General features: G+C 38.1%; 1 protein-coding gene and 1 non-coding gene across 2 annotated transcripts; one reads left to right on the forward strand and one right to left on the reverse strand.

Moving 5' to 3' along the window:
* Nucleotides 1-24,246: 24,246 nt before the first annotated feature.
* Nucleotides 24,247-24,353, forward strand: LOC141715775 (small nucleolar RNA R71). Its single transcript, XR_012572525.1, has one exon. It is a non-coding gene; the product is annotated as a small nucleolar RNA R71 (small nucleolar RNA).
* A 12,931-nt stretch (nt 24,354-37,284) lies between these two features.
* LOC141712917 (uncharacterized) lies at nt 37,285-39,192 on the reverse strand. The gene is made up of 2 exons (XM_074516046.1): nt 37,734-39,192; nt 37,285-37,557 (listed from the first exon to the last, which is right to left on the reverse strand). Exon 1 carries the CDS (start codon nt 39,142-39,144, stop codon nt 37,774-37,776), a length of 1,371 nt encoding a protein of 456 aa, XP_074372147.1. The 5' UTR covers nt 39,145-39,192; the 3' UTR covers nt 37,285-37,557; nt 37,734-37,773.
* Nucleotides 39,193-72,089: the final 32,897 nt, after the last annotated feature.

The following is a 72,089-nucleotide window of genomic DNA, read 5'->3' on the forward strand; positions in this document are numbered from 1 at the left end:
ACCACAAAATCCTTGTTTTCATTGTGGTAGTTTATGGCATTCTATTTATACTTGTAAGGAATATCATAGTTTGTACTATGATTATTATCAAATAAAACCTTCTTTAAAGAAAGTTAGTGTAATTCCTTCTAGTGTAAATTCTGATGCAAAGTCTGATAAAAAGCATGTTAGCATAAACTCTAAAACTAAATTCGCTGCAAATGCTAAAAAACTTAAAAAGATCAAAGGATCCAAGCAAGTTTGGGTCCTTAAAACTAACCAATAGTGGTCTTTGTGATTGCAGGGCAACAGGAAAAACATCATAGTTCTGGATAGTGGATGTTCAGGACATATGACTGGAAATAAAGCCTTGCTATCAGACTTTATGGAGAAAGCTGGCCCAAGAGTTTCTTATGGAGATGGCAACATGGGAAAGACTCTGGGATATGGCAATATCAATCTTGGGAATGTCATAATTGAAATAGTAGCACTTATCTCAGGACTTAAACACAATCTGCTAAGTGTGAGTCAAATCTGTGACAGAGGTTATTATGTGGATTTCTTTGAAGAACACTGTGAAGTTGTAAGTAATTCTACAGGCAAAGTGGTTCTGAAAGGTTAATGACATGGTAACATATATGAAGCCATACTTTCAACAAATTCTGATGGTTCTGCAATCTGTCTGTTAAGCAGAGCATAAATTAAAGAAAGCTGGAATTGACACAAGAGACTCTCTCATTTAAATTTCAACAACATAAATGAGCTAGTAAATAAAGATCTTGTGAGAGGACTGCCAAAATCAGTATTTACTCCTGATGGTCTTTGTGACTCATGTCAAAAGGCAAAACAAAGAAAATCTTCATTCAAGAGCAAAACTGAATCCTCAATTCTTGACCCTTATCACTTACTGCATGTTGATCTATTTGGTCCAGTCAATGTCATGTCCATTGCAAAGAAGAAATATGCTATAGTTATAGTGGATGAGTTCACAAGATACACTTGGGTGTATTTCTTGCACAAGAAGAATGAAACTGCATCTACTCTAACTGATCATGACAGACAGCTGGATAAGTTAGTCAAAGATTCTGTTAAAATAATAAGAAGTGATAATGGCACTGAGTTCAAGAATTCAATCATGGAAGAGTTCTGTAAAGAGCATGGAGTAAAGCAGGAATTTTCTGTACCTGAAACTCCACAACAGAATAGAGTTATAGAAAGAAAGAATAGGACTCTTATTGAAGCTGCACGGACTATGATTGATGAAGCAAAGCTACCAACCTATTTTTGGGCTGAAGCTGTACAGACTGCTTGTTTTACAAAGAATGCTACACTCATAAAAAAGCATGGAAAAACACCATATGAGATGGTGAAGAAAAAGAAGCCAAATCTGAAATACTTTCATATATTTGGATGCAAGTGTTTTGTTCTTAAGACTCATCTTGAACAGCTGTCAAAATTTGATCTAAAAGCTGATGAAGGAATTTTTGTGGGGTATCCACTTTCCACAAAAGCCTTCAGAGTCTACAATTTAAGAACAAGGGTTGTCATGGAATCTATCAGTGTATCTTTTGATGATAAAAAGATTACTGGACTTGAAGATTTCAATGATCATGATCAGTTGAGATTTGAAAATGAAGATGTAAATTCTGATTCTGTAAATTATGATGACCTAAATTCTGATCCTGTAAGTTATGACGGGTTAAACTCTGATGTCATTGAAACTATGGTAACTGCTCCAAAGGGAAATGCACCTGTTCAGGGGGAGCAAGCTGATGATCATACCACATCTTAAGACTCTAAAGAAGCATCAGAACCAGTCACTGGCTTTTCAAGTTCTGATTCATCAATTTCTGATGAGCCAAATTCTGATAATTCTGGAAACTCTGATTCTTCAATTCCTGAAGGATCCAACTCAAATTCTGAAATTTCAGAGAGCATAACTTCAGGGGGAGCATCAGAAAATGCTGATGGAGACAGCATGGATCATGGGGGAGGATCCAGTTCTAGATATCAACTTCCATCTACAAGGAAGTGGACTAAATCACACACAACTGACTTAATAATTGGAGATCCTGAAGCAGGCGTCAGAACTAGAACAGCAACAACAAATGAATGTCTCTATCATTCCTTTCTATCTCAGGCTGAACCAAAGAAAGTGGAAGAAGCTCTTTAAGATGCTGATTGGGGGCAAGCAATGCAGGAAGAGTTAAATGAATTTGAAAGAAATAAAGTATGAACCTAGTGCCAAGACCAAAGAACAGATCCATAGTTGGTACAAAATGGGTATTCATAAACAAAACTGACAGTGATGGCAAAATTAGAAGAAATAAAGCAAGGATGGTTGCTAAAGGTTACTCTCAACATGAGGGTATTGACTATGATGAAACATTTGCTCCAGTTGCTAGATTGGAAGTCATAAGAATCTTTTTGGCTTATGCTGCTCACAAGAAGTTTAAAGTCTTTCAAATGGATGTGAAAAGTACTTTTCTCAATAGCGAATTGGAAGAAGAGGTATATGTTGAACAACCTCCAGGCTTTGTAGATCCAAAATTTCCAAATCATGTATACAGGCTTGACAAAGCACGTTATGGCCTTAAGCAAGCTCCAGGAGCATGGTATGAGACTTTAGCTCAATTCTTTCTGGAAAGTGGATTTACCAGAGGCACAATTGATAAAACTCTGTTCTACCTCAACCATGGAAAGGACTTACTGTTGGTAGAGATATATGTTGATGATATCATTTTTGGCTCTACAAATACAAAACTGTGTGAAAGATTTTCCAAGTAATGCAGTCAAGATATCAAATGAGTATGATGGGAGAACTTAGCTATTTTCTGGGACTTCAAGTCAAGCAAACTTAAGAAGGTACTTTCATAAATCAATCCAAGTACACCAAAAATTTACTCAAAAAATTTGGAATGCAAGACAGTTCAACTGCATCCACTCCTATGGCCAGTGCAACCAAGTTAGATAAAGATACTGGAGCTTTAGTAGATATTACTAACTACAGAGGTATGATTGGCTCTTTACTCTATTTAATAGCAAGTAGACCTAATATCATGTATTCTACCTGTCTTTGTGCAAGATTTCATGCTGATCCAAGAGAACATCATCTAATAGCTGTGAAAAGAATTTTCAAGTACCTCAAGGGTACAGCTGATCTAGGATTGTGGTATCCTAGGGAATCAGATTTTAAGCTAATAGGTTACTCAGATGCAGATTTTTTAGGATGCAAAATAAACATGAAAAGCACTAATGGAAGCTGCCAATTTCTTGGAGGCAGATTGGTTTCTTGGTTTAGCAAGAAACAGAAATCAATTTCTACATCAACTGCAGAAGCATAATATATTGTTGCAGGAAGCTGTTGTGCACAAATTCTTTGGATAAAGAATCAGTTATTAGACTATTGGTTAGAATTTTCTAAAATACCCATTTATTGTGATAATCAAAGTGCTATTGTTATGACAGGTAATCCAGTTCAACACTCAATGACAAAGCACATCAGCATTAGGTACCATTTCATAAGGGAACATGTGATGGAAGGTACAGTGGAATTGCATTTTGTCCCAACAGATCAATAACTAGCAGATATCTTCACAAAACCACTATGTGAAGCTACTTTTACAAGACTAGTAAATGAACTTGGAATGTTTCAGGTTCTTTCTCAAAATTTGTTTAGTTTTTGTTCACATGCATCAGACTTTATGATCAGTGTTTACAGATTGTCTTATCTCTATGTAATTTATACTTAAATTATATCATATTAAATACTGATTGTTATCTAGATGTGATTCTATTTACTCTGATAGTGTTTTGAATGTTCTGTGACTATTCAATCAATTGAGGATTAGTTTGCTAGATGCTGACTTAGTAGTCTTTAACAAACAATGTATCCCATGTTTGAATTAGTTGTTTATGTGGAAATCCATAACACAAGCAAACTCTGATTTTGATCTTAGTCAAATTTACTTCTTGTATCTTATTACTAAGTCACAAACTAGATTATTGTTTTTAATCTGTCAAATTCTGATGTCAGTAAATCTTAAGGATGATCTACATGCTTGATAAGCCTCACTTATCTGAAGAAAATAAAAGAAAAGAAAAATTGAAATCAGGTACTCCTTTGAGATCTAGAGTAAATATGTGAAAGGGAAGACCCAAGTGCATTGATGATATTAAGTAATATGCATTAGAAAAGCAAATTTTTCTTGGTGACTCTTCACATTCTCTGATTACTGGAGAAATATTCTGACAACAGCATAAATTCTGATAGCAGTTGTGACTCATTTAAACTGAGAAGCCACTGTAAAAAAAATGTCAAAAGATGCATAAAATGAGCACAAATTAAAGATAGATTAAAGACAGATTTTAAGCATTTTTCTTAGTTATGCCTTATTTCTAAGATATCTGAAGTTTATCAGACTTTAATCTTTATCTGATCATTTGCAAATGCACACACTCTCACTCCATATGAATGATGAAAATTACTGTGGTGATTAAGTTGTTTCTGACAAACAGTTAAGTATTATTTGCATAAATTCCGAGGATAAGTTCTGATGATTAAACTCTGAAGAAACTAGTCAATATTTGTGTGAAGAATAACAGAAATAGTCATTCACTTTTTGAGTACAGAAGCCATGTTCTCATGACCATTAAATTCTAATAATCGTCAAGTTCTGATACAAATCCTGATGGAAACTCTGATGCTTACATGGCTTTATTTATTTACTTGACTTATTTGTAAGTTTTACTGTAACGGTCATATTTATTAGAAAATAATTAGGTGAGATAAAAACATTGCCAATCATTTGCTTAATGGGTTGTGTGTTGGTTTTGGTAATCGCATGTGAGTAATAATTACTGCACGTTTACCGTGCCCACTAATAATGTTTTGACTGTTTACATGCTGCCAGGTGTAAAATGTTTGTTCTACTTCCAAAAAGAGTCGTCGTCACATAGAGAGTATAAATACTAGAGTTAAAAGATTTCAACAATCTTTTACCTACTTTTACTATTTTCTAATCTCTCTTATTTTACTCTCTCACTCTCTTTTTCTCTCTATTTTCTGACGGACTCTCTTACAAGCATTTTATCAAACACCTTTCGTACACACAACTTTTCACTTAATTTCTTATATAATTGGAATCCATTGACACCATCTTTAATGGAGCCAAGTTTATCCCCAATAATTATATGATTATTCTCAGCAAGGACGAAGCTCCATCAGATCTTCACTTCATCCAAGACTTTCTTACTCGCAGTGAGATTGGGTATGCTTTGACCCAACCACAATTACTCTTAGGAACACAGATACTGGAGTTTTGGAGGAGTGGAGTTTATGATGATGGTGGTGAAGCTGGGTCCCCAAATATTATTTTCACAACAGGGGAAGATGAGTATCTAGTTACTTTGTCTACTGTTCGACAAGCTCTACATCTGCCAGAAAATTGCAATTTCAATGCTCAGATTGAGGAGCCACTTCTACAAAGTATGATGGCCAATCTTGGTTATGAGAAAGGTTTTTCCAAGCTGGGACAACTAAAGAGGCCATACATTAGAAGGGAGTGGAGTTTTTTCTTTAACTGCATCACCTGAGCTTTTGCCAACAAATGCTCCAACTTTGATGTCATTCCCATTCTGAGTCGGCAAATAGGGTATGAACTTCTAAATCAAACTCACTTTGATTATCCTACTGCTATTTTAGGTTTTATTGGGGATAGGATGAATGAGGACCCAAATACTGTTTACTTTGCTAGATTTTGTCAACTCATTTACAGTTTTTGTTTTCCTGATGAGCCCCAAAACCTTAGTGAGACAATTCAACCTTTTAAACTTGCTAAAAGGGCTTTCACAGACTTGTTATCTACTGATAATAAGAAAAACTTACTGAGACCCCTTCAAATTCCTGAATCTGTAAAACTGTTCTTAGTAAACTCTGACCCCAACACATACACACCCAAATTTCCTGAAGTTGCACCCTCTCAACCTCCACCAACACAACCTTCCAACTCTCAACCACAGCCTACCATCAGAACCTATTTCCAACCAGCACAATCTTCTCAAGCACAACCATCAGCACCTACTACCAAACCAACCTCTGGTACTTCCCAAAAGGTGTCAGTTGTAAAATCTTTAAGAGCAAAATATGTTCCTCAATCTCCACCAAGGAGAAGAAGAAAGATAATTTTGAGGGATGAATCAGATGAAGATGAGAAAGTCCAGGTTCATGCATCAGAACCTGTGATAATAGAAGCTGAAGAGGAAATTTTTCAGAAAGAGGTAACTCCTAAGAAACAGACTAAAGCTGAGGGTTCTGGAATTTTAAAAAGGAAAAGAACTTCAAGTTCTGATGCTGCTCAAGCAACTCATCCATCATCTAGAAGATCAAAGAAGAAGAGGGCAAGTGTGAAAATTACACAAGCTCAATATGAAGAAGCTGAGGAAGGGGATCAGGAATCTCTGATCTCATCAGAACCAATAGTAATTGAAGCTTTGCCACCTCCACCTCAAGCTGAAGACACTTTTCCAGACACAGTGATCACACCTCCTATCTTTCCAATCAGAGAAACAGCTACAGTTGAAGATTCATGATTAAGTCCTGAAATTGACATTCATAGGCTGAAAATTCCATATGTCTTGTTTCTGGAAGCACCACAAGGACAAGTGACAACTCCATATGTTTCTCCATTAACTGCTGAAATACAACCTACTCCAATTCTGGATGTGGAAACAGATGAAGTTGTACCAGAATCTCCTACAGCCACACACACTCTTGTGTTGTCAAAAGATAATGAGCTTCTAGCAAATTCTGGAGAGTCGGCTCCAGTAAACACCCCAGCTCAAATTCTTGGAAAGGAGGCACTGCTTAAAAAGTTTGTTGATGAAGATGCTCCTCTTCCATGGGAAGAAACTGACAAAGGAGTTCAATGGACCAAGAAGTGGAATGAATCTGACTTCATTCCCAGCTCAAAAGTTCTGACAGATCATATTGCAAAAGCTGATGAGTTGTTGACAAATTCTGACTTCAAAGCTCAACTTAAAGTCACAGCTCTCTATACTAAATCTCTTCAGGGTCAACACTCCATTACTCATGAAAAGGTTGATAAACTTCTGGAAAAAGCTGATAAGCTGGATATGGAGATCAAGCTAGACAAAATGAGGTTTATCAAACCTATTCAAGAGAAAGCTGAAGCTATTGAGAAAGTTCAAGAAGAGCAGCAGGCCCAACTGGCTGAGGTCCTACAAAATCAAGCTGCTCAACAGACTCAATTGAATGAGATCCAATCTTCAGTGGAACATCTTCTCTCTCCACTCCTATCAGATGATGCCAAAAAGGGGGAGAAGGTAGTTAAGTCCAAATGCTCTACTATTCAAATATTGAAGAAGAAGGATGATAAAAAAAATGACCAGGAAAACCCTAGCAAGGGCAAAGGTCAAGGTCAAGGGCAAAGCAGCAAAGTTTCTTCACAGAAACTAATTTCTGATTCTAGTAAATCTTCTACACAGAAGATTCAAGTTTTAAAGCTGTAAATGCTCAAACTCTGATAGAAAGTTCTGATAATCAAAATCTGATATCAAGTTCTGATGTTCTCATTCAAGCTGAAAGTCAAGACTCTTAGAAGTTTTTATACACTCTGAAGCTTAAGGGAAGGGAAACTACTGTCTACTATAAAGATCCCAAGATTCAGACATTTGATGAAGAAATTGCTAAAAAATTGTTTCTCAAACATAATCCTGGAATGGATTTAGAGACTCTAAAGGAGGAAGAAGCTAGATTTGCAGCTGAGAAGACAAATCTTAAATCTAAAGCTTTTAATGCAAAGAAACCTCCAAGGCCTAAGGCAAAAGGCATTGTGATCAAGGAAAGGTCAACTCCTGAGGCTTCAAAGTTTAAGACAAGATCACAAGTTAAAATTGATCCCAAGGAAAAAGGGAAATGAAAGATTGATGAACCAACAAAGAAACAGGAGATGAAGATTCCTCAAATTCTGATGAAACCTGTGTGCAAAATGGTTTAGGTTTTTGATGATACAGCTGCAGAAGATGAAACTGTTGAAACTCTGAAAAGAAAAAAGATAACAGAAGAATCTAAGACAACCTCTGACATAGCTCAAGTTGTTCAGAGTGAAGAACAGCAAGCTACAGAAGAATCTGCAAATCCTGAACAAGTCATCAAGACATCATGTAATAACCCCAATTTTTGAGAAATTTTGAAACCCTTATGAATAGTGTTTTTGCTGAACGAGAAAACTTTTCATGCCACGCTATGTAGGGGTTCTGTTATTGATCTTATGGGATATTATTAGTACTCTATGAAGTATATAAGTGTATGTAAAGATCGTCAGAATCCAATTCCGAACACTTTGGTTTTTCCCGGAAATCCACAAGATACGGAGAGAATTGAGTATAAGGTAACAGGATAAAAAGGATTTAAATTAAAGGATTATAATAGAGGATCATAAAAAGGAATATAATGTATTGAGAAAGGTTAAGGGAACCTAAGTAATAAGATCCCGGGTATGATCCTTCAAACGATAAACGAGAACGAAAGTTAAGCGAACCGTATAACAGATCAGCGGTCATTAGGCAAACGATTAGGAAGTTAATCAAAGGGATTAGTGGGAATGATGTCATCCAACCAATAGAAAGAGGACAAGGAAGTGAGGATGACATCATGAGGATGACATAAGCATGACATGGGAAGGAAGGAGGTGTGGTGGCTTTGTAACCACACAAATCCAAGGGCAAGAAGGTAATTGACTAAAGCAAGCACAAAAACCAATCAACCAAGCCAAGTAAAATCATTTTCATCAAAAATCAAAAGCAACCAAGGCTTTGTTCTTCATTGCTCACGGCTTTTCACTATTCAAAAGGCAAGAGAAATTCAAAATCCAAGATCCAAGCTTCCTAAATCGGTAAGATAATTCCCTAATCATCTTCATGCTTAGTTAGGACTATATCATGAGTTTAAGCCATTAATTCCTTCTCAATCTTCTTCATTTAATCAAAGAAGAAGACAATGAATAGTGTTTTCAAGTTTTTAACTTGAACTTTTTCTTGTTTTCTTGAAGATCCAAGCATTTTTAAGACTTCTCAAAGCTTCTTAAGGCTTCCTAGCTCCACCCACCACTTCAAGGAAGGTATACCATCTCCAAACCCTAGATTCCTATATATTATAAGATGATTTTGATTAGTGGGTTGATATTGTAGCTTGTTGTTATGATTTAGAGTTTGGGATTTGGAATGGTAGTGAAATGGAATGGTAATTGTTGTGGTTTTGATTTAAAGGAACTTAAGTATGATTAAAGTTAAGTTTAGGCATAAGTATGAATGATTAAATTGAATTGGTTGGGGTTGTTATGATGTGATGAGGATGGATGTTGGTTGTATGTTGGATTTGAGGTTGGTTTGTGGTTGGTGTTGAATGGTTAAAATTGGGAAATCGCGTAAACATAGCCGTCGTAACGTCCGATTTTCTTTAGACTGTTTTTGTGCATAACATTAGGGCCCGAGAACCCCCTGCTAGATTATGACCACTGCCATGATTAGATAGCTCATGTTACGAGCTTCGTTTTGATATGTAGTTCGTTCGATTCCGATGCACGGTTTAGGAGAAACGACCGTTTCAAGTAACGGCGTTTCGCGAACGAAACTTTTCCCCTCGCCTTACTTTGAAACATAGGTTAAAGACCGAAAAGGGTTAATTAATGTATGAAACATTTATGGTAAGTGTGTTAGGCAGTTGGTAAGACACTCGCGAAGGAATCGCTTTAAAACTCGTAAAGGTTAAATTATTAAAAATGGTGGAGCCGAGGGTACCCGAGTGGCTTAAGCGAATCAGTGAGCGCAAAACAAGCGTTAGAGTCTAAGTTAGTTAAAGTATAGATTTACAAGTGATTTTGGTTTAATTCCAACTTACTTGTTGTTTATAGGTTACCAGACTCGTCCCGAGCCATTCGTAACCCCAGTCGCTCAGGCAAGTATTCTATCCGTTATACTGTTGTTGTGATGTATACATTTGTATATGCATGATCTTGCGATAAATGCATATTGGTTATTTAGCAAATTCTTGCGATATATTGTAGCATGTGATATGGTATATATGCATGCCTGTTTCATATTCTTGAAATATATATTTGTTGGTTCAGTTGATAATACCTATGCTAGAGAATAGCGGTAACTTGCATATACCCTTAGTATAGGGACCCAAAGGTGAAAATATTTTCTAAAACCGGGAGTCGAGGATCCCGAGTAGATTTTGTATATATATGGATATGGATATATATATATATATATATTTATATATATATACATATATATGGTCATAGTTTTCAAAACTATTAATCGAATAAGGTTTATTCGATAACTTTAACTTTATTTTATTATTGAATATTATTTCGAATATTATTCAAAGGCGTATGACTCCTTTATATTAAATGAATATTATTTTGAATATTCATTCGAGGACTTATGACTCTTTTATATTATTTATTGAATATTATTTTGAATATTCATTCGAGGACTTATGACTCTTTTATATTATTTATTGAATATTATTTGAATATTCATTCGAGGACTTATGACTCTTTTATATTATTTATTGAATATTATTTGAATATTCATTCGAGGACTTATGACTCTTTTATATTATTTATTGAATATTATTTGAATATTCATTCGAGGACTTATGACTCTTTTATATTATTTATTGAATATTATTTGAATATTCATTTGAGGATCTATGACTCCGATTATTTGCTGAAATATATTCTTTATTTTATTAAAGAATAAGGTGTAAATAATCAAACTTATTTTCGATTATTCAAATAAAGATATTACTTTCGTATATGTATATCTTTGATAATTTGCTTTTCATTCAAGTATAAGTTTTCCAACTTCTACCTCAATTATTCTTATGGGAATATTATTTAAATAATAATATTCGGATATTTCTTTCATATCGGGACTGATTTATTTTAATAAATTAGTATTACTCCAAACACTCTTTAAAGTGTTTTCGAGTCTTCAAAATGATTTTTAAAAGTTAGAGCGGATCCCAAAACTCATTTTTATATTTAAGATCTTCCTTTAAAGGGGATTTAAATACTCGTTCAAAACCTGAGGGATCCGGCTCTGTGGTGTATTTTCGCAACAAGGTTGCAGTTTTGGTAAATGAATTGATTACTTACCCAACGTTCGGGAAGTAAGTCCATCTATTGAGTCGGCATAAGCAACATGGGCTCAGTGGGCGTCCATGATAGTGTAAGTGGCTCAGTGGGAGTCCATCAAATGCATAAGTGGCTGAGTGGCAGTCCAGCATAAGGTCCTAATTATGACCAGGGTGATGACCAGTGGGGAATTCGTCCATCTACTAGTAGAAAAGGTTACTTATGGGTATCTTTGCCTGATCAGCAAGATATCTAGTTTATGCCAAAGGTTTTCTTTTCCTTCCAAATTCATTGGATATTGCAACTCTGTTCATACTTTACATAACAGAGGTTCCAGGAAATGTTTTAGAGATATATATATGTGGATATATATATATCGGGACTAAATAAAGTATCTCATAACTTTTTCATTCAATAATATTTCAAAGATTGAATCTATTCAAGTCTTAACTTGTGGTCTCATCTATGGGATGTTTTTCTTAAAACTAATTATAACTTGAATGGTGGTAGTTCAAGTAGTATTTGGAAAAGATATAAGTATATTGGAGTATTTTGTAACTTCATCTTTTAAACTTATATCTAGTAAATGATTATCTTATGCATGACAAAGATTTTCAGAAAAACGTTGAGACAAGGTTAGATATATGAGATCACCTTGCAACGATATTTTTATACAGTTATACACTGGAATTCTGTGTGTATTATGCTTGGAAGAGGACTTCCAATATTTTGAAAAGTATATATGTATATATACTGAATATTTTGCGACTTTATCGCATTAAGATATCAAACTTGGTTCATTTCTTTTGACCAAGACTTTCATGAGTATTATGAGTAGGCTCATATATTGTAAATCATTATACATATTATTTTGGTGGGCTTGCTGCTCACCCTTGCTTTATTTCTTCATCACACAACAACAGTTAGGAAAGATGGCCAGACTCCAGCAGACCCAGCGCAAGCGCGTGGGAAGCGTCCTGTGTCTTCCCGTTGATGTTGTAGCTGCTATAGCTGCAGAGGTAGATCTATTGTAGATCAGACCATCTACTTTTGAGAATCAATTATGTATATTTATAACTTGTGGCAGATAATGGCAATTAACTGTAAATTTATCAAGTAATCATTTTGGGTTGTAATAACTTTTAAATTGTGGATTCAAAGACTTGTACTTATTTAAATTTCATCTCTGAGACTATAACGGGTTGTGGTGTGTGTTAGTGTGGGGTCACAGCATAAGGTTATTTATTAATTAAGTGAAGTGATATTGTGGAAAGAAAGACCGTGACGACTCGGATCCCCGACCCCGGATCTGGGGGTGTTACACATCAACCTCTGACAGAGCTCAAGTTGATTTGGGCAAGATGACAGTTACTGATAAGAAGAAACTCTTATGAAAAAATGTTAAACCATCAGATCCTAAGAAAAGTCAACTGCTATCTTATTTCATGACTGTTGGATTAAAATCCAGAGAAGCAAGAGACAGAGCTGGATTAGGTTCTGAAGAAGCCAAGATCAAAACATGAGTTGAAGTAATTACCAGAGATCCATTCTTATTAACTGACAAACCTCTTAAGAAAGTTACACAGAAACACCTTAACAAGGTTATATCTGTTCAAGTGGTACTAGATGCTCATGATAAGAGTAATGTCAAAGAAAAGCTGATTCTATTTCTTGAAGATGGAAGAACATACAGAATGTCAGAATCAGATGTGCTGAACAAATCTCTGAAAGAACTTCAATTCTTTCATTATCTTTTGGAGATAAAGTCTGAGATTACCAGAAGATGGTCAAATTTCATCATGAAGACTATAAGGGATAAAGCCAGAATCTCTAGATCAAGAGTTGCAGAATTTGTTTCAAAGATAGTTGAAGATGATGGAAGTGAAATTTCAATGAAGAAGAATTATGCTAAACTTGAAGTTATTCTGAAAGAGAAATATCTGTGCTATAATGAAGACTCATCTCATCCAAGAGTAATCAAACTTGGTGATGGATTGGAAAGAAATCACATCACAGCACTTAGGACTGCAATCTACCAGATTGAAAGTCAAGATAAAGAAATGAAGCAAGTCAAGGCTACATTAGCTCAAGTCCTGAGAAATGCAGAAGAGAAGCTGATATCAAACTTTGTCAAGAATCATTTTGGATTCAGATTGACTCAGTAAAATTGGTAAAAGCTGCAAGGACTGTAAGTTGTAGTTAATTATTTAAATAAACTCTCATTGTATTTGTACTTAAATGTTTTTGACATCATCAAATCTATTAACTTGTATATTTTTTTATAATTCACAAGTTGGGGGAGATTGTTAGATATATTTGAGATGTCATGTCTAATCTGATTTGTGTTTAGTTTCATAACTTAATATCAGGACTTATCAGGACTTACCGGAAATCAGGACTTACTGAAGTCAGAACATATATTAGAACTTAAGGCCGTCAGGATTTATATCAGGACTTAAGTGCGGGTACTTCAGATAAGGAATGCAGCTGATTTACAGGAGAGGATATGGACTAAAACAATAAAAGATATGCATGAAGAGTTGGACGACTAGAAGACTTGTAGAAGATAATACTTGATTGATATATTTTAGGAGACATAATTATATTCCATATCAATTAGAAGATATCTTGTAACTGTGTACTATATAAACACAGCTTAGGGTTTACACTATATGTGTTATCATTCACAAGAAAGATTATTCATTGTAACCTAAAAGCACTTAGTGATATTGTTCATCACTGAGAGAGTAGTTTAACCTACTTTGTAACATAGCTTATTATATTGAATAAACTTGATTACTGTTACATACTTGTGTTCTAAATCGATTTGATTGTATAAACATTATATTCAACCCCCTTATATAGTGTTGTGTGACCTAACATGACCCTTGTGTTTTGCACCAAGATAAATATTTGTAAGGGTGTAAAGGCTTCTCCGCCTACTAAAGGAGCGGGTTTATTATAAGAGAAAAACTCGAGTCCGGGAGAGGAGCTCGGGGACTAGACGTAGGGGTGAGCGAATCTATTAGAGGTTGCGCCATCGCTAACCAGGATAAAATCGTCGTGTAGTATTTTCTTTCCTTGCACTTTATTTTCTGCACATATAAACTGCATAACTACTCGGTAAAGTTTTAAAAAAGGATAAATTATTTTAAAACACCATAATAATTTTTAAATTGGTAATTAAGCTATTCAACCCCCCCTTCTAGCTTAATATAGCCCTTTTACGGGACCTATCAAATTTAGTTTCTGACCCGTCATACGATTACTTACTCTGTTGTCAAGATATTAGACATTCAATTCGCTTGATTTATTGTCACTGTTTGAACTTAATTTATGTACAAACTTTTCTTCATTTAATAACATCATGTTCTCTTTATTTATTCCATATTAAGTCAACAGGAATGCAAGCCATCATCATCCATCTAAGCCATGTTAGATTCAAGTTTCCGTTCTCTGTCACGCTTGGGCTTACGACAATCTATTACATAATGGCCATATATATAAAAATTATAACATTTTGTATTTGTCTTATCGCGACCAACACGTCCACCTTCCTTACCTGGACTCTTCTAGTTTGAGAACGAACCTCAATTTCCTTTGTAAACTCGTCTTGACCACTCTTCCCTTATCATCAACAGCTTCCTTCGTTAGCCACCTTCTTTGTCCATTTCTCCTCTGTAAGTAGAAGTTGGTTGTTGTTGTTGTTTTTGTTAGTGTATACTGAAAATATTTATTTGAAGTATGTACATTTATTTCTGGCCAGTTTATTTGAGAATCATTTGAATGTTTACATGTTGTCTAATATTATATATTATGAACAATCTAGTATCAAATGGGATACAGAATATTAGATTGTTAAATACGGTTATATAATATAATAAGGTTCACAGAACAGGTGGTGTTGGACAATCCACTGGTATGGCTGTAGTATTATTTAGATTAGTTTATATTGACTAATAAATAATACTAGTATACTTTGTGTATATTGAACAGGATCAAATTTAGAATTGTTCCCTTAATATTGATTAAGAAGGAGAACTAAGATTCTATGTTATTATTGATGCTTAGGTTCTTAATCCGGAAATAGTAATTGTTAGGGCAAAATCACACACTAATATTCACGCAAGTATACGCGTTCGCAAGTAATATAGAATACTTTCTAGTTCGTTCCCTCAGAGACTCAGACTAAGTTATTGTCTAATTAAACTCACTCACCAATGTATGATTACTTCTCAATGTTAAGATAATAACACTTAAAATTGTTGATTAAATATTAAATATAATTAACTACTTAATTAACCACTTAACTAACACTTCAATTTATCAATAATAAAACACTCATGAGATCACAACTTCATTATTACTTCCTTCTATAGCCATTGTTATTACCTTTAGCATGTGACAGTGATGACATTAATCGAATAACACGAAACTGATAAAAGCCAACTTTCATTGTACTAATACCATTCTACCAAACATCCACAATTAAGATAGAAGTTGAATAGTCATCAATTATGTTGAGTTCCTATATGTCTACAGAAATTGACAACACAACGATTTAAGCACAAGTTATCCCTTTTGATTACATAGGGCAAATAAAACTGTTAGAATTACCCACTAATCATGCACAACGTACATGAACCTATGCTAGCATGGCAAGTTCTAAATCTCAAGATTCACCGTCGCTTCACAAGAGATTAACACCCTATCTTATATGTTCGCGACGCACATAAGACGAATACGCACAACCAATACTAGATATCATGCAATCATCACATACTAAAGTATTAAACAATTAACTAAAGAATTCCATAATAAATCCGTTGCAACCCCATGATCACGATTAGCCCATAATAGAACTTATCGCCATCATGGGTTCATATGAAATCATGATAAACAACACAAGAAAATAATAACTAAACTAATTATATTAAAACAGAGTACGTCACAAGAGTAAATAAGTCAAAGCAAGAAAACTAGCATCCAACGTTACAACGAAACAAGAATCACAAGAATATATGCTTCCTCTTCGTTGCTGTGTGCTAAATCGGTCTTCTTCCTTATCTCCTTCGCTTCTTGCAAAAACACAATCTAAAACATAATCTCCTTAATACTCCCTGTGAAAATGTCTCAAATCTACTTATATAATAGTCCCATAAAACTCAGATTACATAGAAGTTGGAAGCCAAACAGAAGTAGAAGTCTAAAATAATTCAGCTTTTTCCCCGACCCTGCGCGGCCGCTCAGCATTTCTGCGCGGGCGCGCAAGGCTGCTGCGCGGCCGCTCAGCATTGTTGCGCGGGCGCGCAGGACCCTACTGGAAAAATTCCAGGTTTGCTCCGTTTCTTCGCCGTAATCTGCCCGTTCTTTTCCTCTCTCAATGGTGAACACATGCCAAGGCTTATTCTTGATGATTCCTCCTCCGAAATGCAACTAATACCCTGAAATGCATAAACACTAGAAAAACGCATCAAATACACAAAATACTTGATTTCAAGACACCAATTTAAGCCATTTTAAGACGTTCTAAGTGGTATAAAATGCCACTTATCACACCCCCAAACTTAAATCGATGCTTGTCCTCAAGCGTCACAGACTCAAAACAAAGAAAAATATGCATGAATGCAATCTATATGAAAATGCAACGATCCCCCTTACTACAATTAACCAACCAAATTGTCACGTCTCAACGAATACAGTTAGACACTAAAGATCAATTAACTCATGCAAACGGACATATAGCCAGAAACGTGGTGTGTGCAAATGCTTAACAGATATGCTTCGGAAGTAGACCAATTACTATGACTAGACTATCCTCAAGGCAATCCTACGATTATACAAAGAATAAAAATTCTAGGCACAAAGTGATATACAATACTACAAGAACTCTGGAGCTTACTACGGAATCGTGCTTCTTATTTACAACTCAAATGCTTATTTGACCGTGCAATGAGTGAGGTCCACAAAAGACTTATACAATGGTATCCATGTAACGAGCGTTAGGTTAGCGGATCCCAGACTCTAAAAGCCTTAGGTCACTAGGCACAAAGTCCCCTAAGAACTTAATAACTCGAATACCAAAGAGCCCACTCTTGATCAATTATGCACAAAATTTTTTTTTTTTCTCTGAGCAGGTGCGTTTCGCTCCATCTTGCTCAACCCTAGACTACTCGCATAACAAGCGAGCCGGCTACTAGCCATTTGATGCCTAGCCATAACTAGCAACAAATTCCATTTTTACTCCATTTTTTTCTTTTTCATTCCTTTACCACTAAGAACCTATTATCAAATTCTAAGCATAATAAATAGATTATCCTCGAAAATAATCAGATCATAACAACAATCTAGCCCTTAAGCATTCTCTAAGACTTAGTGAAAATACAAGTGCTTCTAGCATGCATATCAACCTACACAACTTAATAACACTTTAATGCTATCACTTCACTCGCATCAATATCATAATTCAGTCGATAAATCATTGCAAAAGGGATCATGGTATATGCATGAGCTATATGATATGACAAACAACTAAAGCTATATATAAAAAAAACTATATGGCAAAAATTATGCAACTATATGAACTAACTATCATGAATATGCAGCTATATGACACACACAAAATATTCCTTAACTACCACCCCCAAACTTAAAATCTTCACTGTCCCCAGTGAAGGTAGTAGAAAGGAACACAGGGTATACCTACTCGGAGTCATCATCATCATCACCCTCAGTGGGTGGAGTATCAGGCGGCGGGTATGCAGAGTCCTCACCAAAAACTGCCACTGGATATCAGCTCCAAGGCCTCGAAAAGCAGTCCCTAACGCAAGGGTGAGCTCCTGAGCAAACCTGCTCTGCGTCTCATATATGGTATCCATCCGCCGTGAAAGCCTCCTATACTGGGCATCACCCATCCCAGCTCCCTCCTGAGCTCTCGAAGAACTAGCCTCACCACGCCCTGGCCTAGCCATAGTAGCACCTCGTGCTGGACGCCCTCCTGGAAGACGATAACCCAGCCCATGCTCCTCAGGCTCACCACCGGTCCACTCCTGCATCCCATTCAGAGTGCCAGAATCTATCGGAGCTGCTGGCAACTGCAACTGCTCATGAGCCGGCCAGTTCACTCCTACTGCTCGGCATAGCTTCGTAACCGTGGATGCATAAGGGATGTTCATATGCTTTGCTCCCCTCAAAAACTTCAGAATTCCTTGGTAGATAAACTCACCAAGGTCCACATAGTATTCCTCATTCAAAATTCCCCACAACAACTGTGCTCTCTCAACTGTGACCTCGTGTGCATGTGAAGAAGGCAAAATATTAGCACATATAAATGCATTCCATGCACGGGCATACCTGTTTATGGCGATCGCCGGAAAGTGACGATACTCATTATTGGCTGGACTGCGGTTCCAAACTGTTCCCGGTCGACAGAGAGTCGCATAAATCAAATCCAAGTCAAAATCCTCAGCAGTCTTTTCATTCCAATTCTCCTCCTCGGGCTTCCTCTCTCGCTGTCCAATCACACGGCGAATCGCCGCAGGATGATAATCAACCGTCAGCCCACGAACTACAGAAAACCCATTCTTTTCAGCCTTCGCGTTCGCGTAGAACTCACGAACAACACTCATCGGTACTGCTTCGGGTGACTCACAAAAAGCTATCCACCCCTTCTCTGCAATCATGGGTAACAACTCACCATCCCTCCCTGATGGTAAAAACCCCCTCTCCTTCAGAATCGGCTTCCCCAACAGCCTAGTGTACTCCTCCTCCGTAGCTCTGTCAGTTAACCGAGGCCTTGCAGCAGTACCCCTTGATGAATCAGCAGTAGGAACTGTACTGCTGCTGTCAATAGTGCGTGCTCTCTTGGGTGTCATTGATTTGTGAATAAAAGTGTGTAAGAACTGATTTTTGATGTTTATGAGAGGGTTTAAGTGTAGGAAGTTTGTGGGAGATATGTGGGATAGGTGTATGTATATATAGGGTGTGGAGTAGGTTAAATTAGATTAGGAGTGGGGTTGAGGGATAAAATCATGGGGTAATGGGAAAAGAATTCGTGGGTTTATGGGCTGTGATTGGTTTTTGTGTTTTTTTTTTCTGAACTGTAAAAAAAATTTCTGGAACTCGACCCCTGCGCGGCCGCTCAGCATTTCTGCGCGGGCGCGCAGCAAGCTGCGCGGCCGCTCAGCATAGCTGCGCGGGCGCGCAGAGGGTCTCTGGAAAAATATTTTTTCAGCCCCTTTTTTCTGATTTTTTTGTGTTTTTGGATAGGTTATTAACTTCTAAGGATTCCTGTAACAACAATTCATGGGTTGCCTCCCACGCAGCGCTTCTTTTTCGTCATTAGCTTGACGTTCCGTACCTTTCTCAAGTAGTCAACAAAATGGCATTAACCACCTCTCAGTTTGCCATGTCCCCATAGTAGTGCTTCAACCGCTGACCGTTAACCTTGAATGCTTGGTCCGAATCATTCTCAAAAATTTCCACCGCTCCATGTGGAAACACAGTTTTGACAATAAAAGGTCCAGACCACCTTGATTTCAACTTTCCAAGAAAAAGTCGGAGCCGAGAGTTGAATAACAGAACTTGCTGCCCTGGCACAAATAACTTAGGATGTAGCTTCCTATCGTGCCACCTCTTCACCTTTTCCTTATATATTTTGTTATTCTCGTACGCTTGAAGTCGAAATTCATCAAGTTCATTAAGCTGAAGCATTCTTTTCTTACCAGCTGCATCTAAATCCAGGTTCAATTTCTTCAATGCCCAGTAGGCCTTATGCTCAAGCTCCGCCGGTAGATGACATCCCTTACCGTACACCAACTGAAACGGTGACATCCCAAGTGGAGTTTTGTATGCTGTTCTGTAAGCCCAAACAGCTTCATCGAGCTTTAAAGACCAATCCTTCCTTGACGGACAAACAACCTTCTCTAGAATGCGCTTTATCTCTCTGTTAGACACTTCCGCTTGACCATTTGTTTGCGGATGATAGGCAGTAGCTACTCGATGATTCATATTATAACGCTGCATCATAGAAGTGAACTTACGGTTGCAAAAATGCGATCCTTCATCACTTATGATTACCCGAGGCGTTCCAAACCTTGTGAAAATTTGCTTATGAAGAAAATTTAGCACTGCCTTTGCATCATTTGTCGGTAAAGCTTTAACTTCGACCCATTTTGAGACATAATCGACTGCCAGCAAGATGTACTGATTATTGCAAGACGAGATAAAAGGCCCCATAAAATCGATTCCCCACACATCAAAGACCTCGACTTCAAGCATCACATTTAATGGCATCTCATTCTTCCTTGACAAACTTCCCACTCTTTGGCAACGATCACACCTTAAAACAAACTTATGAGCATCCTTGAACAAAGTAGGCCAGAAAAAACTTGCTTGCAGAATACGAGCTGCCATCTTCTCACCTCCATAGTGTCCACCATAAACCGTGGAATGGCAGTCTCGTAATATCCCCTTCGTCTCACATAACGGGATACATCTCCTGATGATCTGGTCAGCTCCCTGTCTAAACAAATATGGTTCATCCCACATATACCACTTCACCTCATGCAGAAACTTCTTCTTTTGAGCGGGTGTCAAATTAAGCGGCATTATATTACTGACAAGATAGTTTACAATATCTGCAAACCATGGTTCTTCCTCCTGAATTACAAACAACTGCTCATCCGAAAAAGATTCATTGATTAACGTCCTATCTTGTGAAGTAGAATCGGGATTCTCCAACCTAGAGAGATGGTCAGCTACTTGATTCTCAGTACCTTTTCTATCTTTGATCTCTAACTCAAATTCTTGAAGTAAAAGCACCCAACGAATGAGTCTCGGCTTCGAATCCTTCTTAGAAACTAGATAGCGAATAGCTGCATGATCAGTGAATACTGTCACTTTCGTACCAAGCAGATAAGATCGAAATTTCTCAAAGCCAAAGACTATAGCCAAAAGCTCCTTCTCAGTAGTGGTGTAGTTCAATTGGGCCCCATTTAAAGTCTTACTCGCATAGTAGACCACATGGAAGAGATTTTTCTTGCGCTGTCCCAGAACTGCACCTACTGCATAGTCACTCGCATCACACATCATCTCAAACGGTTCTGTCCAATCTGGTGCTGTAATAACTGGTGTCGTGATCAAACTCTCCTTGAGAGTCTCGAATGCTGCCAAACATTCATCATCAAATTTAAAAGGCACATCTTTCTCAAGTAAATTGCACAACGGCTTAGATATCTTTGAAAAGTCCTTGATGAATCGCCGATAAAAACCCGCATGACCGAGAAAACTACGGATTCCTTTCACCGAATTAGGTGGGGGAAGATTTTCAATGACTCCCACCTTGGCCTTGTCCACCTCCAGATCTTTGCTAGAGACCTTATGCCCAAGTATAATGCCTTCACGCACCATAAAATGACATTTCTCCCAATTAAGCACCAAATTAGTTTCCACGCATCTTTTGAGTACGGCGCGCAGATTATTCAAACATTCATCATATGAGTGTCCAAAGACGGAGAAGTCATCCATGAACACTTCGACGTTATTTCCAATCATGTCAGAGAATATAGCCATCATACATCTCTGAAAGGTGGCCGGGGCGCCACATAACCCAAACGAAACTCTTCGAAAAGCAAATGTGCCAAATGGACAAGTGAAGGTAGTCTTTTCCTGATCCTCTGGTGCAATACAAATCTGATTATACCCGGAATAACCATCCAGAAGACAAAAATACTCATGTCCCGCCAATCTGTCAAGCATTTGATCAATGAATGGGAGAGGGAATTGATCCTTCCTTGTGGCTTTGTTCAATTTTCTATAATCCATGCATACTCTCCATCCTGTAACTGTTCGAGTAGGGATGAGCTCATTCTTTTCATTTGCGACCACAGTGATACCTCCTTTCTTAGGTACACATTGCACGGGGCTCACCCACGAGCTGTCAGAAATAGGATAAATGATGCCTGCATCTAGCCATTTCAGAATTTCTTTCTTCACCACCTCCTTCATGATCGGGTTCAGTCTTCGCTGCTGTTCCATAGTTGGCTTACTACCTTCCTCTAACAGAATTTTATGCATACAATATGAAGGACTTATCCCCTTGATGTCTGCTATGGTCCATCCTATAGCCGATTTGAATTCTCTCAAAATCCTTAAGAGCTTGTCTTCCTCACTACCTGAAAGGTCAGCTGAAATAATAACAGGTAATGTAGATGAATCACCTAAACAAGCATACCTCAAGTGTTCAGGTAATGGTTTGAGCTCCAAGATAGGTGCTTCCTCTATTGATGGTTTGAGTTTCCCTTCAGCATTCTTAAGGTCAGAAGTACCAAGAGATTCAAATGGTATGTCGAGCTTTCGCTTCCATGGAGAAGCGTTCAGATATTGTAATTGCTCATTGCTATCTTCATCATCACTGTCAAATTCCCCCACTAAGGCCTTTTTCAATGCATCAGACATTAGCATGTGATCGAGTTCCGAAGTAACCGCAGAATCAATCACATCCACTTTTAAGCACTCCTCATCTTCTGTAGGGAATTTCATTGCCTTGAATACGTTGAAGGTCATATCCTGATCTTGAACCCGCATAGTAAGTTCCCCTTTTTGCACATCTATCAAGGTACGACCAGTAGCCAAGAAAGGCCTCCCCAAGATTATGGGAATCTTCTTATCTTCCTCAAAATCCAGAATAACAAAATCAGCAGGAAAGAAGAGCTTATCCACCTTGACGAGCACATCCTCAACTATGCCCCTTGGGTAAGTAATGGAACGGTCAGCCAATTGTAGCGACATGTATGTGGGTTTTGGATCAGGCAGATCCAGCTTTTTAAAGATCGACAACGGCATCAGATTAATGCTTGCTCCCAAATCACAAAGGCACTTGTCAAAAGTTAGATTGCCAATGGTGCAAGGAATGGTGAAGCTTCCTGGATCTTTCAGTTTTGGTGGTAACTTTTGCTGCAGAACAGCGCTGCATTCTTCCGTGAGAGCAACGGTTTCAAGGTCATCCAGTTTCACCTTCCTTGAAAGAATAGTCTTCATAAACTTCGCATAACTAGGCATTTGTTCCAGAGCCTCAGCGAAAGGTATATTGATGTGAAGTTTCTTGAACACCTCCAGAAACTTCCCGAACTGTCTATCCAGCTTTTGTTGCTGCAATCTCTTAGGAAAAGGTGGTGGAGGATAGAGCTGTTTCTCCCCTGTATTAGCCTCAGGCAGAGTGTGTTCAACAGTAGTCTTCTTTGGTTCCGCCACTTTCTCCTTTTGCTTAGATTCTTCATCTCTAACTTTAGCTTCGACTTCTTTTGTCTTTTCAGCATCAGCTACTTTTCCAGACCTTAAGGTAATAGCCTTGACTTGCTCTTTAGCTTCCTTCCTGCCTGGTACTTCCGTGTCACTGGGAAGAGTGCCAGGTTGACGATTGAGCACTGCATTGGCTAATTGACCGATTTGATTTTCCAAGGTCTTGATAGAAACCGCCTGACTCTTGCACAACAGCTTAAGTTCCTCAAAATCAGCACTAGTAGGTGCAGCTGCACTTCCCTGTTGAGGATATGATTGTCTTGTAGCATACTGCTGTGGTTGCTGGAATCCAGGTGGGTTAAACTGTTTACTCACTCCTTGCTGATATGGTGGCTGAATAGCATTCTGATTATTCCCCCAGCTGAAATTTGGATGATTTCTGTTGTTAGGATGATAGGTCGCTGGCACAGGCTGCTGTTGTCGCTGATAATTATTCACATACTGAACAGATTCATTGACAAGAGAACACTGATCCGTAGCATGAGAACCTGCACAAAGCTCACAAACCATAGCTATTTGATTAACTCCATACGTAGCCAAAGAATCAACCTTCATTGATAGCGCTTGGAGCTGGGCTGCAATAGCGGTGGCTGCATCAACTTCCAGAATACCTGCTACCTTGCCTGATGTCATCCTCTGAGTTGGGTTCTGATGCTCATTTGCAGCCATCGTCTCGATAAGATTGTACGCCTCAGTATAGCTTTTAGCCCATAAGGCGCCTCCAGCTGCTGCATCGAGCATGGGCCGAGATTGGGCCCCCAGACCATTATAAAAACCAGTGATTACCATCCAATCCGGCATTCCATGATGTGGACATTTTCTCAACCTTTCCTTGTAGCGTTCCCAAGCCTCGCACATAGATTCTGTAGGTTGCTGCGCAAACTGAGTAAGAGCACTCCTCATAGCAGCAGTCTTTGCCATTGGATAAAACTTCACCAGAAACTTTTGCGCAAGATCTTGCCATGTAGTGATGGACCCGGCTGGTTCAGAATGTAACCAGTCTTTAGCCTTATCCCTCAGTGAGAATGGGAAAAGCCTCAACTTGATAGCCTCATCAGTCACGCCATTATACTTAAAAGTGCTGCAGATCTCGACAAAATTCCTTATGTGCATGTTGGGGTCTTCAGTTGCCGCTCCTCCAAAAGAAACAGAATTCTGCACCATCTGAATAGTGCCCGGCTTGATCTCAAATGTGTTAGCTTGAATAGCCGGATGAAGGATGCTTGACTGAATGTCATCAATTTTAGGCCGAGAAAAATCCATAAGAGCTGGATCAGCTTGAACAATACGATCTCCCATGTTTACTGGTTCTTTCTGCTCAGTTCCTGAATCTGAATCCTCAAAATCTAACTTCTCCGGAGTATCAAGAACTTTGTCTTTCTCTTCAGCTGTATCTAAGGTCCTCTTGCGAGCACGAGAACGAGTTTGCATAAACGCTTGCTAAAGTACCTGAAACACAACCGAAAAGAGTAAGTAACTACTATGTCCTAATCACTGAGTCCTAATGACCAATGATGGTAAGTACATAAACTAAACAAATACGCCGAGTCCCCGGCAGCGGCGCCAAAAACTTGTTAGGGCAAAATCACGCACTAATATTCACGCAAGTATACGCGTTCGCAAGTAATATAGAATACTTTCTAGTTCGTTCCCTCAGAGACTCAGACTAAGTTATTGTCTAATTAAACTCACTCACCAATGTATGATTACTTCTCAATATTAAGATAATAACACTTAAAATTGTTGATTAAATATTAACTATAATTAACTACTTAATTAACCACTTAACTAACACTTCAATTTATCAATAATAAAATACTCATGAGATCACAACTTCATTATTACTTCCTTCTATAGCCATTGTTATTACCTTTAGCATGTGACAATGATGACATTAATCGAATAACATGAAACTGATAAAAGCCAACTTTCATTGTACTAATACCATTCTACCAAACATCCACAATTAAGATAGAAGTTGAATAGTCATCAATTATGTTGAGTTCCTATATGTCTACAGAAATTGACAACACAACGATTTAAGCACAAGTTATCCCTTTTGATTACATAGGGCAAATAAAACTGTTAGAATTACCCACTAATCATGCACAACGTACATGAACCTATGCTAGCATGGCAAGTTCTAAATCTCAAGATTCACCGTCGCTTCACAAGAGATTAACACCCTATCTTATATGTTCGCGACGCACATAAGACGAATACGCACAACCAATACTAGATATCATGCAATCATCACATACTAAAGTATTAAACAATTAACTAAAGAATTCCATAATAAATCCGTTGCAACCCCATGATCACGATTAGCCCATAATAGAACTTATCGCCATCATGGGTTCATACGAAATCATGATAAACAACACAAGAAAATAATAACTAAACTAATTATATTAAAACAGAGTACATCACAAGAGTAAATAAGTCAAAGCAAGAAAACTAGCATCCAACGTTACAACGAAATAAGAATCACAAGAATATATGCTTCCTCTTCGTTGCTGTGTGCTAAATCGGTCTTCTTCCTTATCTCCTTTGCTTCTTGTAAAAACACAATCTAAAACATAATCTCCTTAATACTCCCTGTGCAAACGTCTCAAATCTACTTATATAATAGTCCCATAAAACTCAGATTACATAGAAGTTGGAAGCCAAACAGAAGTAGAAGTCTAAAATAATTCAGCTTTTTCCCCGACCCTGCGCGGCCGCTCAGCATTTCTGCGCGGGCGCGCAAGGCTGCTGCGCGGCCGCTCAGCATTGCTGCGCGGGCGCGGAGGACCCTACTGGAAAAATTCCAGGTTTGCTCCGTTTCTTCGCCGTAATCTGCCCGTTCTTTTCCTCTCTCAATGGTGAACACATGCCAAGTCTTATTCTTGATGATTCCTCCTCCGAAATGCAACTAATACCCTGAAATGCATAAACACTAGAAAAACGCATCAAATACACAAAATACTTGATTTCAAGACACCAATTTAAGCCATTTTAAGACGTTCTAAGTGGTATAAAATGCCACTTATCAGTAATTGACACGTGTATATTATTTACATGCTTTGATTTATATATGAAATAATTCTTTTGAATTATATCATTATATTTTGGGTGATGGAATTATATACATGGTGGATATTATTTATTGAAGGAATCCATGTCCTGATAATATTCGGGTTAATGATGTCCCCTTGAAAGCTCAAAAAGATTTAATTATGTGAAACCCTGCAGGTGGAATTTATTCTGGCATAATTAAATAAAGGTTGAGTGGATGATCAAGGATAAAAGATATTAATTAAATAAATTATCAGTAATATATTTAATTAATGGACATATGATATTTTAAACATGGGGAATTTAATAAGCAGATAATATTGGAACCGAATTAATTAAATTACGGTATTAGGAAAGGTAGTGCAAATATTAATTCTTTAGTGGATTGAATTAATATTTAATTACATTGGGCTAGGCTCAAGATGTAATTAGAAGGTCCAACCTAATTATCCATAGTCCCTATTGTAGCCTATATATATCCTTATTCTCTTCTTGCTTGGCAATTGTGTGAAAACATATTGTACCCACCAAGGAGCAAGAAGAGAGGATAACTTGAGAAGACGGAGGTCACACTTCGCTCAAGGGAATTTGGGAATACAATAGAAGAGCGTGGAATCAACCATTAACAAGATAATCCTCTTTTCGTAATATTTATCGTAAAAAGTAGTAACACCCTAAGTCCATGGTTCCCAACAGTTTTTTGGTTGTCCCTTCAATTTCTCCTCGTGTGCCTTCAATGAGTCTATAGTTTCCTCGACAGACATTTGTTCTACATTCTCAAATTATTTGATTGTCGGCGCAATCTGCAATTATTTCGTTGGAATAACACGAAGCACTTTCTTTATCATAGAACTTTGCTCGACCTACTCTCTGAGTGCTCTTATATTTTTCACCAAACTATAAAGCTTCATACATAACTCATTAATTGTCTTTGTATTTCATACTCATTGACTCGAACTCCGCCTTTGGAGTTTGTACTCTTGCCCTTTAACTCGATTTACACCAAGACACATAGTCTTAATAGCATCCCATATATGTTCCTTAGCCGTCTTTTTCTCCACCAGTGACAATAATATGTCTTCAGGTTTGCCTTGGTAAATCACAGCCAATGCAACCTTATCGGTATGTCCTCGACAGTTGACTTAGGGTGTTTAGGCTCGATGCTTCCCATACCCCATGATCTTGCATATACACCATCTTCTTAAAGGATCAAGCTGCTTTTGGTCAAAATCGGATAACTTAGATCTACTCCGCCTCTTTTATTTTGCGCGTCTCTAAAGGGCAGGGTCAGGAATTTTTTTCCACCTGGGCTATGAGACATACAACTAAACCTGGTAATAAGATAAAAGAGAGTTTACTAGTGTTTTGCAGCAGCAACAGAATAAAATAAAAAGAATACAAAATTGGGCTAGAATTCACGTGGACGGATTCTAAATTACATGGGCTGGTTTATAGAAAAAATTTGAATATTTCTTATCCACTACAGCCTTTACTGTGGCTTGGCCCCTGCGTCTCTGTCACTGTAGCCTTAAACATATATTTGGCATTTAACGTCCAATCAAACTCTGATACCAAATTCTTGATTTATATGAATGCACTACTGCTAAATATATGATATAAGCTGTTTGTGTGAAACTGAAAAAATAAATATGCTTGCCAAGTCTGTTAATTTTTTTCAGCTGCAAGGTTGCATATATATCGAATATTGAAGGAAATTAAACGGCTAAAAACTAGGGACTACTAAGCTGCATTCCTAAACCTACGTACTACACTACTAACCATTATTCCATGACTCTGCTAATATAACTGCACAGCTACATCACCAAGTCAATATAGCTGATCATTAACCTTTAATAAACAATAAATATTTCAAAACAAATATTAAGACAAGCATCACATTAAAACAAACAATATATTAATCTGGTTCTGATAAATGGTAGTTTAAGTTTAAGAGGTCATTTGGCAGATTTGATTAATTTATATCTGAGGACTCATTTGTTAAATCTCAACAAAATTTTGTGAATAGTTAAAATTTATGAATCATTAATAATCTAACAGTAATGAATAAGATTATTTGATAAAATTATTTAAATTTCTGAATGATAACATTAACCTGTTTATGGTTGAGTGGTTGATAATGTTCAATAATTATTTTTATTGAAAGTTGTTTAAATTAAAATATATATAATTAAAATATTTTTTTGATAAGTTAAAATTTTATCATTTTGTAATAATTAGGCCACTTTAAAAAGTAGACCGTAAATAATTACAAACACTAATAATTTTAAGATAATACAACATATTAAAAATGAAAATATTTTTTTAAATATATATATATATATGTTTTTTTTCAAGAGAGAACCCTTTTTATACCTTGATTCTATTATAAAATTTCATCAAATTTATTGCTAACGTAGAATGATAATTATATATTTAAATATAATAAAAAGTTTAACAATTGAAATTTGAAAAAAAACAGATTTTAAATTTTATTCTATTGTGCAATAATTTTGGATAATTGTGATTTTATTGTGATTTTACTACAAAACCATTTTAAACAATTTCATCAAATTACAATAATTTTTAAATAAAAATTGTGCAATTTATCATTAATTTGGTAATTAAAATTTAAAATTATATATGATGAAAAATGAAATAAGTTATGTATTTATATTTTTAAATAATAGTTCATATCTATATAAAAAGTACTTCATGTATGGACATCCCCCATATATATAAGTTTCAAAGAAAATTTACGTATTTTTCTATTTTAATTCAAATAATTATACATTTAATTATTTTTTATTCATTCATAAGTAATTTAAATTAAACTTTTATTTTCTAAATACAAAACATGAAATTTAAAAAATTTACAAACTTTTTTAGTCACAAAATTCACTACATGTGTTTGCATACTACTAGGAGGATAAGAAGATTGTTTTTTAATAAAAGATGAATAATATTAAATAAAATGACAAAATATAAAATTGCTACATGAGAATTGAAAGGTGACATAAATATAATTTGACTGGTTCAGTGGAAATTTAGAAGCTCACTCGTCCATCACTTGTTCAGAAGAAATTGATTCGTCCCGATATATAATATTTAAATCAAACAATCTGAACAGAGTAAAAAAGAATGGTTCAGTTCATAGTCACTCATTCACCTATTAACAAATGGGGCCTAAATCTCCTGCGATGCACGTTTCCGTTAATATTTAAATAAATTTTAAATTTTATTTATCCTAATCTTATATTAATTTTAATATATTTATATAAATACAAAATAATTATAGATTTATGTTAAAAATAATAGAAGAATAAGGAATGAGTTGTAATCATAGTATATTACGATGTGTTTTCCTCCTTGTTTAGAGGGATACGGAGACTAAATAATAAAACAATTTAGTAATTTAGCACGTGTATGATATTATTTATTTTTATTTTTAATAATTAAAATAAGAGAATAACCGTTGAATCAAAATATTACCTATTCCCGCTACTATATTAGAGTATAGATAGTATAGATATGAAGCACTATTTGTGGATCTATAAGCACGAGGACATTTGTTTTTATTGGAAAAGGAAGAATACAATATAGGAATCTTTTTATTCTTAGATATTACCAAAAAATATTTGACCACAAATTATTTTTAAGTTTCGAATTCAAGATAAGTACTTAAGAATTCCACCAGAAGGTTGTTCCTGTGCCTGCATTAATTGCTACCAATGTGGCTTATCATGTGAGTCACAATACAAGAGGGCTTCACAAGAAGTACACTGTTTCTCTATATTTAGACTAATGGTCTTGGAATATAATCTGCTAAAGTTCAATTTAGCACCTTGTTTGTTTAATTACTTGCAGCTTATGCTTATCTACAAACTTTGAAGAGGTTAATTAGCTTCTCAAGAAGTTATTGCACATTTGATGCATGACATAACTTTTTTTCTTTTACCTTCAGCTCGATTCTCTAATCTCAATTTCCAAAGTTTCATCTAATAATGAATGCTCATTACATTTACAATTCATTATTGATGGCGATTATATAAATCTTATAATAAAACCAAAGCTGATTCTGTATCCATTTTTCTTGAGCAGATAGAAACTCATGGCTTACCTGCGGTAAATTATACTTCATCTGTTAGTTAGAGAGTGTGTTCTCATAGAGCTGAGATGTATGCCAGCTCAGCTCATCTCCCGCTCATCTCCGGCTAATATTTTTGCCAAAATCAGTTAGAGAATTAGTTATAGTTTGTGTGGTTTATAAGATCAGATTGTTGTGATGTAAAAGAGTGTGACTGAAATAAATACAAGATGACAATTTTAGAGTTTATCTCTCTCTCTCTAAGTCTTTACAGATCATATCAAGTATGAATATTATTAGAGAGTTCATCTTCTTCACTGATTATCATGAAATCTAGAGTTGTAACATGGTATCAGAGTTACAAATAAGCGATTATTTCACTGTGCAATTCAATCGTACTCAATTGAAGCTATGGATGATAACTCAAGCTGGTGTTGATCTCTCTGCAAACAAACAATCTTAATCATTCTCAATTGAAGGTGTGAGTGTTAATTCATCATCAAAACTGTAAGTTGTTACCTGATACACTCAGATTCGATAAGATTCAATCAAATCCATTTGATTCTTCCTAAAAAGTTGTAGATTCATAATGTTTTGGTTCATATCTCTGTACATAACTACTACCTGCTAAAACGATTTGAATAAATCATGTCTACAAGTGCGTCGTATTAATCTGCTACTTTTGGATCTACATCTTTATCCTCCTTGGCACTAGATTGTAATCATCCCTACTACCTGCATCCATCTGATAATCCGGGAATGCAATTGACAACTATAGTGCTAAATGAGAATAATTACAATCAGTGGCAAAGATCGATGCAATTAGCTCTGTCATCTAAGCTAAAATTAGGTTTTGTTGACGGATCATATGCTAAACCAGCAGCAAATGCATCTTTGTTAATGCATTGGATGCGTTGCAATAATATGATCACATCTTGGATTCTCAATTCTGTGTCAGTTGATATCAGAAACAATATTGTGTATATACAATCTGCAAGAGAGATCTGGTTAGATCTCGAGGTACGTTATGCTCAAAGTAACGTTCCAAAACTTTTTCATCTCCGAAAGGAAATTTCTCATCTGTCTCAAGGCACGTTGTCAATTTCAGCCTATTTTACAAAGTTCAGGACAGTCCATGATGAACTTGAATGCTTGATCGCAAAACCTAGGTGTATTTGTACTCATTGCACCTGTGCCATAAATGTGAAACTGAATGAACTAGATCACAATATTCAGCTTACTCAGTTTTTGATGGGACTGAATGATGTCTTTACTGGTATCCGTGGACAAATTCTTATGATGAATCCACTACCCACTTTAAGTCAGTGTTATGGTCTGTTGCTTCAAGAGGAGAGTCAAACGGAGTGTCACACATCTGATAGTCAGTCTATTGGCAATATTGCTATGAGTGTTAAGACAAACACTGGTGTTAAATCACAGTTCAAAGGTGCTGCTAAGAAACAGGGAGATTCAGCTTTAATGTGTGATTTTTGTCACATGACAGGCCACCTTAGAACTACTTGCTTTTGTATTCATGGATACCCCCAGTGGCATAGGTTATTTGGAAAACCTAAGCCTAAGTTCCCTCAAACAAAAGGGTCTGTAGTAGCAAATGTTGTGCTGCCAGGGGAGAATACTATATTGGTAGATAACTCTTTAGGAACTGCTGTTAATGCCTCTTCCAGTGCCGGCTTGTATATGTCACAAGCTGACAAGTTGAATCTTTCTGATAGCCAGTGTAAGCAATTGATTTAGTTGCTGCAGAAATCTTTATCTACTGGTGTTCCGTCAAATGACACTCCTGGCATAACTGAGAATACTGGTTCCTGGTTTCCACAACATTCAGTGAATAATGTTCATATGACAGGTACTTCTAAACATGTGGTACATCAGGTTCTTAGTCTGTCAAAAGAGTATAATCAGAGTAAGTGGATTCTTGATACCGGGGCCACTGATCATATCACACCATACTTACATCTCCTTCATGATGTTAAGTCTTGTAGTGCTACCCTCCAGTTACCAAATGGAACAACTACTTTAGTTAGTCATACTGGTAGTATCACTTTGAATGGCTCGATTGACTTGACAAGTGTATTGTGTGTTCCTACATTTAATTACAACTTACTATCCATTTCCAAGTTATTACAGGACACCAATTGTCAAGTAAATTTTTTGGCTGATGTGTGTTATCTTCAGGACTATACCAAGAAGACTGCTCTCGTTCTTGGTAAAGAGGAACATGGACTATATGTGCTTTCAGATGATGATTTTTCATCTAAAGCTAATAGTGTGGGTTCTGCTTCTTCTTCTCAGACTACGAGTGTGGACTCGGCTTCTCCAACCTCAGACATCTTTGTTGCTCAGGTTGAAACTTTGGATTTGTGGCATGCTCGCTTAGGTCATATTCCAGCTGCTGTTGTAAGCAAATTACCAATTAATTGTGCGAATAAAGTACTTAACACTTGTGATAGTTGTTTCTTAGCAAAACAGTCACGAATATCTTTTCCTACTAGTACTAGTGTTAGTAAACACTTGTTTGATATTGTTCATACTGACCTATGGGGTCCTTATCGTTTTAAGACTCATGGTAAGTGCAATATATTTTTAACTCTGGTGGAAGATAAATCAAGGTGTACCTGGGTCTATCTTGTTTCTGATAAATCTACTGTTCCTACTCTACTTCAAGAGTTTATCTTACTGGTTCAGAATCAATTTCGTACTACTATCAAGGTGCTTCGAACGGATAACGGAACTGAATTTATGAATCATACGCTCACTACTTGTTTGGCTAAGCATGGGATTATTCATCAATCCAGTTGTGTTTCTACGCCTCAACAAAATGGTTTAGTTGAGCGTAAACGTCGACATTTACTTAATTGTGCTCGTGCTTTGCGGTTTCATGCTTCGTTACCCATTGTGTTTTGGGGTGATTGCTTATTGACTGTTGCATTTCTCATTAATCGTACACCAACAGCTGTTCTCAATGGTAAATCACCATATGAAGTTTTATTTGAGACCCCTCCTGAGTATGACAATCTTAAGGTCTTTGGTTCATTGTGTTATGCCACGGTGGTACCACAACCTAGTGATAAATTTGAGACTCGTGCAATTAAGGGTGTGTTCTTGGGTTATCCATATGCCAAAAAGGGATATAATGTTTTAAATTTAGAAACGAGAAAAGTGTTTATTTCAAGGGATGTGCATTTTCTTGAAACAATCTTTCCATTTAGAGATATGGTTACTCAGGATCCTCATGTTCTGTTTCCTCCCTCATCACTGTTTGTGGAGGATGATCCTCTAACCTTTTGCTCATATGAAGTTACATCTTCTAGCTCTCAAGATATTGTCCCTGGCCCTGTAGTTGATAGTTTTACGTCTCCAATACTGCTTCAACCACCTGTTACTCGTCCCACTCGACAACGTGTGCTACCTGCAAAATTTGCAGATTACTCAGGGTTACCAGATCATCTAGCAAATACATCTACTACAACTTCTCTGATTCTTGAACCGCATAATTTTAAACAAGCTGTTTTAGTGCCTGAGTGGTGTGAGGCTATGGGTGTTGAATTAGCCGCTCTCGAAGCTAATCACACATGGGAGTTGGTACCACTACCTCCACATAAGAAACCAGTGGGGTGTAAGTGGTTATACAAGGTGAAGTACCTTGCTGATGGTAAGATTGATCGCTATAAAGCCCGTCTTGTTGCCAAGGGCTTTACTCAAACGGCAAATATGGACTACTTTGAAACCTTCGCACCCGTGGCTAAGATGACTTCATTTCGTCTTTTATTGGCAATTGCAGCTATGAAGGGTTGGATTTTAATACAACTTGATGTCACGAATGCATTTTTACATGGTCTTCTTGACGAGGAGGTGTATATGTCTTGTCCTCCAGGTTATAGCATTCCTGAATCTGATTTGAAGCAATATCCTAATCAGAAGTTAGTTTGTCGTTTGCTTCAATCTCTTTATGGGCTTAAACAAGCTCCTCGTCAGTGGTTCATTGCTTTGTCGTCTGCCTTTCTATCATTTGGATTCGTTCAAACAACTGGTGATCCTAGTTTGTTCATCTACTCTAAACATGGCTCAACACTCATCCTCCTTATCTACGTGGATGATATGATACTGACAGGGAATAATTCTGCGTTGCTAGCTCAAGTCAAAGACTTTCTGAGTACTCAATTTAAAATCAAAGATCTGGGTGATCTGCACTACTTTTTGGGCATTCAAGTAGTTCGTACTGCAGCAGGAATTTTCATGAGTCAGTCAAAGTATGCTTCTGATATTCTGCGAGATTTTCAGGCTATTTGTACTAAGGGTTCTCTAGTTCCTATGGAACAACATCACTCTTTGCAGCAGTCTTCAGATACTCCCTATCTTAGTGATGTTACTGGTTATAGGAGACTAGTTGGCCGTTTAATATATCTGACTATTTCACGCCCTGATCTCTCATATGCAGTGCATGTTTTAGCTCAGTATATGCATTCCGCTCAAACTATACATTGGGATGCTACTCTCAAATTGGTTCGTTATTTAGCCACCACTTCAAATCAAGGTCTGTTTTATGCTGCTAAAACCAATCCTGTGATGACTGCTTTCTGTGATGCTGATTGGGGGGGATGTCAAATCACTCGTCAGTCTATCACTGGTTTTTGTATAACTCTTGGTGGCACTGCTGTGTCCTGGAAATGCAAGAAATAAAACACTGTTTCTCGCTTTACTGCTGAGGCAGAGTATCGCAGCCTTGCAGACACGTGTTGTGAGATCACTTGGTTGGTGTCATTATTGTCTGAACTTCACATGACTGATCTTACTGCAGTTCCCCTTTTCTGTGATAACCAGTCAGCATTGTACATTGCTTCTAACCCAGTTTTTCACGAATGCACCAAGCATATAGAGATTGATTGCCATGTGGTTCGTCAAAAACTCAAGGTATGACTCATTTCTCCACAGCACATTCAATCTGCTAATCAGCCTGCCGATCTATTTACAAAGGATTTGGCTTCTTCTCAGATGCACAGTTTATTGGCCAAGTTAGGTGTTTGCTCAACTATTCCCACACCTAACTTGAGGGGGGCTGTTAGTTAGAGAGTGTGTTCTCATAGAGCTGAGATGTATGCCAGCTCAGCTTATCTCCAGCTCATCTCCAGCCCATCTCCAGCTCATTTCCATCTAAAATTTCTGCCAAAATCAGTTAGAGAATTAGTTACAGTTTGTGTGGTTTATAAGATCAGATTGTTGTGATGTAAAAGAGTGTGACTGAAATAAATACAAGATGACAATTTTAGAGTTTATCTCTCTCTCTCTAAGTCTTTACAGATCATATCAAGTATGAATATTATTAGAGAGTTCATCTTCTTTACTGATTATCATGAAATCTAGAGTTCTAACATCACCCGTTCCCACCAATTCTTTACGTTTGATTTGGGCACATATAGGTTAAGAAATATGTATAAAGTAATAAAAAAGAAAAAGAAAAATGGGTGAACTGGTGAGACTCATTGATTTTTGAGATATAAAAAGGAGATAGTGGAGTAAAACTAATGTGAAAAGGGAGGAAAAGGACGAAAATGATGGGACTCATCGACTGTTTTGGTAAGTTTTGAAATATAAAGAATTAGATATGATATCCAAAAAAATTAACCCTAAAAAAATAGTCGGGACGGAGGGAGTATGATTTAACAACACCATAAATTTTATATGGGCAGCAGTACATTATAACATATAAAGAAATAGTGCAAATAACAATAGAGAGAATTGATGAAACTTAAATATATTTTTTAAAAATTAAAGAAGCATACAGTGTTCTCTCCCAATGATCACAAAAAAACTTAGCAGCATTTAAAAGGTGTGAATATATAGCTTCCGCTTGGATTAATGTAGACATGACAAAATGAATCTCGATCCGGAAAAATGAAGCAAAATCTATGAATCCGAGAATCGATCCGAGATCCGTATTATATATTCTGATAATTATTCGAAAATCAAACCAAATTGATTTGAAAATTACCCGAATCGGAAATTTAACCTAAAATGATCTGAAATACTAGATCCGACAATAATTAAATTGAAACCGAACAAAACTGAATCATATATTATCCGAATCAAATATGATCTGAAATAAGTAAAATTTGTACTTAAATGTATTTTATATTCGTGATAATTTAATTATTCAATCATAAATTAATGTAAAAGTACATTATATTATATTAAAAGTACTACATTTAATAAAAACATATTTTTTAAGTCTCACAAAATGAAAAAGTAAATAAGTTATGATCCGAAAATATCCGAACAGATTTAATTCGAATCAAGTTTTGTCCGATTATTATTCGAATTTCATCCGCTTTTAATTCGAATAAGACCCGGACTGAATAATATCTGACCGATCCGAATCACCCCCATTATATTATTCGAAAGTAAAACTGATCCGAAATTTAACTCAATCCGAAACCGATCCAATTATCCGATCGGGGTCTAGATTAATGCAGGCAGTTGAGTTATTGAGTATGATTAGAAGTCAATAACCAGTATATTATCCTGCAAAGATGTTCTAGATAGTTGGTACAGTTTATTTACATCCACTCTCTCTTATTTTTATATTCGATAAGATTCGAACTCTACATGTAAAAAAATTATTTCTTAACTGTACTAAAATAATTGGAAAGTCAAGAAGAACTGATTGCAATACTAATATGAAAACTGAAAAACTGTAAAAAATATCCCAACAATTTAGCATTACAAAGGACATGTATATACCTTATTAATTATTACATAAATTGCATGTACGTACAGAGTTATGAATTGCTTACACTATAAAAGACAAAAATAAAGGAAACTTAATAGTAGGGTATACTATTGTAACATCAGTCCTTCATTACTTCCTTTTATTATTTCTTCATCATTTGTTCGCTCTTATTCACTTGATTTGTTATCCACTACTGTTCTTCGAGTACGGATATTTCTTTCCTGTGACAACAAAGCTCCAGCGTTAGTTCATTCAAAGAACACATGCATGCAACGTAGAATATAATTATCAATTTTAAGCTACAGATTAATATTAGCTGATTATATTTTTATACAGATTAATATTAGCTGATTATATTTTTATTTCGGAAACTTGTTATAGTTGGTGTTGTGATTACCTCATCCTGCAAGCTATACTTAGCCTTAATCGGTAAGTTCTTAGTAGTGATGAGGGGGAGGAGGTGAACTATAGATATAATGAGTGGGTGGTGGTGGAGGTGGGGACTTGTACTTGTAAACTGGGGGAGGCGGTGGTGGTAATTTGTAGTGGTAAGGTGGGGGAGGAGAGTGTACTGGTGGAGGAGGTGGTGGTGATTTGTAGTGGTAAGGTGGTGGTGGGGATTGGACTGGTGGAGGAGGTGGTGGTGACTTATAGTGGTATGGTGGGGGTGGAGAGTGCATTGGAGGTGGGGGTGATTTGTAATGGTATGGTGGTGGGGGTGAATGCACTGGAGGGGGTGGTGATTTGTAGTGGTAGGGTGGTGGTGGGGAGTGCACCGGAGGAGGTGGTGGTGGTGACTTGTAGTGATATGGTGGTGGTGGGTAGTGCACGGGAGGTGGTGGTGATTTATAGTGATAAGGTGGTGGAGGAGAGTGCACTGGTGGGGGAGGAGGTGGTGACTTGTAGTGGTAAGGTGGTGGCGGTGAGTGTACCGGAGGTGGAGGCGACTTGTAGTGATAGGGAGGAGGAGGTGAGTGAACGGGAGGTGGTGGTGACTTGTAATGGTAAGGAGGAGGTGGTGAGTGAATGGGAGGAGGAGGTGGTGGGGATTTATAATGATATGGAGGAGCTGGTGAGTGTTTTGGAGGTGGTGGGGGTGGGGATTTGTAATGGTAAGGTGGGGGTGGTGAGTGGACAGGAGGAGGAGGTGGTGGTGATTTGTAATGGTAAGGTGGGGGTGGTGAGTGGACAGGAGGAGGAGGTGGTGGTGATTTGTAATGGTAAGGAGGAGGTGGTGAGTGTTTGGGAGGTGGTGGTGATTTGTAATGGTAAGGAGGAGGTGGTGAGTGTTTGGGAGGTGGTGGTGATTTGTAGTGGTATGGCGGGGGTGGTGAGTGTTTGGGAGGTGGTGGTGATTTGTAGAGGTATGGTGGGGGTGGTGAGTGTTTGGGAGGTGGTGGTGATTTGTAGTGGTATGGTGGGGGTGGTGAGTGAACTGGTGGTGGTGGTGATTTATAGTGGTAGGGAGGTGGTGGAGAATGCACAGGTGGAGGAGGTGGTGGTGACTTATAGTGGTACGGTGGAGGTGGAGAATGTACAGGAGGGGGAGGTGGTGGTGACTTATAGTGATAAGGAGGTGGTGGAGAATGCACCGGAGGTGGCGGGGGCGGGGACTTGTAATGATAAGGTGGAGGTGGAGAATGCACCGGAGGTGGAGGCGGAGGTGATTTGTAGTGGTAAGGAGGTGGAGGAGAATAATAAGGATATGCTGTTGCTTTAGTTTGCAATGGCAAGTTCTGGGATACTAACACCACTAGAAGAGTAAGAATAAGAGGGGCCATATTGGTCCCCTTGTGTAGTCTTGCCATTGTATGACTCAAGGAGATGCTTGGTCTGCTGTTCTCTTAAGCAACCCTTGTATCCTCTATTTATAGCATATTTATTTTACCAAGCCTAGTAACCAAAATGCCAATGTTGTAAAAATGCAGATGATGATTAGAATAGTTCAAAAATGATCAACTTGTGCGAATGGACATAATACATAAGAATAAGCTGTCCTGCATGTTGGAATGTTATATCAAGTTGACTAGAGTTGGTAGTTGTTAGGCATGGAAATCTATATATATTAATATTATAGAGACAGCAAGCAAATCAAGGAAAATAATAACATATATATAATAATGTGTCAAGGAAAATAATAACATATATAATAATGTGTCTGCGGTGATTTTCCTATTTTTATACTTATATTTGGACAACAGTAATAAATTTGTGCTAACTATATTCGTAAGTGAATTTTTTTTACCAAAACCTGATACTTTGAAAACTATTGGCCGCCTTTCTCTTTCAGACAGCCTTAATTCTCCCTGCTTTTTTTTCCTTCAGTTCCCGCGTAAAGTGGGGTTACGTATACATAGTACTACCATATTTTGGTCCTATAAGAAAAACATACAGTATATTGAAAAAATATTGTGTTAAACTTTAATCACTTCCGTTGAAGGACCATTTTTCTGTTCTCGGGCTAGTAGGCACCAAATATTATCACCCAAATAGATAGGAGCAACATTAGGAGCAACATTTGATGTATACATGGCTTTCCCTTTGAGTACTAAATTTTTTCATTAATATTTGATGATTTGACAATTATTTTAGTGATAAAATTTATATAAACATCTTAGATTCATTATTAATAATGAATTTGTAGTTAATCAGATCATCACAAATAATATGTAATATGGTCAAGTTTGAGATATTTTAATTTAAAATTTTTTAATTAATAAGTTAAAAAATATATGTATTTTTGAATTTATAATTTTTTATTTGATTTTGCAAACATAACATACGTATAGCCCTTTCGGTTAATTTACTCTTTGCTTTTAGTTTCAAGTATAATGAAAGAACAATAAGTAAGTTGAACTACAAAAGTTAGGCTCATTGATGTGCTATGAAAAAGTGTTATTACAAAAATTAGATGACTATTTCCTAATTTTTTTAATTTATGCATATTTTGAAGTATAATATATAAAAATAATATTTTTGAGACTTTTTTTAAAATTAAAGGGAAATTCTTTTACTAACATCAACTTTTATACCAAAAGCTTTTTTCTAGGGCAGCCGTTTTTAGACCAAAATCGTTTTTATAGATAAATTTTTTTAAAATTTACCAAATATGGTTTGAGAAAAACCTCAACAACACCACCAAGCAGAACCTTAATCTAGTAAATTTGTAGTTTCTAATTAAAGAGTTATGGACATGAGTATAAACTATTGGTGAAATAGTGTGTAACTAATTCACGCTCCTAGGATCGATTTTTTATATTTGATTTTTGAATCACAAATTTTTAGAAAATTTAACTTATAACTTAAAATTAAAAAGTGTTAATATGAATTTCATGACTTATTAGTCTTGTAGGTGTTTGTAATTTATAAATTGATAATGTGTTTACTAAATTATGGAACTTATTTAATATACATTATTTGTCTTCACAAAAATAAAAAATACGAAGCACAAGATAATATAAAAATAAAATTAAAAAATAATAACGGTAATACATGAATATAAAAAAAAAGAAAAAATTTAAAACAAAAAAGTAATATTATGTATGACTATTACCACCGGGTAAAAATAAATTATTGAAATCTAAATTACTGGAAACAAAAAAGAGAAGTAAACTTTTATAAAATTATTAACTATTAATCATTTTGGCATGACTCATAACTGTTTTTCTTCCAAAATAAATTAATTATCATACATAGGTTTAAATTTTAAACAAAAAAAAACTTAAAATAATAAATTTCAATTATTAGGCTAAAATGAAGAAAGCCGTCCCCTCATTTGGGATTTATGAAAAATTGTAACCTATGATTTAAAGTTTAAAAATGTAATATAAATAATATGAACATTGTAACTTATAAGTTACGCGTTTGAATATTTTTACGTATATGTTACTTATAAGTTGTTAAGGTGTTTGGTAAATAAAAACTTATAATTTATAATTATTTTAAAAACAATCAAAATTTTAATATAATAGTTGAATACATGAATATATTATTAAATATAATCCGTAGCACAGGTTTTAAATGAGTACAAGTTTAGAAATAGAAAAGGAGGAAAACTGAAAATGAAATAAGAAAGTACCTACTCCTTAACATTCCACTTATGTCATATAAGTTACAGAAATGGGCATTCATAAACTTTTTCCAAACAGAATGTGCAGGCATTCATTCAACTTATGATCCCCGTTTAAGAGGAAACAAACAGGCACAAAGTACACCATCGTTTACTTGCTGCTTATGTCATTTAAGGGGAATATATGATAATTTTTCAAGTTGAAATTTGTTAGAATGAGGTTTTACCATTTAAGTTATGAAAATGACTCCGCCAAACAGGCACTTACCCAACTAAATTCGTTATATGATCATTTTTATATATTGTGATTTGATGTTAGGTAAGGTAGAATTAATTAAAAACTTAAATTAAAACAGTGTTTCTAACTGCTTGGAGAAAAATATAAATCTCGAAAGATAGGTCAAAGCTGGATAATTAGTTTTAACCTTAAACAATTTTTTTTAACTGCTGACAATGTACAAACCTTGAGTAATTGTGACCACCTTTCTAGCTAACTTACAAATTTGTGAGATTGACTACATCAATCGGTAAAAGCGTGCAAGGATCAACGTATGACGTCAATGCTGAAAACATATGTCTTAAACTAAAAGCTATTAAGGTTTTTTAATGGATGCCCAAATGCATATAATAAGCACTAACTACTATAAATTTGGTGCATTTTGATTGGTTATCTAATCATAAATATTGATGGATTCCTGCATTTACAACAACTCCACCAATAAAAATATATCAAACTCATAAAATTTAATATTTATTATATATCTTTGGGCACACATTAGAAATACCGATAACTATTTTTGAATTACCTTATCAATTATTAGTTTCTAATTAATATTTTTGTACTCAGATGCAGTATTTATTATTAAATTCGTGCAGTTGTTGATTAGGTAGCTAGATCTCGTATGATACGTTAAAATAATGTCTGCATACGATATTACAATCAGAGATGGAACCGTGCTAGAAATTAGTTTTATCCCTTATTACAATTATTTAAGGATAAATATACTTTGAACTATATGATAGATTTTTTTACATATATTCATGAATAGTAAAAATAAATTACAAGGGCTTAAGTCACTTCAAATCAGAGCTATCTTTTATAGTTTCTAGTATTTCATATGGTTTTGTAACCTATTATACAGTGTTATTATATTTTCAGAGAAGGGTGTAGATTTAAAATTATTAGTGATTTTGGAAAAATTAGTGATAACTCCGGTGAGCGGGCGGCTCCGTCCGACGGCGTTCCTGGACCTTCTGTGCGGGGGTGAGGTGTAGCTGCTGGTTGGGCGCCTGCAAAACAACACCGAAAGGGGGGTTTGGCTCCCACGGCGCCTCCGGTGTGAGAATAAGAGCAGACTTTGGAGAAGAAGAAGGTTTATGTAAGTAACGTAAAGGCTGCTGTGTGTGTGTGGATGTGTATATGTGATGGCTGCTATGTGTTTTTTAATGTATGAGAGTGTGTGAGTGTGTATATTTTCCAACCCCTAAACCTTTCAGCCTTGGGGGTATATATAGCCCCAAGGTAGGGTTTAGGGGTAGTTACCTCTAAATCTGGGCCGTTGGATTTTGGGAGCGGAGGACGCCTGACTTGGGGGGATTGCTTACACGTGTCCAGGGGAGGACCACCTTCAGAGTATCCTAACGGCCTCTGACATGCGCCGTGCTTGTCTGGTGTGTTGGTTGTTGATAGCTGTCAAAGTCACGTGCCCGCGTACCCTTGCTTGGCGGGTTGTGGGATGTGCATGTGTTTGCTAGGGACCCCCCTCATGGTGGCTTGAGTCCTGATCCGGATCCGGGTAGGCATTAGGTCCGGGTTCCGGGTTGGATCCGGATCCGTGTCATGGGATGGGCCTGGGTCTGGTCTCTCCATTTGATTGTACTGGGAGAGGGGGGTCTCGGTACATCGATAGAGCCCGGTATTCCATAGATCCAGGTTGGTCCTTACCCGGGTCTCTTGTACCCTATCATTTGCCCCCCACTCCCTTATGCAGATTTTATGGATGAGGGAGTAGAGTAGGGTTGCATGTTTGGCTTAGGAAAAAACTTTCTGCTCCTGGTGGCCCCCCAATCCGGATCTGGTGTAATGGATACCAATCCGGATTAAGGTAGAATGGTTGATGCCTTAGAAGAATTTCTGCTCCTGGTTGCCCCCCAATCCGGATCTGGTATAGTAGATGCCAATCCGGATTAAGGTAATTGCTTTAGAAAATTTCTGCTCTTGATTGCCCCCAATCCGGATCTGGTGTAGTGAATACCAATCCGGATTGATATGTTCCTGTGTAGGCTTATATGATCCGGGTAGGAAGCTTTAGGTCCTGCAAATTTTTTGGAATTTGTAACGTTTCTGCTCAATTCCCCCCAATAATTTGAAAATTTGGCAGTTACGTTCCTTGAAAATAGGCCCCTAATGATGATGGGGTTTAATGCAGTTTGATGTGTATACATATTTTTTTTGTAACTGTTGGGTGAACCAGTATTTGGACGCCACGTGGCAGGGGAGTTACTCTTTCCTGGGCCTATAAAAGGCTGCCTCTCCTCTTCCATTTCATTTTTTATTTTCACAAAAGAAACTCAACAGTCTTTTGTTTTTCTCTTCTCTCTCTCGCTTTTCTGCAAATCACCGTGTTTGTGGTTGATTCTTCCGCCGTGTCTCGCCGGTCTCGCCATTAATCCTCCATTAACTTGTAAGATCTTCACTTGCTTTTTTGCTTTATTCCTCTGTTTTTCTTTTCGATTTTGTTTTTATTTCCTCCGAGTTTTTGTATGCCTTGATTTTGCTTTTTCATCCGCACATAAGTAGTAGAAATCATGATTTTTGGCTTCGTTTTTGTTGCTTATTGGTGCTTGTTTCATGTGTTTATGCTTAGATCTGTAGGTTTTCGTTGTGTTTTTGTTTGATTTTGAGTTTTTGGGCTCGATTTTTCTGGGTTTTCTCTGTTTGTTCTTGGCTAAAATATATGTGTGTATAGGTAAAAAGGGTGGATTTTGCTGTTTGATTCTTGGGTTGAATGTTTGGGGGTAAGGGTTTTGATTTTGATCCGGGTCGAGTGTGTAGGATCCAGGTCTGGGGGGGGGGTTTATGTGTAGAATTATATGACTTAGGTTTTTTAAGCTGTTTTTGGTTGCTTTTGATCCGGGTATGGGTAATTTTAAGTTTTTGGTTGCTAAGGATCCGGGTCTGAGTATTTGCCACCAGGATCCGGGTCCATGGTTATTTTGCTATTTATTTGTAGTTAACATGATCCGGATCGTTGATGTTTTTCCGGGTTGGACTTGCATTGGTGGTCCGGATCATTAGGTTATGCTAATACTAACATAACACACTTGATCCGGACCTCTTAGCGAAATAATTAAAATATGTAGGGACCAGGCTGACTGACCTTCATTTTAATAGGTATATGGTCCGGATCAAGGAGCGGGCTAGAAAAGTCTATACCTGCTACCCAAACTTTTCTGGAGAGGAGAGTGACCCGGATTCATCTGGTAGAGAACAGATCCGGGTAGAGATGGTTAAGAAAGCTTCTGCTTCCGTCGAGATAATCTCAAAGTTCAGGTATAAGAGAATGCCTGGGGGCTCAGTTCCCTTCACGCCCGAGGGGTACTGGATAGATGTTAAGTATCACTTTGTTGAAAAGCCGACCGAGATCGAAAACGAGGTCTATTATAGCCGGGTTAGATATGATAGAAAGCCCGACGGTCACCCTGGGGTATATAACCAGGAAGCTCTCGAGAGGATGTTTTCCGCGTTTCCTATAAGCCGGGATCACTACCAGTTGAAAGACTCGTTCTCTGAGGCCGATCCGGGTGAGATGAACGAGGCGGTCCGGGCTGCTTTCCAGTTGACCCCAGATATTGAGTGGAGATGGCTAGAACCCCATGAGAGGATTTATCATCGTCTGGAAGATGGTTTTATCCCGGTCTGGATGGAACATCTCAGATTCGGGTGGAGCCCCCGGTGCCATATGTTCATAAAGCACCTCTGCAAGCACGTGTACAGGATATCCCCGATGCAAATCACTCCGAATGGGATGAAGTCGATGACCTGGTTCATCGCTTACTGCAACAAATCCGGATTCTTTCCCACTTTGAAGCTCTTCCACCAGATTTTCTATCTATCCAAGTCAAGTCAGAAGCCTTTCTATGAGATCAGGTTCCGGGCCTCGGAGTGTGGTTTTGGTCCGGGCAGAGCCAAACCAATAATGCACCAGTCTTCTTTGAAGTACTGGAATGGGGAGATAATCCTTCTGAAGGGATATGACTTGGCCTATCTCCCTTACTTTACTACTGAAAGGGTTCAAACTAAGTTTAACCCGGCTGTGCTCGAAGACCAGACTGTTACCCATATTAGATGTTTCTGTGAATCTCTCGAGTTCCAGCCGACTCGGGACACATTTATGAACCATAAGCTGCTTTTTAATCTAGGCTGTAAGTTTTTCCTTTTTTCTTTCTGATTGTGGATAAGATGCTTGCCCTCGATCCGGATCTCTTTCGCTCAGCTTGATGATCCGGATCAAGGTCCAGTTTGCTTGTAACTTTTTTGCATATTTTTCGCCTTTAATCCGGATCTCCTTCACCCAGCTTGATGATTCGGATCAAGGTCCAGTTTGCTTGTAATCTGTTAGAATATATTTTTACCTCTGATCTGGATCTCTTTCATCCAGTTTGATGATCCGGATATAATATGTTTTTTGCCTTCAATCCGGTATTTAATCTCCCTTTGTTTCATTTCCACAGGTATGCCTCATTTCAACCGCAATTTCCTGAAAATCATGTCTTCTTCTGCATATGCTGCTGCTTTCAACACTCTCGGGCTAGCCTTTAAGACAAGCAAGGGAGCCCCTGGTCCCGGATCTGGCTCTGCAGATATTGAAGGAGGGGCCGAGTCCTCCGTCCCTCAGAACATCCCGGATCCGGGCCACGAGTCTGAGCCCGAGGTCTAGGAGATTCCGGGCGGTGATGACCCCCCAAGGAAGAAAAGAAAATCTGTTCCGACCAAGCCACCCCGGGGCAAAGTTGTGGTTTCCAACCGGGTTATATGTGATTCGGAAGGCCGAGGGCCCGATGGAGAGGCCGTGAAGATAGGTACCAAAACTCTGATCGACCTAGCCGGGTTCATGTCCAGTATCCCCTCCGAAGATGACTGGGAGGAGGTAGAGGGGTACAACATGGCGGCTGCCTTGAAAAGGGTTACAGGTCAATGGGGGCAGGTGATTTCTGAATTTTTATGCTCTTAGTTCCGGATTATGCCCCCCAATTCACTTTGTGCTTTGCTCATAAATATGTTTTTTTTTGTTTCTCAGCTTGGGAGTGCAATATCCATTTGCTCCGATGTTGCTTTTACCGAGCTCAAGGAGGCCAACAACCGGACCAAAGCCGAGAAGATACTTTCCGATTCCTTGAGAGAAGAGTTGGAGGAGGCCCGGGAGGGGTTCCATGTTGTGGAGGCCGGGTTGAATGAGAAGCTGAAGGATTCCGAGACCCGGGCTGAGGGGCTGGCCAAGGAAGTTGAGAGGCTCAAGGCCGAGCTTGCTGCTAAAGAAAATTTGAACAAGGTGGCTATCATTGTTGAGTTCAAGGCTAGCGATGTTTATGACTTCGAGGTTGCTCAGGCCGGGGTTCCCGAGGTTCGTAGGTCCTGGGTCATTGTTGAGCGCCACATAAAGACCGACCCCTTGGCGTCCTGGGAGAGCTTCATCCAGGAGTTCCTTGCTGTAAAGGCCACAGTTGAACAGGGTCAAGGGGAACCGGAACCCTATGATGGTCCGAGCCCCGGCTTCCTTTAGATCCGGACCAGCTTTGCAGAGCTTCTCGGGCCCAGCCCATGTAATTTCATTTTCTAGGATTTCTCATTGTCGTACTTTGATTTGGACTGTGTAATATTTGGATTTGTTCCGGGTTGATGGAAATCCGGATTGTGTTTTAAACTCTTCTTCCGTTTTAGGAAATGTTTGCTTTTCTTCAATATGTTGTTTTTTTTTAGCAATCCGGATCCTGGTTATGACCCCTGATCCGGATTGCGTACATATCAGGGTTGGTCCGGGTATGGAACCGTGTCCGGGTTGATGTTTACTTTTTTGCTTTATATACTTAGAAAACGTGAGTGCATAGTGGTTGCTTGCAACCCGGATCTGAGAGCTTCTCCGGGTTGATACTTAATTTTATGATTTAAGTAAATTGTTGTTTCTAATTTGCTTTCGATCCGGGTATAGAACCCACCCGGGTTAATGTTTTCTTTTTTGCTTTATGTACTTAAAAAAATTTGCTTTCGATCCGGGTATAAAACCCACCCGGGTTGATGTTTGCTTTTTTGCTTTATGTACTTGGAAAATGTAAGTACATAATGGTTGTTTGCAACCTGGATTTGAATGCTAATCCGGGTTGTTTTTTGCTTTTAAATTTGCTTTCAATCCGGGTATGTCTAACCCGGATTGGTGATTGCTCCATTTACTTAGAATTTTTCTAAGCAAATAGTGGTTGCTTTTGTTTTTTGCTCCTAATCCGGGTATGAGAAGGTACCCGGGTTGTTTTTTGCTTCCATAACTGGTAATTTAAAAGTAATAACTTTCTAAGAAAGGAAAATTCTTTTCATTGATTTGCAAATGTTTTCATACAAAATATAGGATCATAGATTGGTTGCTTGCCATAGGCTACAAGTTCTGGTTGCTTTTGGTTACTTTTTCTACTGGTAAAACTTTCTGAGCCTGAGTCCATGCCATGTATTTGGTACTACAGACTCATCCATGTTCATGAGCTTGTATGTTCCTAGCCTTAGAACATCCTTGACTTTGTTTGGGCCTTCCTACTTTGGCATTAGCTTTCCAGTGTTGGTTGGGTCTGAAGCTTCCGTGTCTCGAAGGACCAGGTCTCCAACTTGAAAGTTTTTGACCCGGGACTTCTTGCTGAAGTGCTCTCTTGTTTTCTGCTTATACTTTTCCATTCTTGCCACTGCCTGGTCTCGGACTTCATCAATTAGCTCAATATTCGTTCTGAGCCCCTCCTCATTTGCTATCTCATCAAAGTTGATTGCTCGATGGGATGGGGATCCTACTTCAATTGGTAGCATGGCTTCAGTTCCATAAGCCAGCTTGAAGGGGGTTTCTCCTGTGCTTGTTCTGGGGCTTGTTCTGTATGCGCAAAGTACATTAGGCAATTCTTCTGGCCATTTGGTTTTGCTTTCCCTGAGTCTCTTCTCTATCCCCTGAGAAGTATTCAGTTTGTTACTTCAACTTGGCCGTTTCCTTGAGGGTAGGCTACTGATGACTTCTTGTGCCGGATGCCCCTTTCTTGAAGGTAGGATTCGAATTCTGAACCAACGAACTGCGGACCATTATCTGAGACTAGTACCCTCGGGATCCCAAACCTCATCAATATGTTGTCCATGAACTTGATGCAGTCTTGTTGGTTTATTGTTCTCATTGCCTTTGCCTCTACCCATTTTGTTATATAATCAATTAAGACTAGTAAGTACCTGAGGTCTCCTCTGGCCCTGGGAAAGGGTCCCATGATATCAATGCCCCATACAGCAAATGGGATTGGTGACAAGACTGAAGAAGGTAGGACTGGGCTCATCCGTGTCACATTGCTGAAGAGTTGGCATTCCTTGCATTTTTTCACAAAGTCTATTGAATCCTGATGGATAGTAGGCCAGTAGTACCCCTGCCAAAATGATTTTGTAAGCTAGTGCTTTTGCGGACATGTGGTCCCCGCAGATTCCTTCGTGAACTTCCATGAGGCAGTACTATGCCTCTCCTGGGCCTATGCACTTGAGGATTGGGGAGTAGAAGGTCCGACGATAGAGTATTCCCTCTTCCATGAAGAATTTTGAAGCTTTTGCCTTTAACCTTTGTGCCTTCCCTTTATCCTCCGGGAGCTCTCCCTTCTCCAAGTAGTTAATGAATGGGGTCATCCAATTTGGACTGCTGTCTATTTCCATAACTTCCTCAGAATCTGTGCTTGGTTTCTGCAATTCTTCGAAGTAGACGGAGCAATCCAGGTCTGATGAATTCAAGCTTAGATAGTGTATCAGCTTCTGAATTTTCCTCTCTGCAGATTTGGATGACTTGTATTTTTGGTATCAAGGCGAGGTAGCTTTGGACCAGAGCCTGGTACTTGGCTAGAACTGGATCCTTGGCTATGTACTCGCCATTTGTTTGCTTTACGATGATCTGGGAGTCGCTGTATATTTTGAGATTCTGGATCCTGAGTGTTCTTACTAGCTTCAATCCTGCAATCAAGGCCTCGTACTCTTCTTGGTTGTTTGTTGCTGAGAATGCAAAGGAGATCGCTGTTTGGATTGTGAACCCTTCTGGGCTCTTTAGGATGAGCCCGGCTCCCGATCTTTCATTGGTTGAAGAACCATCAACTTTGAGAGCCCAGGCTTCTGTTTCTTGATCTGTGTTTCTCTCAGGGTCAATACACATGGGCACGAACTCTTCTTCTGGGAAATTACATTCTATGATGAAATCAGCTAGAGCCTGGGCTTTGATTGTTGTTCTAGGAATGAAACTTAGGTTGAACTGACTTAGCTCAACTGCCCAATTTACCAACCTCCCTGAGATATTTGGCTTGTGTATTATCTTCCTTAATGGTTGATTTGTTACAACTCGTATCTCCCTTCCCTGGAAGTAGTGTCTGAGTTTCCTGGATGCTGTGACTTAGGCAAAAGCAAACTTTTCTAGCCTCGGGTACCGGGTCTCTGCATCTTTTAGCACTTGGCTCACATAATAAACTGGTTGCTATTTTCCATTCTCTTCCCTGATCAAGTCTGCTCCAACTGCCAGGGCCCCTGTTGACAGGTAAAGGGATAGGGGTTCCCCGGGTTGAGCTTTTGTTAACACAGGGGGTTGAGAAAGGTACCTTTTGATTTCTTCAAATGCGCTTTGGCATTCCGGGCTCCAATTAACTTCTTTCTTATTGGTTGCTCCTTTTAACAGGTCAAAAAAGGGTAGGCATCTCTCAGCTAGCTTGGAGATGAATCTTCTGAGTGCTGCTAGTGATCCTGCTAGCTTCTGCACATCTTTTTATGTTCTGGGGGCCTTCATGTCTTGGATTTCCTTTATTTTTTCTGGGTTGGCCTCAATCCCTCGGTTGCTTATCATGAATCCAATGAATTTTCCTGTCCCTACTCCGAATGTACATTTTTCTGGATTGAGCCTGAGAGAGTATTTTCTCAAGTTATCGAAGCATTCTCTCAGGTCTCCTATGTGCCCGGGGATGCTTGTGGATTTTGAAATCATGTCATCCACATAGGATTCCAGGTTCCTTCCAATCTGGTCCTTGAAGATTTTATTCATTGCCCTTTGATATGTTGTTCCCGCATTAGTCAATCCGAACGGCAGCATTACATAGGCATAGACCGCCCTGTGGGTGATGAAGGCTGTCTTTAGAATGTCTCTGGGATTCATCTTGATCTGGTTGTACCCCGAGTAGGCGTCCATGAAACTTAGCATCACGTGCCCAGAGGTTGCATCGATCAATTGATCAATATTTGGCAAGGGGTAGGGGTCTTTGGGGCATGCACTGTTCAAGTCTGTGTAATCGATACACATTCTCCACTTTCCGTTTGCTTTTTTCACCATCACTACATTTGCCAGCCATTCCGGGTACTTGACTTCGCATATTATTCCAGCTTTCAGTAGTTTCTCAATTTCTTCGTAGATTGCTTTCTGCCTTTCTGGGGAAAAATTTCTTCTCTTTTGCTTGACTGGCTTCCTCTCTGGGTTGACGTCCAGACTATGCATCGCTATGGATTCATCCAACCCGGGCATTTCTTTCGGGGTCCAAGCGAATATATCAGAGTACCCTTGTAGTAGCGATACCAGGTGTTTTCTGAAATTAGCCTTGAGCCCGGATCCTATCTTTATCTTTTTGGAAGGATCGCTTGTACTGATCAAAATTGTTTCTATTTCAACAGCGGCCTCTATCTTGGATTGATCCGTATTCGATACCATCTTCTGGATCCGAGCCTCTGTGTTCTTTTTCATATAAATCTGAGCCTGGGCTGTCATCTCTTTATTGCTTCTTTCTCCAATTTTTTCTGTGTTGGTTGCTTGCACAGTAGAGTTGGTTTGGCCAAGGCCTAGGCTCAATTCAATCCCTTCTGTGACTTGGTTGTTTTTTTGCTCTTCTGGGCTTGGTTTGGTTGCTTTCGGATTTGAGAGGGACTCTATGACCTGAACTTCTTTCCTCGCATCGTCCCTTGAGTGGGGGCGATGTTTCTTAATACTTTGCTGTTTCCGGAGTACCACGGCCTTTCTCTTGTTGTCTTGGTGGGTTTTAGCCATTACCAGAGCCTGGCTATAACATCTTTCAGCTACCTCATAGTCTCCCTTGATTTCTCCTACCCCGGTTGGAGTTGGGAATTTGATTTTCAAATATGATATGAAGGTGATTGCTTGGATCCTGGTCAAGGCCGAGCGTCCGATTATGCCATTGTAGGATGAAGGAGTATTGATCACATAGAACTTTATCACATGGGTAACATGGTTTGAGCCCGATCCGAATACGACTGGCAAGTATAAAGTTCCCTGGATCGGGACCAAGTTGTTCCCGAACCCATACAGAGGGTCCTCTTGGCATTCATTGGAGCGTACGCTCCCAAGCTTCATCCTGTCCACAGTATGCTTGAAGAGTATGTTTACTGAGGATCCATTATCGATCAACATCCTTCTTACTTCGTTGTCAAAGATATCAAGTGTTACAACCAAGACTTCGTTGTGATTCGGGTCGACTCCTTCATAATCCTTGCTGCTGAATGAGATCATCATCTCCGGGTATGATTGAATGGAGAATACCTCATATCCTGAGCCCGGGCTCCTAGGGGGAGAGTGTGAACCTCCCAGGACCACATTTACCATATTCTTACCTTTTCTTTGCCTTTCCTCTTTCTGATTTTTCTCCCTTGAGATGTATTGATTCAGGTTGCCTTTCTTGACTTGGTCTTCAATGAAGTATTTTAAAAAGAGACAATTTTCAGTCTTGTGTCCATGGGTTTCATGGTAGTCGCACTGCCTGTTGTAAGGCTTGCTCTCTGGGGGAGTCTGCATTGGCTTTGGAGGATAGTAGAATGGCTTTCCCTTGATCTCCTTCAGTATCTCATCCCGGGTCCTGTTTAGTTGTGTCCACTCTGGCTCTTGCCTAGGCTCCCTTGCCTGCCTAGGTGGACCGGGATCACTTTTGGACTCTGTTTTAGGACCCAATCTTTGGAATATTGGGGTGTTTTGTACGATATTTGTTTGCTGGGTTTGGTTGCTTTGTTTGAACTTTTTCTCCTGATGGTAACCCCCTCTCGGTCGGTCATCAGAAGATTTGTTCCTGTTCCCTCCATTCCGAGTCATTCTCATTGCCTGGAGAACATCCTTTCTTTTATGAACCGGGCTGCCATAGAATAAACAGCGGCCAGGCTTTGGGGCTCTTTGTTTATCAACTCCACAATATACCTCTCATTTTGTTCTGGATCTAGGTTTCTTCGAAATATGCTTAGAGCCTCCCTTTCATCGAGATTCAAAACTTTGTTGATGGCTTCCTGGAACCTCCGCATATAGGCTGAAAGTGCTTCGTTATCATACTGGCAGATTGTCTCCAGGTGGCACATGTGCATTTCATGTGTTTTGTTGGCTCTGAATCTTCTAAGGAAGGCTCCTCTGAATTCTTTCCAGGAGTGGATGCTTCTTGATGGGATTCTGCTGAACCATCTTTGAGCCCCCCCTTTGAGGGTCGAAGCGAAGAATCTGGATCTCGTCAAGTCATTGTAATAGTATATCTGGGCTATCTGTTTGAAGTAGTTGAGGTGCTCTTCCGAATCCCCCAGCCCATCGAAAGAATCGAAGTTGTAGTGTTTGAGATTTTTCTGTCGAGGGATGGCTTCTAGGGAGTGGCTGAAGGGCGTGAGGGTCTCCCCAACTTCCACCCCGGATTCTTTCTCCATTTTTCTCTGGAGCTTGTAAATCATGTCCTTGAGATCTTTCTGACCCTCCTCTTCGTCATCAGAAATAAGTTCGGGGGTAGGGTCCCTCCGAGTTCTTTTGCCTCTTGCTTTAGCTAGGAGCCTCTCCTCCTCCAGTTGCATTCTTTTCTGAATTTTTTGCTCCAGCTTTTCTTCCTCTTCCTTTCTTATCTTTTCTCTGATTTCTTCTAACTTTTTCTTTCTGGTTGCTTCTGTCTCCTTCTTGCTAGGCTCCTTTTGATTTTTCTTTGACTTGGCCCCAATTCGGTCGAAGACAGATCTCCTGGATTGCTGAGAGTCCCCAGACTCTTCTTGCTCATCATCTTGTTCAAATTCCATCTGAGCCCGGGCTTGTTCATCTCTGTAGAGCCTGATTGCTTCAGCAAGTTCGTGGCTTGTTAAGTTGGCCATATGCTCCTCTGCAACTGGAACATTGGTATACTTGTATTGATTGAGCTCTATGACATTTCTGGCATCCCTTACCGGGGTATGCTGCGTCAGTGGTTGCTCCTGGAAGATCTCTCTGTCTCCTCCAGGTTCTTGGGCTTGAGAGGGGTCTTGATCCTGAATGTGGGTACTGGCGGAGGGCCTACCAGCTGTACTTTTTCCTGCTCTTGCCATTAACACAATTGTACAAACAACTGACCAAGATTTGAGGCTACAAATGTGGATCTGAGGTTGCTTTTTTGAATGTTACAAAAAATTTCCAAAATAACAGCAAGCAAACTTTTTGGGTTTTGCTAACAATAATACCAAACAAGAACAGCAGGCTCTTGAATACAAAAGAAAATATGCAAGCTAAAACAGTTCTGGGTTTTAAAATCACCAAGACTATCAAACCCCAGGCTTCAAGATTATCAAGATTATCAAACCTTAAACATCTAAAACTTAACAAACAAGAGCGGGCTCACACAAACGTGGTTTAAAGCAACAAGCTCACACAGACGTGGCTAAAATGAACATTCATATTCAAGAAAGGGTTTGGTTGTTTACGTTCTTACAAGTTTGAAAGTGGACTCTCTCAAGAGTTTGCTGATGAAGATGAATCCAGGGGCACCGAGACCCAAGGATGGAGCGCCCCTCCTTCTAGCGCCAAATGATAACTCCGGTGAGCGGGCGGCTCCGTCCGACGGCGTTCCTGGACCTTCTGTGCGGGGGTGAGGTGTAGCTGCTGGTTGGGCGCCTGTAAAACAACACCGGAAGGGGGGTTTGGCTCCCACAGCGCCTCCTGTGTGAGAATAAGAGCAGGCTTTGGAGAAGAAGAAGGTTTATGTAAGTAATGTAAAGGCTGCTGTGTGTGTGTGTGGATGTGTATATGTGATGGCTGCTGTGTGTTTTTTAATGTATGAGAGTGTGTGAGTGTGTATATTTTCCAACCCCTAAACCTTTCAGCATTGGGGGTATATATAGCCCCAAGGTAGGGTTTAGGGGTAGTTACCTCTAAATCTGGGCCGTTGGATTTTGGGAGTGGAGGACGCCTGGCTTGGGGGGATTTCTTACACGTGTCCAGGGGAGGACCACCTTCAGAGTGTCCTAACGGCCTCTGACATGCGCCGTGCTTGTCTGGTGTGTTGGTTGTTGATAGCTGTCAAAGTCACGTGCCCGCGTACCCTTGCTTGGCGGGTTGTGGGATGTGCATGTGTTTGCTAGGGACCCCCCTCATGGTGGCTTGAGTCCTGATCCGGATCTGGGTAGGCATTAGGTCCGGGTTCCGGGTTGGATCCGGATCCGGATTCGGGTCATGGGATGGGCCTGGGTCTGATCTCTCCATTTGATTGTACTGGGAGAGGGGGGTCTCGGTACATCGATTGAGCCCGCTATTCCATAGATCCAGGTTGGTCCTTACCCGGGTCTCTTGTACCATATCAATTAGTTATTCTAAATATATAACCGGGAAAGGAGACTCTACGCAAGTCTCATGCACTAAAAGCTCTCGTCTTCTGGATGAGAGAGAATGGTTTAAATGACTATTCCAGACATTGAACAGATAATCGTGACAGGTGAAGAACTACCTTCAGACTAAATTAAATAGACAGTTCGATGACGCTAGCTTAACAATCAGGACATCAGATCATTGGAATATTTTAGCATTTTTTGTAAAAATCTAAATGAACATCCTAGAGTTTGTAGAAGCTTACAAATTTCCAATAAAGAATAAAAAGCAAGCACGAAGGTGTGGAATTTGTGGAATCTATTAATTAAGCCCACAAAAATAAATTATTCAGATTCATAGTAGTTTATCGATTAGTCTACTTTTCAGATTTGGACTATAATTTTGATTTAGGCCTAGTTTCTTCTCTTATAAATATTATGTAATTATAAAATCATAACATAACAAATTGTGAGAATTCAATACAAAATTAGTACGGCTTGTGAAGTAGAAATTTCTGAACCACGTAAATCTTTATCTTGTGTGATTGTCATTTATTTTCTTATTCTTATTTATTCGCTTTGGGTTTTACTTTCGTTGTTGTATACTCAACAACTGGTATCATATCCTAGGTTTTCAGGCGAGTGGGAGCGATGGCAGAAGACGGGAAGGTAAAGATAGATAAATTTGATGGCAAAGATTATGGGTTTTGGAAGATGCAAATTGAGGATTATTTGTATCTGAAAAAACTACATGAACCGCTAGAAGAGAAGAAACCAACTTCAATGAAAGATGAAGACTGGAAGCTTTTGGATACGCAGGCTCTGGGGGTTGTCAGGTTGACTTTGGCGAAGAACGTTGCTTATAATATCGTTAAGGAAATGACAACTTATGGTTTGATCAAGGCTTTGTCAAACATGTATGAGAAGTCGTTTGCTTCAAAAAAGGTGTATTTGATTCGCTTGTTAGTTTCCACTAGATTGAATGAAGGCGATTGTGTTGCTGATCATGTGAACGAATTTAATTCTATCCTAGCAAGATTGGCATCGGTGGATATTAAATTCGATGATGAAGTACAAGCCTTGTTGTTGGCATTCTCATTACCAGACAGTTGGTCGAGATTTGTCACTGCTATAAGTAATTCATCTGGGAGCGGTAAGATGACTTTCGATGGAGTTCGAGATTCGATTCTTGGAGAAGATATTCGTAGGAGAAACTCAAGAAAGTCGTCAGGTTCCTTGTTGAGTGCTGAGAATAGAGGCAGAAAGTTCGAAAAAGGGTAGAATAAGGGGCGTAGCAGATCGAAGTCACAGAAGAGAGGACAATCCAAAGATCGCAAGGATATTGTTTATTGGAATTGTCAAAGAAGGGTCACTTCAGGAATCAGTGCACGGCTCCCGCGGCTCCTGAAGGAAAGAGTAAAGAGGATAATTCAGCTAACGTAGTTGAAGAAGTGGTGGATGATGATGCTTTAATTTATTGTGTTGAATGTTCGGTTGAATCATGAATTATGGATTCTGGTACATCATTCAATGCTACCCCTTGCAAAGATTTAATGTTAAATTTCAGAGTTGGAAATTTTGATAAAGTTCATTTTGCTGATGATGAGACTTTGGATATTGCGGGCATAAGAGATATTAATCTCAGAACCTCTTTGGGAACTAGCTGGACGTTGAAAGATGTAAGGTACATTCTTGGACTGAAGAAGATGTTGTTATATGTGGATCAGTTAGATAAGGAAGGGTATCGAGTTACTTTCGGAGACGGACAGTGGAAGGTTATAAAGGGGAATCTAGTTATTGCTCGTGGATAGAAAAATGGGACTTTGTACATTGTTGAACAATCTAGTTATGAAGCAAATACAGTTTCTGATAAGATTGAGTCTTCAACTTTGTGGCACCAAAGGCTTGGTCATATTAGTAAAAAAGGTATGAAGCTGTTAACTTTGAAGGGGAAGATTCTAGAGTTGAAGAATGTGGAAGTTGGATTCTGTGAGCCATGTGTTCTTGCAAAGCAGAAACGTGTTTACTTTTGCAAAATCAGGGAGGACCCCCAAGGCTAAGAAGTTAGAGTTAGTTCATACAGATGTATATCGTCCAACAACAGTTGCGTCATTGGACGGATCTCGCTACTATGTCACTTTCAATGATGATTCCACTAGAAAGGTATGGGTTTATTTTTTGAAGAATAAATCAGACGTGTTTTCTACTTTCAAGAAGTGGAAGACTGAAGTTGAAAATCAGACCGGCTTGAATGTGAAGAGTTTGATGTGACATAATGGTGGTGAATACAGTAGTGATGAGTTTAAAAGTTATTGCGCAGAATTTGGTATTAGAATGATTAAAACTATTCCAGAGACACCACAACAGAATGGTGTTGCAAAGCGCATGAATAGAACCTTAAATGAGAGGGCCAAGAGTATAAGATTACATGTAGGGTTGCCAAAGATGTTTTGGGCAGATGCAATCAGCCCAGCAGCGTATCTCATAAATAGATGACCTTCAAGTCCTTTGGGGTTCAAGATTCCTGAAGGAGAGTGGCAGGAAAAAGAGGTAAATCTTTCACACTTGCGAGTTTTTGGTTGTGTTTCTTATGTGCGTGTTAAAGATTCCGACAGGGAAAAGATTGATCCGAAAGCAAAGAAGTGTATCTTCATTGGTTCTGGCTCAGATGATATGGGTTACCGTTTCTGGGATGAACTGACTAAGAAGGTCATTAGAAGTAGAGATGTTACTTTTGATGAGAATACAGTGTATAAGGATAAGCTTGTAGTCGATTCTGAGTTTACAAAGGAACAACCTGAGAAAAAGGAAGCAGTGCTTGAAGATATTACAGAAACAGATCTTGTAGGAAATAGTGGGAGTTCAGAGAATATTGAAGACAGGGTTCCAGTAACTTCACAGACTGAGGTAAGAAAATCTAGCAGAAGTGTGAGACCACCACAAAGATATTCTCCTTCAGCATATTATATGTTATTGACAGAGGACGAGGAGCCTCAGTGTTATTCAGAGGCAGTACAAGTGGATGATTCAATTCAGTGGAAATCAACCATGGATGAGGAGATGAGTTTTCTTGAGAAGAATGAGACTTGGTCTTTAACAGAGTTACCAGCAGGAAAGAAGGGTTTACAGAATAAGTAGGTATTCAGGATCAAAGAAGAACATGATGGCATCAAGAGATACAAGGCAAGGTTAGTAGTCAAGGGTTATCAACAGAAAAAGTGTATTGACTATACCAACATATTTTCTTCCGTTGTTAAGATGACTACAATTAGAATTGTGCTAAGTATTGTGGCTGCAGAGGAGTTACATCTAGAGCAACTAGATGTTAAGACCGCGTTCTTAAATGGTGATCTTGAGGAAGACATCTACATGGTTCAGCTAGAGGGATTTCAGGTAGCTGGGAAAGAAAGCTTGTTTGCAAGCTTATAAATAGTGTTAGGAATATGTTGTGAGCTTGATGATAAATTAAAAAAAACACCTTAGTAGATTTAACTTAGTGAATTTTGGAGCACTCGATGGATAATCAAATATAGTCCCGATGGATGATTTAATATAGTCCCGACGGATGACAATTTGACATCCACCGGGTGAGTAGCTTATGTAACAAATAAGTATTGTAGCACATTTCTGCAAACAACTTTGTGTAGATTTTGTAAAAATATATGAGTCATGTTGACTACTAGTGGATATGCATAATAGGTTGATTAATTGTAAATATGAGATGTCTTATAATTTTGTATAAGTGAAATGGAGTCAAGTGACAAATAGCTACCCGACGGATGATCAACAAAGCTACCCGACGGATGATCAAAAAAAGCTTCCCGACGGATGACAAACATGTACCCGATGGATGATCAAATTCAAATATCGGTTGACAGTGACAATATAGTCATATGCGTTGGGTGTTTGCAAAAGGAATGTGGCAGCCTGTTACGCAGGAATTTGAGAACAAATAAGTATTACCATTTCCATGCAATTGTGAAGATATTCAAAGATGCTGGAATAGAGTAGTGAAGCAGCATGGAGTTAGACTATATATGTTTTGTTTTATTATCTTGTCTTATTGTCATGTAAACTTGGTGATATATAAACCAAGTGTAGCCAATAGAACATTCAACTAAGCAAACACATTTTAAAGAGAGATAGAAAAAGTTGTACTTGTCAACAATTTCTCTTTAATTTGTTTGTTTAACTTGTAAAGCAATTGTGAGCCATTTTAAGATACACAGAGTTCTCAAACTGATATATATATATACATATATCTGGTGGATACATTCAAATCCACCAGAAAGTTTTAAAAGCTTGTGTTCTTATTACTTTGTGTTTTGATTTATATAATTCTTTCATTCCACACTTTACAAATCAAACACTTATATATATTCAGTTAGAACAGTTTTTAAAATCTTGAAAAAGTAGCCAGAATTACATTCAACCCCCCTTATGTAATTCTTGTTGTATTGTTAGGGAATAACAATTGGTATCAGAGCAAGCTCTTGAAGTACCAAGAGTATAAAGATCACAACAAACAGCAAGATTAAAAAGAAGGATGTTGGAGTCAAAATTCCATTTCTGGATAATGAACCATTTGTTCCCAAACCTCGGCATGAATGGTCAGATCCTGATATTGAGTAAGTCAGGAAAGATAAAAAGGCCATGAACATTTTGTTCAATGGAGTTGATGGTGATATGTTTGATAACATCATTAACTGTAAAACAGCCAAAGAGGTTTGAGACACAATCCAGATTATTTATAATGGTACTGAGCAAGTAAGGGAGAATAAGATGCAACTACTGATTCAGCAATATGAGCATTTTTACTGTGAAGAAAGTGAGTCTCTCACTGATATTTTTAGTAGATTTCAAAAGCTACTAAATGCTCTGAAGTTGCATGGAAGAGTCTATCAAACAAAAGACTCTAACCTCAAGTTCCTTAGATCTCTTCCAAAAGAGTGGAAGCCAATGACAGTTTCATTGAGAAATTCTCAAGATTACAAGGAGTTCACCTTGGAGAGACTGTATGGCATTCTAAAAACTTATGAGCTTGAAATTGAGCAAGATGAGAGGATGGATAAAGGAAGGAAGAAAGAGGGTCCATAGCACTGGTTGCTGAGTTAGAGAAAGAGAAAGAGAAGAAGGTAGAAGTTGTTGAGTCTACATCAAAGGTCTGTGGAAGCAAGGGTAAAGGGCTGGTAGCCGGAAATGAAGATCAGTTGAGCCAAGATGACATGGATGATATTGATGAGAATCTAGCATTCCTATCCAGAAGATTTTCCAAGCTCAAGTTTAAAAAGAATTTTGGAGAAGCCAAGCCATGTAGAAACATGGTGGATAAATCCAAATTCAAATGTTTCAAATGTGGCTTGGCAGGGCATTTTGCCAATGAGTGTAGAAAGTCAGATTCTAGCAAGAAGAAGTTTGATCCTGTTGATTATAAACAGAAATATTTTGAGTTGCTCAAGCAAAAGGAAAGGGCTTTCATTACACAATAAAATGACTGGGCAGCTGATGGATTGGATGAAGATGAAGAAACAAGCAATGTCAACCTAGCCCTGATGGCCAAGTCTGATGAAATAGAAATAAATTCTTCAAGTAATCAGGTAATCACCACTAACCTAGCACATTTACCTAAAGCTGACTATAATGATGCAATCAATGACATATCCACAGAATTATATCACTTGCGTGTTACACTTAAGTCCCTCACTAAGGAAAATGATAAAATTAAAGAAAATAGTCTGTTTTAAGTGAGAGGAATAATGTGCTAGAGTCTCAGTTTATTGAATTTGAAAAATTAAGAATTGAGTGTAAGATTGCTAAGGATGAATTAACCGAGTCCTTAAAGAAAAAAAAGATTTTAAAGAAGCAGTTTGAACGAGAACAGGAAGTGATTAAGGCATGGAAATCATCCAGAGATGTCCATGCTCAAATCACTAAAGTTCAAGGTATTGAGTCCTTCCGTAATGCAGCCTGGAAGAAAAGTAAGGAGAAGCTGGAATCCAATTTGGTTGAAGGATTGTTGATAGATGTGGACTCGACGGATGATGAAAATCATCCGTCGGATAATCAAAAGGATTATCCGTTGAGTGACAAAGAGCCACATCCGTCGGCTGTGAGTAAACATGTGAGCAAAGCTAAGCTAGCCAAGTTAAATGAGAAATATGGCTCAGTCTCTAAGAACTTTATTCCAGGAGAATCAAGTCAGGAAGAAAAAGAAAGTTAATGTTGGTCATCTGTCCATCAAACAATTAAATGACAGATTATAAAAGATTGAGGTTAAAATAGAAGCTAAAAAGAAAAACAATAGAAATGGCAAAGTAGGAATTAACAAACATAACAACTACACACCTGACAAATATGCACCCAGAAAAATCTGTGTTAAGTGTGGTAGTGTTAATCATTTGTCTGTTAATTGCAAACTTGCTATGCCTACTTCCATGTCTGCACCCTCTTCTTTTCCCAACATGACTGCCATGCCTACCATGCATATGAATGCTATGTCTGCTCTGAATATGAATGCACAATTTGCTAATATGCCATTTGCACCTAATCCTTATTATGCTGCATTTAGTATGTCTCAAATGCCATTTAGCATGCCTTACTGGAATAACATATTTGCAAATAGCATGTCTTTTCCTGTTAATCAAAATATGCATGACAATTCTGTTTTAATGACTGTTTTAAAGGTCCAACTCAGATGACTAAGGATGAATCAGAAATTCCCAAGTCAAATGAGATCAAACCTAAGAAACCAAAGAAGAAAGCTAACAAGGCAGGACCCAAGAAAACTTGGGTACCAAAATCAACTTGATTTGATTTTGATGTGTGCAGGGAAATAGAAAGAATCTTTGGTATCTGGATAGTGGTTGCTCATGGCACATGACTGTAGATTCTACCCTGCTTACTGAGTTCAAGGAAAAAGCTGGCCCAAGTATTACTTTTGGAGATGACAGTAAGGGTTATACTATGGGATATGGCTTGATTTCAAAAGACAATGTCATCATTGAAGAGGTTGCTCTAGTGGATGGTCTCAAGCATAATTTGTTGAGTATCGGCCAGCTTTGTGATAGGGCAATTCAATAACCTTCAATTCAGAAGCCTGTGTTGTGACTAACAAAAAGAGCAACAAAGTGGTTCTCACTGGAGTGAGAAAAGGGAATGTGTATCTAGCTGACTTCAACTCATCAAATGCAGAATCTGTCACTTGTCTTCTCAGTAAAGTAAGTCAAGATGAAAGTTGGCTATAGCACAAGAAGCTGTCCCATCTAAACTTCAAAACCATGAATGAGCTTGTCAAGAAAGAACTGGTTAAAGGTATTCCTCAAGTGTAGTTTACTATGGATGGATTGTGTGATGCCTATTGGAAAGGAAAACATATCAAAGCATCATTCCAAAAGAATCTTGATTCAACAATTGAAAAACCTTTGCAATTGCTACACATGGATTTATTTCGACCAGTCAATGTGTTGTCCATCTCAAGAAAAAGATTTTTCCAAGTAATCGTGGATGATTTCTCAAAGTTCTCTTGGTCATATTTCCTAAAGTCTAAAGATGAAGCTAGTGAAATCATCATCAATCACATAAGGCAAGTCAACAATCATCCTGATTTTAAAGTAAGAAGAATCATGAGTGACAATGGAACTGAGTTCAAGAATTCCGTGATGAGATCATTTTGTGAAGAGAATGGGATTTTGCATGAGTTTTCTGCAGCAAGAACTCCACAACAAAATGGAGTAGTGGAAAGAAAAAAACAGATCTCTTATTGAAGCTGCAAGGACAATGCTTGAAGAATCAAAGTTACCAACATACTTTTGGGCTGAAGCTGTGAATACTACCTGCTACACTCAGAATATTTCTTTGGTTAATCAAGCAAAGTGTATGACACCCTACCAATTGTTCAAGAATAGGAAGACAACTCTAAATTTTCTTCATGTCTTTGGCTGCAAATGTTATATCTTAAGAAATCAAACTGATCAACATGGGAAGTTTGATGCTAAAGCTGATGAAGGAATTTTTGTTGGATATGTTGTGGGAAAGGCATATAGAGTCTACAATCTAAGAACCAACATTGTTATGGAATCAGTACATGTTGTGTTTGATGATAAAAAGATTGAAGGACTGCAAGATGGAGATTTCCATGAGAGCCTCAAGTTTGATAATGTGGAGATGGTTAGTGATGATGAAAGTGATCAAGAAACAGTGAATAAGGATAATGTAGAAAAATCTATAACCAATGAAGCTCATAATTCAACATCTGTCGAGTTACAAAATGCTTCATCCGTCGGGAGACGATCAGCTTCATCCATCAGGACACAAAGTGCATCAGCCATCGGAACATTAAGAGAAGCTGAAAGTCAGAATAGATCACCTACCGAAAGTTCCCCTTTCTCAAATCAAAGATTCACAAACTCAAGGGGAGTTTCTCATAATCAAAACTCAATCACACATCAAGACAACAATGAGGCCTCTTCATCTAGAGCTAATCTACCTCAACAAAGAAAATGGACTCAAGATCACCCTTTTGAGCTCATAATTGGTGATGCATCTTTTAGAGTTCAAACAAGGAGAGCAACTCAAGAAGAATGTCTATATAGCAGCTTCCTATCTAAGGAAGAACCAAAGAAGGTCGAAGAAGCTTTGTTGGATCCTGATTGGATTTTAGCTATGCAGGAGGAGTTAAACCAATTTGAAAGGAACAAGGTATGGAAGCTGGTACCCAAACCTAAAGGAAAGAATCCAATTGACACCAAGTGGGTATTCAGAAACAAGATGGATGAAAATGGCATAGTGATCAGGAACAAAGCTAGATTGGTTGCTAAGGGCTACTGTTAACAAGAAGGATTAGATTTTGATGAAACCTTTGCTCCTGTTGCAAGCCTTGAATCCATCAGAATTTTCTTAGCTTATGCAGCTCATGCCAATTTCAAGGTCTATCAAATGGATGTCAAAAGTGCCTTTCTGAATGGAGATTTGTAAGAAGAAGTCCATGTTAGTCAGCCTCCTGGTTTTGAAGATCCAAATTTTCCAGAATATGTCTACTATCTTTTGAAGGCACTTTATGCACTGAAGCAAGCACCTAGAGCCTGGTATGATACTTTATCAAAGTTTCTTTTGGAAAATCACTTCACAAGAGGTATTATTGATAAAACTTTATTCTTTAGAAATGTTAATGGCTCTAGTATACTTGTACAAATCTATGTAGATGATATTATATTTGGCTCTACAGATGAAAAACTTTGTAAAAAGTTTGCCAAATTGATGCAAAGTAAGTATGAAAATGAGCATGATGGGAGAACTAACTTACTTTCTTGGTTTACAAGTTAAACAAGTTAGTGATGGAATGTTTATTAGTCAAACTAAATATATTCATGATCTTTTAAAGAAGTTTGATCTAATGGATTGCACATCTACAAAACTCCTATGACCACTGCAACTAAGTTTGAATTAAACACTACTGAAAAGTTTGTGGATATTTTAAGCTATAGGAGCATGGTTGGCTCACTTCTGTATTTAACAGCTAGTAGGCCAAATATAATGTTTGCTACTTGTCTTTGTGCTAGATTTCAGGCTGATCCTAGAGAATCTCACTTAGTAGCTATTAAGAGAATTTTCATATATCTCAAGGGAACACCAAAACTTGGCATTTGGTACCCTGGAGATTCTGGTTTTGATCTAACTAGTTATTCAGATACATATTATGCAGGTTGTAAAATAGACAGAAAAAGTACAATAGGAACCTGTCAATTTCTAGGGAACAAGCTTGTGTCCTGGTTCGGTAAAAAGCAAAATTCAGTTTCTACCTCTACAGCTGAAGCTGTATATATTGTTGTTGATAGTTGCTGTGCACATATTTTGTGGACGAAAAACCAATTGTTGGACTATGGTCTACAAGTGGATATAATTCCCATTTTCTATGACAACACAAGTACAATTGCCATCATTGAAAATCCAGTACATCATTCATGAACAAAGCACATAGACATCAAGTACCACTTCATTAGGGAACATGTGATGAATGGTACTGTGGAACTTAACTTTGTTCCAAGTGAAAACCAGCTTGCAGATATGTTAGGCACAAAGCATGCGCTAAATAAATCATGCAAGTATACGCGTTTGTAAGTAATATAGAATGATTTCTAGTTCATTCCCACAGAGACTCTGATTAAATATATTTAATTAACACTTACTCACCAATGTATGATTACTCTTCAATGTCAAGAAAATAACAATTAAGGTTGATTAACTACTATTAACTACGAGAATTAAACACTTAAGTTATCAATATTAAACACACATGAGATCATAACTTCATTACTACTTCATTCAATAGTTATTGTTATTACCCTTAGCATGTAATGGTGATGATATTAATCGAACAACATGAAACTGATAAACGCCAACTTTCATTGTACAAATACCATTCTACCAAGCATCCACAATTAGATAAAAGTTGAATAGGCATCAATTATGTTGAGACCCTATATGTCTACAGAATTTGACAACATAACGATTTAAGCATAAGTTATTCATTATGATTACACAGGGCAAGTAAAACGGTTAGAGTTACCCACCAATCATGCATACAATACATGAACCTATGCTAGCATGGCAAGTTCTAAATCTCAAGATTCACTGTCGCTTCACAAGAGATTAACACACTATCTTATATGTTCGCGACGCACATAAGATGAATAAGCACAACCTATATTATATATCATACAATCACCACATACCAAGGTATTAAACAATTAACTAAAGAAATCTATAGTAAATCCGCTATGACCCCATGATCACGATTAGCCCATGATAGAACTCATCGTCACCATGGGTTCATATGAAAACATGATATAAACACAATGATATAAACTAATAAAAATACTTAATAAAAACAGAGTACGTCACAAGAGTATTAAAGTTCAAAGAGTAAAGAAAACTAGCATCCACTGTTACAACGAATTAATAGAATCACAAGATAAACGTATGCTTCCTCTTCTTTGTTGTTGCGTGATAAAATGGTCTTCTTAATCGTCTCTCCTTGTTACTTGTTCTTCAAAATGTCTCCCACGATTACTTATATAAGAGTCCACAAGAAACAGCAGTCGCAGAAGCCCAATAGAACTCAAATTAGAAATTCCAGAATCTGAAATTTCAACCCCAGGCGGCCGCCTCCAATCTCCACGCGGCCGCCTGCTCACCTGGCGGTCGCCTGCTCTTTCCAGGCGGGCGCCTGCATACCTTCTGGAAAATTTTTAGGTTTGCTTCTGATTTTGCTGAATTTTTGGCACAACTACCCGCAACTGATTCCAAGTACTTCCCTAGGCTTATTTTGATGAAATTCTCCTATCTAAACATTTTATACCCTGCAATGCAAAAACACTCGAAAACGCATTAAAACACCAAATACTCGAGTTCAAGACACCAATTCAAGCCATTACGAGACGCTCTAAGTGGTATAAAATGCCACTTATCACACCCCCAAACTTAAATCGATGCTTGTCCTCAAGTAGCATAGACTCAAAAACACAATAAAAACATGCATGAATGCAAACTATATGGAATGCAGCGATCCCCATCGCGATGACTAAACCAACCAACATATGACATATCAACAATGCAATTAGGCGACTAAAGATCAATCAAACCACACAAGCTAACATACAACTAGAAACGTGGTGTGTGCGAATGCTTAACAGATATGCTTCGAAACTAGATCAATCATCATAACTTAATTATCCTCAAGGCAATCACAAGATTATACGAAGAATATATTCTAGACACAAAATGACCTATAACACTTCATGATCATTGGAGTTTATTACGTACTCATGCTTTTATTCAACATATAACAAATGCTTATTTGATCGTGCAATGAGTCAGGTCCACAAAAGACTTATGCAATGGCATCCATTTAGCGAGCGTTAGGTTAACAGATTCCTGACTATAAAAGCCTTAGGTCACTAGGCACAAAGTCCCCTAAGAACTTAATAACTCGAATACCAAAGAGCTCACTCGTGATCAATTATGCACTAAACCATATTTTTTTCTTTTTTTATTATTTTTTTCTTTTTCTGAGCAAGTGCGTTTCGCTCCATCTTGCTCAACCCTAGACTACTCGTATACAATACGAGCCGGCTACTAGCCATTTGATGTCTAGCCACAACTAGCAATGAATGCCAATTGTTACTCCAATTTTATCTTTTCATGCCTTTTATCATTAAGAGCCTATCATACAAACTAAGCATGAGCAATAGATTAACCTCAAAAACCATCAAATCATGACAACAACCTAGTCCTTAAGCATACTCTAAGACTTAGTGAAATGACAAGTATTTCTAGCATGCATGCCAACCTAACAAGATTCAACATCACTCTAACGCTATCACTACACTCGCTTCAATATCACATATCAATCGATAAAGCAATACAAAAGGGATCATGGTATATTCATGAGCTATATGACATGATAAATAAAGCTATAAAATTAAAAAAAAACTATATAAAAAAAACTATATGGCAAAATATGCAACTATATGAACTAAACTATCATGAAAATACAACTACATGACACACACACAAATATGTTCCTTAACTACCACCCCCAAACTTAAAATCTTCACTGTCCCCAGTGAAGGTAATAGAAAGGAACACAGGGTATACCTACTCAGAAGAATCATCATCATCATCACCCTCAGAGGGTGGAGTATCAGGAGGTGGATAAGCAGAATCCTCACTAAAAATGGGCCACTGGATGTCAGCTCCAAGGCCTCTAAATGCAGTCCCAAGCGCTAGAGTGAGCTCCTGCGCAAACCTTGTAATAACCCCAATTTTTAGAATTTTTGAAACAGTGATGAATAGTAACTTTTTTGCTGATGATGCTGATTAAGAAAAATTATCAGACCACGCTATATATGAGTACTGTTATGGAAATTCTAAGATCGTATTAGTATTCCATGAAGTAAATGAGTGTATGTAAAGATCGTCAGAATCAAAATTCGAACACTTTGATTTTTCCCGAAAATCCACCAGATACCGAAAGAATTGAGTATAAGGTAACATAATTAAAAAGTTTTAAATTCAAGGATTATAAGAAAGGATCATAAAAGGAATATAAAATATTGAGAAAGGTTTAGGGGAACCCAAGTAATAAGATCCCGGATATGATCCCTCAAACGACGAACGAGAACGAAAATCAAGCGAACCGTAAAACAAATACGCAACCAAAAGATAAGCTTGTACAAGAATCCAAGGTATTATGACATCATCAAACCACAAGACAAAGACATGTGGCAAATAGATGACACAAGCAGGATGACATAAGCATGACAAAGAGTTTTGTTTTGTTGGTTGATTTTGGGCCATGTAAAATTTACCATGGTAAAAAGCTAAAATATTTGCCAAGACAAAAAGGAGAAGCAGCCAAGAAAATATCATAAAACATAAAAATTAGAAGTTAACTTTTGCTTCCAAGAACAAAAGCTCTCAGCCACAACAATACCAGCAACATCAAACTACCATATCTCCTTCAATACTCACTCAAATGTTGTGTTCTATAGCTCGTTGTAAAGGTATTGAGATGGCCTACAACTCTTGTTCACAAGTCTCGTCCAAATAAGCATGATAAGACCCTCATTTTTATAGTTCTTTCAATCGGACTTTTATAAACTTCAAAACCTAACTTTGTGTTCTTGATTTCTTTCGAAAGATCAAGCTTGTAGGGGGTTAGATTAAGCCTCCCTAAGGCTTCCTAGAAACTTAACACCTACCAAGGAAGGTATAAACTTCAAATTTTTACTTTATTTGTTAGTAAGTTTAATGGTTGGTTTTGTGAAATGAGAAGCATAGATTGTGATTATTAGTAGTTTGGTTTGATTTTGAAGTGTTTTGGTAATTGAAGCTTAATTATAGTTCATAGGTCTTGATTGTGGTTGTTTGAGTTGAAAAACTTGGAGGTTGTGGACTGATGTGGTATGGTTTAGGTGAATTTTGTTGTATTAATGGTTATGAGTTGGTTGGTGGTTAATTGGAGTAGTTTAAATATTGGTAATCGCGTAAACATAGCCGTCGTAATGCCGTTTTTATTTAACTGCTTGTTCTTAATGTTCAGGACAGAAAACTCAACAACCAATATGTACCATTCCCATGTTTAGCTAGAGCGTGTTGTAAACTTCGTTTTGATATGTGGATCACTTGGTTCCGATGTACGGTTTAGGAGAAACGACCGTTTTAAGTAACGGCGTTTTGCGAACGAACCTTTACCCCTCGCTTTACTTTGAGACCTTGTTTAAGGCCCTTAAAAGACTAATTGGATTACGAAACAATTATGTAAGGTAGGTTAGGCAGTTGGTAGAGTATTCACGAAAGAGTCGCCTTAAAATTCGTAATGGTTAATTTATTCATTGAACATTTTCCTAAACCGGGAGGCGATGTTCCCGAGTATATTATATATATATATGTATAGTTTTCAAAACTATTAAACGAATAATTTTTATTCGATAGTTTTATATTATAAATGAATATTATTTTGAATATTCATTCAAGGACTTATGATTCCGCTTATTTATTTAATGAATATTATTTTGAATATTCATTCGAGGAATTATGACTCCGCTCATTTTATTAAATAATATTCTTTATTTTATTAAAGAATAATGTTTCGATATTTGCCAAGTATTCGGAAAACGATTGATACGATCAAATCATTCTTACTTTAAATATTTACAGAGATTTTTTTCAAACTTTATCAAAACTATTTTTGGAAAGTTAGAGCGGATCCCAAAACTCATTTTCAAATTTAAGATCATCCTTTCGAAGGGGATTTAAATACTCGCTTAAAAATCTGAGGGATCCGGCTCCGTGATGTATTTTTATATTCGCAACAAGGTTGTTGTTTTGATAAAAGAGTTTTTGATTACTTACCCAACACTCGGGAAGTAAAATTCTTGGAATAAGTTAATCCATTAACAGGCATCGCCTGGGAAATATCAGTGAGTTTTTCTTTCCAACTAGATACGACTTCTTGGTGGAGCCGTATCAACAAGTTTCTACTTGGGGAAAGGGGGACGAGCTTTACATTTCAGAGTCATGGATTTCATCTGAACTAGGAGTGACGTAAGTGGTCGAGTGGCGCCGGCCCAGCCTTATTATATTGGCCCAAATGGCCCGGAAGTTCCACTAAGACGGTCCATTCCTTAGGAGCCCAGTGTTCGGTTGACAAGTAAGATAAGATATCAAACTTGGTTCATTTTTTACTTGACCAAGACTTTCATGAGTACTATGAGGATGCTCACATATTGTAAATCATTATACATATTATTTTGGTGGGCTTGTTGCTCACCCTTGCTTTCTTCTTTCATCACACAACAACAGATAGACAAGATGAACATGACCAAGCTCCCAATTCGCGAGCGGATAGGAAACATTCTACAGTTTCCTGTAGGCGTTGATGCCGCTGTAGCCGAGGTAGGAACTACCAATAGGCTAGGCTTTCAACTATTGATGTACCAAACTTATGTATATTATAAATTATAATAATGGCAAAGAATATGTAAATTTATTCAGAAACCCTTTTGAGGTGTAATGACTTATAATTGTGGAATAAAATGACTTGTGTTATTTTTGGTATTCATCTCTGAGACCATAACTTGTGGTGTGTGTGTATATTATGGGGTCACAGTACGCAGTAGTTGGTTGTTTATTAAGATTAAGTGTTATTAAGGGAAATGGAACTCGTGACAACCCGGATCCCCGACCCCGGATTTTGGGGTGTTACAAACCTACTCTGCGACTCATATATCACATCCATCCTCCTCGAAAGCCTCCTGTACTGGACATCATCCAATCCTGAACCATCTCCTCCCTGGCCTCTGGAAGAACCTGCCCCCCTGTGTCTGACTGGGCCTAGCCATGGTAGCACCAGCTGCTAGACGTTCTCCTGGAAGGTGATATCCCAAACCATGTAACTCGGGCTCTCCACCCGTCCACTCCTGCATCACATTCAGCGTCGATAAATCAATAGGAGTGGCCGGCATCTGCAGCTGCTCATAAGAAGGCCATTGGACTCCAACAACCTTGCACAACTTTGTGACAATAGAGGCATACGGGATATTGTACAACGACTTCCCCCTCAAAAACTTCAAAATCCCTTGGTAGATAAACTCACCAAGGTCTACATAATACTCCTCATTCAGAATCCCCCACAACAACCTGGCTTTCTCAACTATAACCTCATGTGCATGCGAAGAAGGAAGAATATTAGCACAAATAAATGCATTCCACGCACGAGCATACCTGTTCATGGCAATAGCAGGGAAAGAACGATAATCGTTGGATCCCCTCTTAAACTTCCACACCGTACCTGGCTGACAGAGAGTAGCAATAATCAAATCTGAGTCAAAATCCTCAGGGGCCTTTTCATTCCAATTCTCCTCCTGGGGTTTCCTTTGTCGCTGCCCAATAACCCGGTGAATCGCCTCGGGATGATAATCAACAGTAAGCCCACGAACAACAGAATACCCATTCTTGCTGGCCTTGGCGTTCGCATAGAACTCGCGAACAACACTCATCGGTACAACCTCAGATGACTCGCAGAAAGTCATCCATCCCTTCTCTGCAATCATCGGCAACAACTCACCATCCCTTCCCGAAGGCAAGAACCCCATCTCCTTCATAATTGGCTTAGTCAGAAGCTTAGCATACTCCTCCTCAGCAGCCCTATCCACCAATCAGGGCCTTGCAGCAGTACTCCTTGAAGAATCAGCAGTCAGAATGGTGCTGCTGCTCTTTACATTTCGAGATCTCTTTGGGGCCATTGAAACTGAGAATAAGAGTTGGAGAGTTGTGTTTTGTGTGTAGGAAAAGGTTTGAGAGTTGAA

The sequence above is a fragment of the Apium graveolens genome, chromosome 3 (genome assembly GCF_009905375.1).
Source record: "Apium graveolens cultivar Ventura chromosome 3, ASM990537v1, whole genome shotgun sequence".
In the NCBI taxonomy this organism is placed as follows: Eukaryota; Viridiplantae; Streptophyta; class Magnoliopsida; order Apiales; family Apiaceae; genus Apium; species Apium graveolens.

Bases quoted from the DNA above. Each gene is read 5' to 3' on its own strand.
- LOC141712917 (XM_074516046.1), bottom strand. From the start codon at position 39,144: ATGGCAAGACTACACAAGGGGACCAATATGGCCCCTCTTATTCTTACT.